Raw genomic sequence first — 72089 nt, 5'->3', positions numbered from 1 at the left:
TTAAAGTCTACTGCAGACTTCGAACAGCTAGCCAGGGCAGGCTCCTCTGTGTATTGGCCCAGCATTCCAGATGCTTCCATCTGTGGCACCTCCAGTTTGGTACATGCTCCCACCACTAGCTGTGCAGAGTTTGTCACCACGATAAAAAAATTTCCTCCCAGTAATGAAACCCGTCACATGTGCTCACATTCTATGGGATAAAGCAAGTTACATGGCCACTCCTAACCAAGGGACTGGGTAGAGGTTATTTATTCACTAGAAGACAGGGGATTCCAGATTTCATGACATAGTGACCATAATACATTTTTTACCCATAGGGTGGCAAATGTTAGAAATGATATGTGCAAAGTGCCTATTCCATGTCTGACATAATATATGCTCAATGAATGCTTATGATTGAATTCTTGGTGCTGTTCCTCCATGGGATCTCTTCCAGAGAGCTTCATATTAGGTACTATGATGGTCTAAACATGATAGAACAGCCTAGTATGGTAGGAGGGAAATATGGAGTCATCACACACTTTAGATCAAGGATCAACAAACCATGGCCTGTGGGCCAGACCTGGCTGGCATCTGTTTTTGTAAAGTTTTATTAGAATACGTTCATGACCATTCACTTATGTATTATCTGTACCTACTTTTCACACACAATGGCAGAGCTGAATAGATGCAGCAGAGGCCATTTGGCCTGCAAAATCCAAGATATTTACTATCTGGACCTTTACAGAGAAATTTTGCTGACTGCTGCCTTAGATGATCTTTCTAATTGCCTGCCCCACCCCATCCCCACACCTACCCATCATTCTGAAATATTCTCAATTCTCTCCTTAATTAAACTCAATGTAACATTTTAACCTGCAGTCCACACTCTTATCTTAATCCTAACTGTATTTTCATGTTGTTTTCCCCACATAATTAAAAGAGAAAGAAATCAATGAGGAACTTGAATTCAGCCTGTACTTCTCAGTTTTCTTCTCTTTTCAATGGCACTGACTATGATGTGAGCATTGAAAGCTAAACAGCAAACTTCCTCCAGAACCAAATCTCTGATCCCCCATGGGGGGATAGCTGCTGATAGCTGCCACTCCCTCTTTCTTCTTTATTCATGACACCAGTTTCACACGACAATTAGGATGCCACTTTTCACCTGTTTATCTCTTGACATGAGCACCGTCTAATGGGGAATGGATCCTGCAAAGATCAGGGGAGTTTGTCAGCAACTGTTTAATATTTTTTTAAACCATGTTAGGTGGGGAAAACCTTCCATAAATCCTGTCCAAAAATACTTTATAGAGTCCATCTGTCCACAATGGATAAATCAATTGCTCTAAATTAAATTCTCTAAACCTGAAAGGTCTGGGTCTGGTACTGGATTTATTCAGACTCTAGGAAAACAGTAATTTTCTAAGTCAACATCCTGACCCCACTTGAGTCAGCTACTGATCATGATAAAGCCTTTCCTCACCACTTGCTGCTCCTTTGAAGGAGTGAGACACACATCCCAGGGAGAAAAGTACCCAAGTCCAAGGGACAGAAACTAATCAAGATGTGTCAGCCGAAGCAGGAGGCACACTGTGTCACAGACATCTACTGCCGGGTTCAGAGGCTGCTGGCCCCTGCCTGGTGTGAGCATGTCACAGCCAGGAAGCTGCAGCTGGCCCGTTAGCTCCTCTGCTCATCAGTGCTGATGGGTCATTAATTAAGCCTCCTTTCTTCACCTCCCACCGGTTTCAAGGGCATGATTCTTTGTCCTGTGGATCCCCTTGTGTCCTGCTGTTCATTCTGTCCCATAAACTTCACACAATCCAGGATCTGAGACAGGTGTGGCAGCATTATCCGGTGCTGACTCTGAGCTGTGACTCCGGAGGTAAACTTTGACAGGCATAGCTACCCATGTGAAATCACTTTAGCCTCCTAAATGCCCCTACCTCCCATACAAATCCACTTTTCCAGCTTAGAATCAGAGCTTGGTTGGTAGATTTGATGTGTGATCATCTGTTTCTACAGCTGGAATAAAAGAACATTCCATATTGATATGGTTTGGCTCTGTGTCTCCCACAAATCTCATCTTGAATTGTAATCTCCACTTGTTGAGGGAGGGACCTGGTGGGAAGTGATTGGATCATGGAGGCGGTTTCCCCCATGCTGTTCTCCTGACAGTGAGTGAGTTCTCACAAGAGCTGATGGTTTTAAAGTGTGGCACTTCCTTGCACGCTCTCTTCCTCTCCTGCTGCCATGAAGACATGCCTTGTTTGTTCTTCACCTTCTGCCATGATTGTAAGTTTCCTGAGGCCTCTCCAGCTATGCAGAACTGAGTCAATTAAGCCACTTTTGTTTATAAATTACCCAGTCTCAGGCAGTATCTTTATAGCAGTGTGAGAACGGACTAATACACACAGCACGTGGCTTGAGTTCTTTTTTTTTTCTTTCTTTTTTGAGACGGAGTCTTGCTCTGTCGCCCAGGCTGGAGTGAGTGCAGTGGCGTGATCTCAGCTCATTGCAACCCCCGCCTCCCAGGTTCAAGCAATTCTCTTGCCTTAGCCTCCTGGCTTGAGTTCTTTATAGGAGAGAGGCTGAAACTCTGAGCACTAAGGTCACACAGCCAGTCAGTGGTGGAACCGTTTGTCTCCTCTTTTATGTTTCTTCATCCCAATAAGCTAAAGTGTAACTGCTCCCCCAGGAAAAAGATGGTTTTTGTTAGCTTGGGGATTTTGAAAAGTGAAAGGCTTTCACAGTGATGGGGAATCAAAACACTGCAAGGAATGTTTAAGATCATCTAGGGTCAAGCTTCTCCAGCTGGGAGTTGTGCTCCCAGTAGGAGTCCTTGCGATGCTCCAGGATACAAGTAGAGCCATAGGATGTGCACCTTATGCTTGGGCTTCTGGGAGCTTCAGTGAGACCTGGAAAGATTTCATATTTTTATTTTTGAATTTTTAAAATTTGTATAAACTTATGGGGTACAAGTGCAATTTTATTGCATGCATAGATTGTGTAGTGGTGAAGTCAAGGCTTTTAGGCTATCCATCACCCAAATAAAATACATTGTAACCATTAAGTAATTTATCTTCCACCCTTCTCCCACTTCTTCTTTCTACTGAGTCTCCATTGCCTATTATTCCATACTCTATGTCCCTGTGTACAAATTATTTAGGTTAATAGATGATTGAGTAAAGAAAATGTGGTACATATACACAATAAAATACTATTTAGCCATAAAAATAATGAAATGATGCCTTTTGCAGCAACATGGTGAGATAGGAGGCCACTATCTTAACTGAAACAAGACAGACACAGAAAACCAAGTATTGCATCTTCTCATGTATAAGGTTTTGTATTTTTATTTATTCATTTTTTTTGAGACGGAGTCTTGCTCTGTCATCCAGGCTGGAGTGCAATGACACGATCTCGGCTCACTGCAAGCTCCACCTCCTGGGTTCACGCCGTTCTCCTGCCTCAACCTCCCAAGTAGCTGGGACTACAGGCGCCCACCACTATGCTTGGCTAATTTTTTTTTTTTTGTATTTTTAGTAGAGACGGGGTTTCACCATGTTAGCCAGGATGGTCTCAATCCCCTGACCTCGTGATCTGCCCACCTCAGCCTCCCAAAGTGCTGAGAATACAGGCGTGAGCCACCACGACCAGCCAAGGTTTTGTATTTTTAAAGCCCTCTCTCAGGGCCATTCTAGTCTCCCACGCCGTGATCGAAGTAGTTCCAAGGATTGATGAATTTCCTTTAGGAGATATTTTGAGATAAGGACTCACCTTACTCCCTTGCACAAATTTGCCACTACACTGTAACCACAATTTGAGGCTCCCCGGAACTTGAAGTCCAACATGAAATGGTTTTGCTGTTCCTTCTCCCCACCTTTATAGATGCTGGACACCACTTCCTGAAGCATTAGTTTTATTGAGTGCTTTAGGAAGAAAAATTAAGTAATTTAGCTAATGTGGAATTTAAGACTTGTATATTCAAGCAAGGATATAGTCTAAAGAAGACTGCAAGAATTTTAAACATAAAACAAAAACATGTGACTTCAAAGAAGCATCTGTGGCAGGCCACTTTATTCACTAAGCCCCTCCCCAGATCTCCACTTCACTTATTCTCTGCAGTTTACCTGCATTGTAGGAAAAAAAAGTGAAAACCTTAGACTGATATAATGATTCTGTTTACAGATGAGGAACCAAAGACTTGGAGTTTAGTTGACTTGTCTTAGAAGCTACATCAGATACTGGGGAAAGCTTGGGCTTTGGGATCCAGAAGACTTGCTTTTAACTTGTGCCTTTTTCTACTGAGTGACTTTGGGCAACGTTTTAAACCTCTTCCAGATGGTATCTGCAACTGTAAAATGGCTTAAGACAAGATCGTGTAGATAGTTTTTATAATATAATAATGTAATTAAAGTATTATTTTTAATTACATGCAAAATATCTAACACTTAGAAGTTTCCCAATAAATGCTAGGTACCTTTCCTATGTGGCAGAGGAAAGACTACAACTGAGCTCTTTAACTTTTTTTTCCTTTCAATAAGTCAATTCACTGGATGCATTTTTCTATATTTTTACGTATTACTGCTTATTCTTACATTTAGTTTGTCTTGATTGTTAGAGGTGGTAGAGTTTCTGTTTCTATTTTCCACATACATTAATTCCCTTATCCTGAGAATTCTACCACTGGTAGAGTAGATTTCTACTCGTTCATCTTTTAAATTGCAGCTCACATCCTAACTCCCTTACAAAATGTGCCCCCTCTTTCTCCCCTGCCCCAAATCCCTGTTATCACCCACCTTCTCAGAGCATTTTGTACGTTTAACACTTACATGTTGTGTTGTAGTGATCTCTTGTGGGTCTATCTTTCCACCTGACTATGAGCTTGCACGGAGCGGGGACTGAGCCCACTGCCCTTCTGAATCTTTGCCCCTAGCATTGTGTGTTTGGGGTGTGTAGGTGCTCAATAAACAGATGAATGCGTGAACAGATAATAGAGTTTATCACTTTGCTCTGCTCCATTGAAGGGAGAAATTAAAGTCTAAACTTCCCCTCAGTATCTATGAGAAGGTAGACCCTTAACTGTAGGGGAAAACCTGAGACTAAAAAGTGAAGGTGCCTGTGACTAGCCTCCCTGTCATCTTAGTAAAGAGCAGTTCCACCCCCACTATTCTCATGACCTATCCAGCCCTAAGTTCATTTCTATCCTACCACACACTGACCTTTAAGGTTGTGGTTCCCTGTGTAACCCGCCCGCCCGCCAGTTCACCTCCCCTGCAATTAGCACCGCCAACTCTGTCTTAAAAGCCAGGCCAAGACCTGGAGTAATTGCCGCTCGAGATTCCTCCTGACACAAATGTTGACATTCTGTTGGCATAACTTGCAATAATGTATGCAGATTGCATCCTTCCAGGGCCATAATTATTACTTCTTGGCAAGAAATAGTCAGGTTATTCCCTGGCTTGATTTCTAGGAGCGAATTTCACTTTCAGAACCAGCTTGTTTAGAGAAATGAGAAGGAAAAGGAGAGAGGAGTCAGTGGGATGCACTCTCAGAGAGCAGAGATGCAGGGTGGCCAGGTCTGGGCTGCAGGAGGTAGCTGGATGGCAGAGAACTAGGGCAAGGGGTCCTGGATGACTCTGCTACCAACTTGCTGTAACTTTTGTAACATCTAAAGCTGAGTCCCAGGAACACGTATTTTGTAAAATCCTCAGATTATTCTAAAACACAGTAAAGTATCCCCAAAATTAAAGGCTCCCTCAACCCCTCTTCACTACCGTGAATAAGGAATTCTGATAAGGGATGAAGGCATAATGAAATCCATAGGGACAATGGGTTGGCTCACAGTACTAATGTAGAGATTTTTATGGACCAGGTGAAAAAATTAGAAGCTATTGATTTTCACCACTTACTTTGTATTCTGTCATTGAGAAAATGCATTTATCATGTGTTGGAAAATATTTTCAGCTCTTGATCTTTCCTTGTTCCAGTTAAGTCACCAGTTCTTTGCATCCTTAGGATGGAGAATTCTTGGCTCTTGTACTCTGTGACTAGAAACTGGCCCAGGTTCTATATTAAAATAAAAAGACTGAAACAGATCCCAATACTCTAACAAAGTCTATCGGCATGTAAAGTTCTTTTCAGTCTATTTTATAACTTTTAAAATTAATATATTCTAGAACTGGAATTTATTCTATTTGAGCTCATCTTCAGATTCACTGAGATCTTAGGATCTTTTTTAATTTCCTTGTACTTGGTTATTTTTTTCTTTATGGATGAGAAGGTATGTGATGACGTCTAGCTTGATACCTGGCATATAATAGGTGCTCAAATATAAAACCGTTAGTTGAAATGGAGTGGAACTTTAGCGGGATTGGATGATCATTCCCCTCAAGAATAAGACTGCTTTGCATTCTTTAATTTTTGTCTCATCTTCAAGCCTCAGAGGCAACAATCTGTGTAGGAAATAGTGGCCAAACCCTGAATTACTCCCAGAGAAAGAGATCATCTGTCACCTATTTGTGCTTTCCCCCTTGGGTCTTTGGAGAAAGAAGTGGAGTCAGAGAAGTGAGAATGACAAACAGCACCTGGCCTGGATCCCCGTTCTGGAGAAAATTGTTCCCAGCTGAATGTTCAGGCCACTCTTGTCCAATAAAGACTCATGGGTTCACCCATAATGTGTGTGTTTTTTCCCAAATGAGGACTGAAGGATGGAAGTACATCAAGTGTTCTCTTCTCCCTCCCTTTTCTTCTCATTTTATAGAAACCTCACCACACCATAAACTCTGCAGGATGTCTCCCTTGGGGCCTCTTCTTCTCTTCCCACCTCCATCTTCACTGCAGCCTCCTGGTTTCCGGCTGCCACTGCTGCATATCTGTTGTCCAAATGTGGGAGGCAGCAGAGCCAAAAGCCCTCACTAAATCTGCTCATTAATTTGCTTCATGGCTAACTCCAGATGCAGCCAGACCCATCATGAGACGATGTTTCATTTGGTGCATCGGCCATTCCACAATGAAGGGAGAATCTTTGAGGTCTCATGGCTACCTGGGCAAAGAACAGGGAATAGATAGTGCCTCCCTCTACTCCCCAGGGTTTAGCTCTCTCAGTGAAATGGAGATTGAACCAACGGGACCAAACACCACCTTTCTCAGAATTATGTACACCAGACTTCCAGAATTGGATATTTCCACCATCCTTTTCTCTAACATGTCAGTCCCATACTTGGAAATATCTGGTGGATCTTCAGCAATTCTGCTACTGAGTATCTACCCAAAGGAAAAGAAGTGGTTATATCAAAAATACACCTTCATGCACATTTTTATCGCAGCACAATTCACAATCGTAAAGAGTGCCCACCAACCAATAAGTGGATAAAGAAAATGTGGTGTATGTATGTATGTATGTGTGTATATATATATATACACACACATATATACATATATGTGTGTGTGTATGTATGTGTGTGTGTATATATATATGTATACGTATATATACACACACACATACATACACACAGACAAACACACACAAAATCATGGAATACTACTCAGCCATAAAAAAGAATGAAATACTGTCCTCTGCAACAACTTGGATAAAACTGGAGGCCATTATCCTAGGTGAAGTAACTCAGGAATGGAAAACCAAATACTGCATGTTCTCAGTTATATGTGGGAGCTAAGCTATGGGTACGCAAAGGCATACACAATAGTATAATGGAAACTGGGGACTCAGAAGAGGAGAGGGTGAGTAGGGGCTGAAGGATAAAAAAATCACCTATTGTGTACAGTGTACACTAGTCAGGTGACAGGTACACTAAAAGCCTAGACTTTGCCACTTTACAATTCATTTATGTAACCAAAAACCACTCGTACCCCTAAAGCTATTGAAATAAAAAAAGGGAAAAAAGAAACATCTGGTGGCTCCTCATACCAGCCAAAGAATAAAATCTGCACTACTGAGCATAAGCTGCAAGAACCTTCATGTGTGACTGCAAACTTTTCTTCCAACCTCATATGCCTTTAGCTTCTGTTCTTACTCCCTACATTACAGTCAAATCAGACCCTTTCTTACACTAACATGTGCCCTTTGCGTTCTCAACCACATGCCTTTGCAAACCTAATTTCCTCAACCCAGAATGCCCTCCCTAGACCTTACCATTTAAGTCTATCAAAATCCTACATAAAAGACCCAGGAAAATGTCATGTCCTCACTATAAAACATTCTTATTTCCTCTAATAGAAAGTAATTCCCTGTTATTATTTTTTCTCTTATCCTGTTCAACCTGGACTTGGAGTTGTATAATTGTGTTTCTTAAAAGTCTATCATTACAGGACTGTAAACTCCTCAAATAGAACCACTTCTTATTTATCTCTCTCCTCCATGGTACCTAATATGGAATCTTTGAGGTGTTCAGGAAATACTTAAATTAAATACCATTCTCTGCTCTTGTAGGGACCTAATGTATATGATAGGCCATGCCAGGACTACTCCAACGACTAACTCTAAAAAAATATGTATTTTTCTTAGGGTCACCATCTTGGAGGTTTGAAATAGGTTCAAGGTCTTTCCAATTTTTACAGAATAACTTAATATGAATCATCAAATTGTCTTGGACTTTTCTGGCAGATACCAACTGAACTATCCTGCAGGGGTTTTACACCTCATTTTCCACCATCTTTGTGTCCCATATACCTAGAATACTGCTCCCTAATGATTGTTTTATAAGGTAGCACATGAGGCCTTTTAATTTGTCCTCTGGCCTCTAGCCTGAGCAGCAATGAAGCCATCCCTGAAAAATGGCCCAGTCATATTTACCTTCTAGAGCTTAAGCTACACCATCCATTCTCCCCTTTCCTTCCTGTCCTAGTAAGTAGATAATAACATCAAACATACTTTATTAGAAGAAAAAAATTCCTGGAACCTCACTTCTTAGAGATTCATTTACTCATTCTTACATTCAATAAATATTAATTGAATATATACCATGTGATTATTAAATATTCTACCCTGCAGTTTTCTGAAGAAAGCCATTTGGTGACTTTGGATTGTCTCCAGGATAAAATTAAAATTTCTTGTCTTGCCACCTCTCCAATAGTAAATACATTGCCTCCTCTACAATCCACCATAGACAACTCTCTATGCTCACATTTTCTTGCCTATAAGCGAATGCATCTGACATTTCCCCTTCCCCCAATTTTCCTCACCCCAGCTCTATCCAGTTTCACTATTCTTCTGACTGAATCCTACACTTTTCTTTCAACATATAGGACAAATCCTTTACAAAACCTTTACTGAGTCCAAGAACTGGGGTAGTGGCTCCTCCTTTGTGTTTCTATAGCCCCAGTTATTTTTCTTTATTTTATAACACTTAACCACAAAATATTATAATTTCTATTTGCTTGCTTTTCTCTCCCATTAGATTGCAAATCCATGAGGAGAGTAATCAATTTTTGTTTTTCCTGGTATGCTTAGATTGAATACCCGACCTGTAAAGAGTAGGTGCTTAGAACATTTACTTAACAGATGAATACTGGTTTCAGTGCTATCCTAACAAAGCAAATATGATAAGTCATATCCTCTGCTTCAGGAAGTTCACATCTAGTGGGAGAAGCAGAATTTAAGCAGAATAATTATAATACATTGTGATAAGTGCTACAGTGGAGCCTAAATAAATGGAAGGCTAGCAGGTACCTGGCAACTTCTCAGGGAGGAGAAGGAGAATGGTGAGTGGGTTGTGTTTCAGCTCAGGATAAAAATTCAGCACCACGAACAGCGAAATTGCATTCGTTAATGGATGTGTGCAGAAGAGCCCAGGTTCCTATAGCAATCTATGCATCGATCCCCATCTACAGCTTTTATTCCTGTAACCCAAGTGTCCTTATGAGGTTGTGTATATTTTTATGAGTATCCTTCTACATCCAAGGATGCACTGCTTATCCCTAAATGGTTCAGCCTCCCACTTCCTAGTTGCTTAGTTTTATTCTGAGCATCCTCACTCCTGCAATGTTCAGATACACACTTCCACTTTATCCTGGTACCAAATATTGTTTTAGCATTTGGGCATTGTGTGCTGCCCACCTGGTTGTATGCCTATGGTGTATTTCAGTTCTCTAGGCTGTGGAATGGGCATAGGAGAAGGTCTGGGAAAAGGGATTAATCTCTGAAGTTACAGCCAGTGTTTTAAAAACATGGTTTTATTTCATGCCTCTGAAGTCCTGATGGATAGAACAGCTCCTGGTCATGAAAGGGAATCCCAAAGGTACCCCAGATCTCAGTGACTTTGAAAAAGATGATTCTTACAGTAATCGAGAGTCAGCTTTTTTTAGTGTTACCTGTCATGTATTTGGCATCTCCAGACCATTTTCTGTGCCAGGGACTATATAGAGGAAGTTCAAAAGCCAAAGAGACCAAATTTCTGCCACATATAAAATTATCATTAAAGTATAACATATTTATGAGAATTCTGAGTTCTGCACGAGACATCATGAAGCATGTGTCAATTTTATGTGTAGGAGTATATGTTTGCAGAAAAGCCTTGCTGGAAAATGAAGGCAGAGCTCTGTCTTAAGGGATAAAAAGTCATACAGGTGAAGAGGTAAAAGTTGCTCCATGAAGCAGGAAGTACAAAAATAAACTGACAGAGGAAGGGAGCAGTGAGGTGTATGTTGTTTGTGTATGAGTGTGTGTGTGTGTGTGTGTAAGATACAAGGAGCTCTGTCATATTGGACAGTACTATATGGTCAAGAAGTGGAAAGAAATGAGTCTGAAGAGGATGCTGGGAGCCATTTAATGAAGGGTCTATAAAATCAAGCTAATTAGTTTGTAATTGATAACAAGGGTAATGGGGACCCACTGAAGGGTTGTAAGCACGGGGATACCTGGCCAGATTTGTTTTATAAAGGTAACTAGAGAGTGAGCCTCATGCTAAGTCCATGTCTCTCTCTTCTGTGCCTCTTAAAAGTCACATCTCTCCAGAATTGATATAATCTCTCCTACACCTAGTCCCTAAACCCCCATGGTAGTTCTCCCCCTTTCTGGGTAGAAAGGGAGAACAGCTGGTCACCATCCCACTTGAAAACTATTCTTGAGATGTTTCCCAAAATGTGCTATATGTCTCATTCAAATTGGATTTATTCTGGTTTCCACAAGCAGCGCCCTAGTTAGCTGTTCCATCAGAGGTTCCTTGATAGATGCATTACAATCTCAGGAATTCGAGATGCATTATATGATGACATGTATAGGATTATTTTTTTCCTTAAACGCTGAATGCAACTATCCCTCCAGCTAATCAATTAAAACTATCACCATCCTTGCATCTTTTAATTCTTATATAAACATTGGAATTTGTTCATTTTACAAGAAACTTTCTTTTGATCCATATAAAAGAGCTTTGCAGGGAAGGCAATTTAGGAATACTATACACATTTAACACATGAGGAAAACAGACATATGAGGTCACTGGAGACAATGGAAAGAAGACTGGATTGGGAAGCAGGGTACGTAAGTCCCTGTCCTGACTTAAGTATCAGCTAGCTGTGAAATATTGTTAAAATGAGAGCATACATTTATTCTAAGACTGCAAAATAAAGGACTTTTATTTTATTCATATATTTAACATTAATTTATTGACTACCCTCTTTGTGCCAGAAATTGTATAGACAGAAGTAAAAGAGAAAGAACTATCCCCATGGAACATACATTTTAGCAAAGGGAGTTAGACAAGAAACAAATAAAAAAAGTAAATACATAACACAATATCAGACATAAGCACAACAGAAATCACAAAGCGTGGTGATAAGACATTAAACTAGAGAGTGCTATCTTCGATACAGTAATAAGAAGTTCTCTCTCTGAAGAGGTAATTTTTAACAGAGAACTGAATTAAGACAAAGGATGAGCCATGCATAGACCCAGTGAAAAGAATTTCAGGCTGAGCAAACCCCAAGTTCAAAGTACCTGAGGTAGGCATGTGCTTGACATGCTCTTGGAACATCAAGGAGGTCAGTGTGGCAGAGGCCAGATCATGTAAGGAAGGTCTAGCAGGCCAGGGTGGGAACTTGGATTATGCACTAGGGTGACAGGAAGCCATCAGAGGGATTTGAAAAGGGAGTGACATGATCAGATTTAGCTTTTAAAAACACCACTCTGGCTGCTGTTGGATAGTGGGACATTCACTGGAAAGGGATAAGAGTAATAGCTTTGCAAAGAAACACTCTTCAGAGGCTGTGCCTGTATAAATGATTGAGCCTAAGTGAATAATGAGGGTTGTGGTCCCTGCAAGTCCTAAATTTCTCTATGTTTTCACAAGCTATGCATGATCAAGCAAGGATTGGAATTCAGCTATTTTGAATTGTGGTCTCATGTGCTCTCCCTTCCAATAAACTAGATATGGTTCAGATGAGCCGGTTTCACCCTCTGACCTATCCTAAGCCATCCAAGGGGATTCTTGTTACCACGTTGTAACTGAGTATTTTAGAAAAAAAAGTTGTGAATATATTTTGGAGTGCTCATATTTCTTTTCTGAAAGTGGGATACGAATGAAGGGGAACATCACCATTATTACACCTTTCCTCATGCTGTTTACCCTGCCCAGAATGTTTATTCTTATCCTGCTTATCCTTCAAAGCTCCAGTAAAATAAATTCTACATCTTCAGGGGTGGGTTTTGCAATCACTAAGGCCCACAGTCACCTCATTATATATCAAGTGCCTACTCTGTGTCAGTTTTAGGTGCTGGAGATTTAGCAGTGAAGGAAACAGACATAGTCCCTGCCTTCAAAGAATTTCTTATAATAAAACTGATCATTAATATGCAAACAAATAAGCCAGGTAATATCAGACAGTGATATATCAGGGAGGAGGAGTGTGCCATGAAAGAGAGTTCCTGTAAGAATACTTTAGATAGATTGATCAGGTAAGGTCTGTGTCTGTCCAAGTTTCTTATCTGTTTAATGAAAAGTAATAGTCACAAGATTGCATTGAATGAGATAAGCCACATGAAAGTTCTTAATCTATTTTTTTTTTTTTCGAGACAGCGTCTCGCTCTGTTGCCCAGGCTGGAGTGCACTGGCGCGATCTCGGCTCACTGCAAGCTCCGCCTCCTGGGTTCACGCCATTCTCTTGCCTCAGCCTCCCCAGTAGCTGGGACTACAGATGCCCGCCACCACACCCGGCTAATTTTTTGTATTTTTATTAGAGACGGGGTTTCACCATGTTAGCCAGGATGGTCTCCATCTCCTGACCTCGTGATCTTCCTGCCTTGGCCTCCCAAAGTGCTGGGATTACAGGTCTTAATCTATTTTTTGTGAATCGTAGGTGATTAATAAATGTTACTAGAATCTGAATGAGAGGCAGAACAATAACAGGTAGTGGTAGAGGGAAGAAAAGAAGGAATGAGAGAGAAAGAAAACAAGCTCTATATTGGTGCCAGAGGTATCTGCGAGAGCACATATTGTCAAGCAAATGTGTCCTATTTCTGCTTCTACAAAATGTGTTTCTGCAGCAGAGTGACGGTGGGATGCAGAACAGCCTCTGTGAATGGAGCTATGGAGCAGGTTTTCAGTGTGTCCCCACAGAACCAGTCTTCCTGCATACCACGGGGGACCCAGATTGCTCATTGGTGATGGGAAGCAGGAGAGGTGAAGAGGTTAAGTGTTGTCTCCTCTGTCACCTTAAATTATCTGGGGTTTTATATTCTATGGAGAAAGTCGTGAGAGGGAGACTCTAATTTCCTCCAACAATGATTCCAGTTTCCAATTAATATGCTAGGAAGAGAAAATAGAGATACTCCTCTGGGGAAACTGTCATTACTTGGTGGCATTTGTTAAAATTAGCCGATGGGCAGCCTTCTTTTCCCCAGTAGAGACCATGAGAATCTCACATCTGCATTCATCCCTCTACCTGCCCCCCACCCCATCATGTTCCGTGGCTGAATAAAATGTGACTTTTCTCCTAGCTAACTGATGTTCTGTCTCAATATCCAAAGCAGTACAGGCTTAGCAAAGGAGATGGTGTCTCATCTTCCTTGCTGTTGGTTCTGATGAAATATCCCCAGATAGGCTGATAACTTTTTAAAAGGAGGGTGGTTAGGATAGGGTCCAGCGTACATTATGCTTACCAGGCCTGAACCTCTATCTCTGGTAGCTCCTAGTTAGAGAGGGAAAATGAAGGAAAGAAGGACGGATGGGGAGAGAAGCCAGGCTGTGGCCACATTCATTCACTCACTCACTCTCTCACTCTCACTCTCTCACCCACCTATCACTCACCTATCCACCTGCCTATTTATCTTTTTTTGTTTTGTTTTATGAACTGACCTATTCATTTATTTACTCATTTAGTCACCCACTTTATCTGTCAGGGTTCTTTGTTTACAAGTGACTCAACTTGAATAATTTAAGAAGACAAAAGAGAGGCTATTGAAGTGATGCTGAAACAGCTCATAGTCTGTAAAAGCTGAAATGATGGATATGGGTTGGATTTTGTCCCCCTCGCTCCAAATTTATGCAATCTTATTTGGAAATAGTATCATTGCAGATGTGATTAGTGAAGATAAGATGCAGTTATACTGAAGTCTGCTGGGCCCCTACTCAATTATGACTGGTGTCCTTTTAGCAAGGGAAAATTAGGACATGCATAGAGAGAAGTTGATGTGAAGAGACACAGGAAGAAGATGGCCATCTACAAGCAAAGGGGAGAGAGGTCCAGATCATATCCCTTCCTCATATTCCTCAAAAGGAAACAACTCTGGCGACAACTAAATCTTGGACTTCCAGCTTCCAAAATGGTGAGACAACAAACTTCTGTTGTTTGAGCCACCTAGTTTGTGGTACTTTGTTATGGAAGCCTTAGCAAAGCAACCCTATGCTACATGTATAAGAATGAGCAAAAGCAAACAAACAAACCCCAAACCCATGAAACAAACAGGACACCTCCAGGAACCTCATCAATTAGGCCTCTCTGATCTTCCCTGCCGAGCTCACCATGAAAGAACTCAGCTCCCACTGTCTTCTGTCTCATGTGTCTTCAATGTGATCCCCACAGCAAGAATCTGAGTGGCTTAACTTTAGTCCAGGGTCTCTGCTTTTGTATCAGTTAGCCTTAGCCAGTACAGAATGGAGTGGCACACACATAGCCACTGAGGAATCTCCAAGAAGTTGGCAGAAACCCAAGTAAGATTTACTAATCTCACACGGAGCACCTGCTCTGGGCCTAGGTCTAAGCTGAGTTCTGGGAAAACTGTTCTCAAGCAATTTTTCTTTTGTCTGTGTCTGATGGAAGAGACAAGATATGTATACATTTAACTAGATAGAAATGGAACCATCGTCTATAAGTGATGTAGGCATAGGAATAGAAGTTCACAGATGACTTTTACAGGAGTTCAAGTCAAAGTTTTATTAAGAAGTGGTACTAAATTAAGACCTTGGGGCCAGGTGCTGTGGCTCGTGGCTGTAATCCCAGCACTTTGGGAGGCCAAGGTTGGTGGATCACTTGAGTGATGAGTTTGAGACCACTCTGGCCAACATAGCAAAACCCAGTCTCTCTTAAAAATACAAAAATTAGCCAGGTGTGGTGGTGCATACCTGTAACCCCAGCCACTCGGGAGACTGAGGCATGAGAATTTCTTGAACCCAGGGAGGCGGTGGCTGCAGTGAGCCAAGATTGTGCCACTGCACTCCAGCCAGGGTGACAGAGTGAGACTCTGTAGTAAAAACAAACAAACAAACAAAAAATTTTGAGGTGTGGGTACAATTTGGATGTGAAGATATTAGGAGAAGGATTTTCATATGGAAAGAAGACCACAAGTTAGACATGGAAACAACCAAAGGATTACTCACGATGGAGGGAAGGAAAGTCTACCTACCAGGGGCTAAGTGACACAGAACAGTGTAAGTTTATTCATTCAGAAACACTGTAGCCAGATCACAAAGGCTTAGGTTGCTTGGCTTTGGGGCTTGAGCTTTATTCAGCTGATAGTGAAGAGTCAGCGTATGCTTCTGACAAGGGCAATGCCATGATTATAGCTGTGCTTTAGGAAGATGAGGCCAGCAGTAGTGTGTAGAATAGATCAGCTTGGGGGAAACCAAAGCCAGTGATATTAATTAAGAGTCAGCCTAGCTTAGGTAAATAGCCTAGAAGAGAGGATGAGGCACTCAGAAAGAGGTCAGTCCACTTGACTAACACCTTCCTGCCTCTGTGACATTGGCCTTGCTGAAACTACCATGTGGAATGTCCTATTCCCATCTTCTCCCCCTTCCAAAGCTCCATGGGTCAACCTTATCCATGAAGAATTCTCTGAGTTTCTCAGCTAACATACATTTCTTCCTCCTCTGGACTCCTGGTGTTTTATCTGCACCGCACAGCTCTTCATGGGGTCCAGAAAACTTTCATTCACAAATTTATTTGTGAAATAATTAGCAAATGCTTACTGTGTGCCTTACACAGTACTGGGTGCTGGGGCTCCAGAGTTGACTGGCCAGCCACTGTTAATGTCCAGAAGCTATTTTTGTCCAACTTCAATCTCTCCCTCTAGACTGCAAGATCTTTGAAGAGAGAAACCATACCTACTTCTACCCTCAGTGACTCATGGTGCCTTGCACAGTGCCCCAAACACAGTGTGAACTCCTTATGTATGGACTAAATAAATGACTAATAGCAAGGCCTTTTTATTTCAATTGAGAGTTTTATTTCACATTAAACATAAAAATGCACAAATATATACTCTGTGACCTTGAATGCAGCCACTTGCCATTTGCTTGGGCTGAGCTTATAAAATAGAAAGGGTAGGTTGATTGATTCTTTATCTTAATTACAAATCTTTTTATGCTTTTCTATGCCTATAATATTATATTATGTACCTGAAATGTCTGCATACAAGTACCTCTCAATGGTGATTGAACATTCAACACTGAGCTCGGAGGAGCGACAAATAGCCTCATTATTCCTTATGGCATCTTGGAGAGGCGGTTTAGAGACAGGCATCATTTTCTATGCTTCCTAAGTGAAGAAATAGAGGCCCAGGTAGATCTGGTGGCGGACTGAGGTCACAGAGCTACTTTCACTTTAGAATCCAGAATTTTTTCATGGTAGATCTAGAAAGGTCCTGAAAGACAATCAAGTGTAGCTCCCTATTTACAGATGGGGAAACTAAGGGCCATGATAAAATAACTCAATATCCAGAGTGAGTTAGTGAAAGTTTTAGGACTGAAGCTGTTTCTCCTCTTCTGGTCATCAAGAAAATCTCACTCCACACCCTTCCTACTCAACAACCAGAAGTTAATAACTTCATTTGCCTGTGGTTTTAGTTACCTACACCCCTACCTTCTGTACATGTTTTTATCCTTCTCCCCACCTGCAGGTCCCTAGGGGTCCCTTATTGGCCCTAGCTGCTAGTGCCAGGGAAAGACATGGAATCAACCAATTGATATTAAAGTGTTAATGACCTCAAATTTATAGACTGTTAAACATTTCAAACTCTTTCACTCAGCCTTGCACTTAGTGAAGGGATTTCTGCACTGTATCTTTAACAGGTGATCATCCAGGTTCTGCTTGCTTACCTCTAAGACAGTGAACTGACTACCTTTTGAGTCAGCCCATTTCATTCATGGATGACTTTTACCTTTTGATGGACACATAGAGGGGAACAACACACACTGAGGCCTTTCAGAGGGTGGAGGGTAGGAGGAGGGAGAGGATTAGGCAAAATAACTATGGGTACTAGGCTTAATACCTGGGTGATGAAATAATCTGTACAATAAACCCCCATAAGGCTGGGCATGGTGGCTCACATCTGTAATCCCAGCACTTTAGGAGTCCGAGGTGGGTGGATCACCTGAGCTCAGGATATCGAGACCAGCCTGGCCAGCATGGTGAAACCCCATCTCTACTAAACAATACAAAATTAGCCAGCATGGTGGCGCATGCTTGTAGTCCCAGCTACTGGGGAGGCTGAGGCAGGAGATTCACTTGAACCTGGGAGGTGGAGGTTGCAGTAAGCAGAGTTGCACCACTGCACTCCAGCCCGGGAGACAGAGCGAGACTCCATCTCAAAACAACAATAACAACAACAAAACCCATGATACAAGTTTACCTATGTAAGAAACCTGCACTTGTACCTCTGAACTTAAAAGTTAAAAACACAAAAAATTTTAAAGTTAAAACTTGCCAAGAGGCCTCTATCCATTGGACGTGCAGAATAAATTTGCTTCTTATCCACATGGAAACTTTTACAGTATTTGAAGACAACTGTCAAGCTTCTTAGTCTTTGCTTTTCCAGGCTAAACATTCCCATTTCTTTCAAAAGACCTTCCAGTGACATGGGTTCTATCCTTTCATGATCCAATGCACTTCTCAAGAGCTCAGTCTAGCCTTTCAATGCTCCTTTCAAAATATGATCACCAGAACTGAATCTGCAACTCCAGTTGAGGTACGCCTGTGGCTTCACTTCCTTTGTTCTGGTCCTTATGACGTTATTATTACTGCCTACTGCCTACTTACTTTGTTGGTCTATGAACTCATGTTGAACTGGTGGCTAAAACTGCCAGCTCTTTTTCATACAGACCATTACAAAGTTGACTTTTTCCAGTTAGCTGTAAGAAGTTCTTCCAGGGTTGTTTGCTTTCAGAGGGACATCTGCATAGTTTGGATAACATTCTACTCTGAGGAATGGCTTTCTAATGGCAGCCATTTAGACACCGTGACCCTGAGGAGAGGTACTTTTTGACAGCAGTTGTCCTTTACTACTTTTTCTTCTGTTTCTCCTCTTTTCTATCCCCCAGCCTTCCTTCATTCACCCTCCTTGTGCACCAGAGGAATGATGGGAGAGTCCACAGAGGCTTTGAAGCCTTTTATTCAAGTCATCTTCTCAAACATGGCAATATTGGTTCCAAAAAATATGTAATTAGCCATAAATCCATGTAACTGTCTCCCAAGTGGCCTCAAGTCCTGCATTGCTCACAGTCATAGATTTTTACAGATATTTCATTAACACTGGAAGATGGCACTTCCTTGCTAATGATTGCCTAACATTTAATAAACACAGCCCAAGAGTTTTACGACCTGTTAACTTGCAAGTGGCAGTAATTAACCAAAAATGATAAATAATTAAGGCCTAATTACATGGTATCAGTCATTTCATTTTCCAGCCTGTGCAGTAAGTGGGTTTGAACTGCCTAACAGGGCTCTTTCTCCATCTCTCTGTCATCGTCTGAGTAAGGCAGGGGAACACTGGGGCCGCACATGACTTTATGAGGAGATGAGAGGAAAATTGGCTCATTAGATCAGTAATTGGATTGTTTCCCTCTCCAAAGCCCCTTCCCATGGAATTGGTCGTGTGCCCTGGGTTTGGAATAAGTAAGAACAAATGGCCACACATGAGATCCCTGGCTTCTGTGAGTGGGACTGAGGAAGAAAGGGGCTGTTTGGAGAATGCAATCTATGAGGCATAGAAGAAAAACATGGCCATGAGAGGCAGGCTATTGGAGCTCTCCTTTAATAGTGTGTGGTGCTGCAGCAAGATACTTCCCCCTCTGGGCCTCTTACGTGTGTGTGTGTGTGTGTGTGTGTGTGTGTGTGTGTGTGTGAAAGCACAAAAAATCGAGGGGATGACTAATTGAAACATCCAGAAGTTAAACATTTTCTCATGTGGCTAGTACAGTTGCCTCCAAAATATCATCAGAATCTCTCTTTATCTCTCAACTAGGCTTATTTTGTGTTGACTTCCTTAAGAGATTGAATGTCCCCTTGTATTCACACGTGGCTTCCATCACATTTTGGAGCCACTTTATTGCAGGTTCATGTGCAGAGGAAAGGTGCAGAGCTAGATCTGTTTTCTCAAAATGAATAACAATTGAAATAAATATGACAGTGGTGATGAAGACAATGGAGAAGAAGAGATTAAAGTAAATATTTTTGAACACTTCCTACAGCCCAGGCAATTAGAAAAAATGTGTTATACACGTTATCTGATCTAAGCCTCACGGTAAGGCTGGGAGATAGGTGCCATTGCTATTCTCATTTTATAAATAAAGAAACTGGTCTAGAGAAAATCATTCACTTAGCTACAGAGTGGTGGAACTGGGGTTTAAACACCACTGTGCTCACTCGCAGATATGCATGGTAGTTAGAGTGCTTTGATATTTGGGACTTCATCAGGCACTCAACAAGAATCCTGTAGAATGGGCGTGAGCATATCCATCCTCATTTCACAGATGGATCTGTAGGCCCAGAGATGAAAAGACATTTGGAAGAGGTTATACCCAGACACATGGCACAGCTGCTTCTATAAAATGAGGCATTAGATGAGATAAGCAAGTTTCAAACTGCGATCCTTTGTCCTAAATTACCTTAAAGGGTTGTCCCCAGGGAAAGGGGGCTGGATAGAGGTGGCCCTTAAAGCCCTCATTCTTCAAGTAAGTCAGGGCAGCTCAACTTTTGTCAACTTTCGTATCAGTGTTTTACTTCTGACTTCTCTTGAAAAATAGCTTGCTGTTGTTAAAAGAAGAAAAGGTATGATGAATATTCCAACTTATTAAGGTCCCTTCAAGCTCTTGACTGCTGAGAGTCCATAAACATTTCTTGGGCCTGTTCATTAGGGCCAACTCCCTAAGTCCTTGTCCCACCCTGAGAAGGGGCAGGGGAGAAACACCCAGCATCTGTGGTTTCATTGTTAAATAGATGGTAGGTAAGTAAGCAGGAGAGTGGATTTTGAACTTTTTCAGGGTACAGCACTGCAGATGGAGGAGGACTAGATTCAGGGAATTCCTGCGATTGGCATAGAGGTTTTCCTCCAGATATTAGCCTAAGTTATCAAAGATGTAGTCACAGACAACAGCCCTGAATCCTGGCTCTGTTACAGATTTACTCGAGGACACCAAAGACATCATGCTGTCTCTTTAGGTTTCAGTTACATCACATTTAATTAGTTATTATAATAGTTTCATTTAATGCATCTCTTCCTCTCCTAGACTTTAAGTCCCATGACGGGGAGGGAGGCTTGGCAGTCCTGGCATTCTGTGCAGGGCCCACACTTAACTGCTCAATAGGTATTTGTTGAGGATTCATCTCAAAGGAAGGGGTTGTGCCGTGATATATGGGGTCCTTCTCAGCTTCAAATCCTCCCAGAGAGTGTGGACTCTAGTGAGTATGGATAAGTCTTGGGAGTTTTGTTAATACTGTTAAGTTGGGGTGAAGCCAAACAACACTGAAGGAAGAACTGGGAGCTCCACTCCATCCTCACCAGATGAAGGAAATGAAGGAAGCGAGTGGAACCCAGACATGGCCTGTGGTGCTGATGCTGACAGTCCTTGGGCGTGGGGAGGTGGTGAGAGAGGATCAGCATTCCAGTCCAGAGAGGAGCAAGTTCTGGGTGCCTCTGAGACTGATCCCCACCACCTCTCACCAAGTTCTAGCTCAAGCTCAAGACCGGGTGAAAAAAATGAGATAATGATAGGCCTTCAGAGGATGAGGCAGTGCATCCGTCTGTCCACCTGCCTCCCTGGGATCCTGAGGCCCCAGAGATGAAAGGCTCAGTTGCGTATTATGCATGAGGGGTTGGAAGGAATTGTGCTGCTTGAAGTAAACAGCATCTGTTGCTGAGTTCATGTGAGGACTGCAGCTTGTCCTTGGGAAGGAGGCTAGGAAATATTTTGCTTACCAAGAAGCTGGGGAAGTCCACGACAAAGATCTCCCCTAGTTTGCTTCTCTAAAACAGACACCACCTGATCCCTTTAGGAGAGGAAGGTTGGACAGTGGTACGGTTAGAGTCTGTGCAGAGAATTCCAGATGGTCCTGGAATCTGGCTCTGCCTTTGTTATGAAGGTGCTAGGTGACCTTGGGTGGGCTGTTATCACTCTCTGGTGCAATATTTGTCAAGCGAGAAGACTAAAGCACGGTGTTCCTCTACCTTCCAGGAAGCTAATTAATAACTCAGCCTGGTAGAAAAAATAAAATTCTCCCACCCACACCCCTGTTTCCTCACTCTGCTACTGTCAGCCTTAGCTTCTCTCTAGGGGAGTGGGACTGACAGATGGTGGAAAGAAACAGGGAGCAAAGGGGGCTTAAGTCTATTTTTGGTTTCTCTTTTTAAGTTCTTCAAGGAACTTCAGGAACAGCACTCTCTGCTCTGCTTTCTACTTGCTCTATATTTCACGCAACTGCAAAGATGTACATTCTCAAGTGCTAGAAATACATGTGCACATACATTCACACATAGCATTTCCCAACGCACGTGTATGTTGGCTCTAATTATTATTTATTAATTCAAATTAAAATCCCTTATCTTGACATTCAAGACCCTTTGAATTATCACCTTGTGGATTCCTTCCTGATGCCTCTGGGTCTCTCTATTCATAAGGCTTTCCATTGAATGAGAAGAGCCAGACAAATAAATAAGTGAAGACAATGTCAGCAAACCACCCTTCATGACATGACCCAGAAGCCGTTCCCTCCAGGAAGTCATCTCTGGTTTATCTTCATGTTTCCATAGCTCTCTCCTGGCCCTGTGATACTGATAATTACACTGTACGGTGATTTCTGCTATAATCTGTACTGCCAATGGTAAGCTCTGTAATTGCAGGGACACATCTATCCTTATTTGCTAGCACTAACATAATCTTGGCCACATCCTGGGTTCAAGATAAATGAAATCTATTCTTAGGCTGTCCCGCCAAGTGCAGTAGCTCATGCCTGTAATCGTAGCACTTTGGGAGGCCAAGGTGGGCAATCGCTTGAGCCCAGGAGTTTGAGACCAGTCTGGGCAACATGTCAAAATCCTGCCTCTAAAAAATACCAAAAAATTAGCTGGGTGTGGTGGCACACACCTGTAGTCCCAGCTACTCAGAAGGCTAAGGTGGGAGGATCACTTGAGCCCAGGGAGGTCAAGACTGGAGGGAGCCATGATTGTGCCACTGAATTCCAGCCTAGGCAACAGAGTGAGACCCTGTTTCCAAAAAGAAAAAAAAAAAAAAAAAAAAAGAACTCTCCCAAGCGCTGTACCATCTACTTCTCTTTTGGAATAGGCACCCCTCTCCCAAGTCAGAACACCCACAAAAATAACTGTGACTTCTGAAAGGAATGTTCATCTGATCCTACGTAGGTTTTTATTTTGCTTGTATTAATTCTCTCAATGGTTATCATTTTCCAAGTAAACAATCTAATGCTATCTTTCAAATAAATAATAAAAGTGAAATAAAAATACTATCTCCAGTCATTTCCACAGCGGTTCACATTTTGAAAAGAAGCTCATCTATTCTGTTATAGAAACAACCAACCTGGTTTCAAAGGAGATCCAGCATCCCTTAGAGAGACTGATACTTGTTGGACTTATCTCTACTCAAGTTCCAACTCGATTGTCTTATTGTCTAAAGCCTCTTTCTCTCAGCACAGCCCTCACCCTGTATATCTTGATATTGCCCCATTAAATATTTACACCAAGATTCATTATTTCTCCATTAAATATTTATCAGCTTGTGAGCCTGTATCAGACGATATATATTTCCTTCTCCAGCAATAGTCTGATAATGAAATCCAAAGTCCAGGAGTTTCAAGGCAGCCTATATTGTTTACTTTCTGTCCTATCCCCAGAAATCTAGCCCGTTATTCACAAAGCCATTTGACTGTCTGCCCCTGCTGTTCCTCTTTGTCAGGTGATTCCTGCCACCTGTGGATTCTTCAACAAAGGCAGATTGGTTTCTTCTCCAAGGTGGAGTGTTGGAATAGGCAGATAGCCTACGGTGCAATCCCAGGTGTTCTCTGGGAAAGGCTGGCAGTGAGCTCCCTTTTTAAGTGAGATTTATGGTCTGAGCATGCACTGAATTCTGTGACATTTAAGGACAGAATCCAAAGACAGAGGGGACTTTTTTCGGGGGGGTGGAGGGAGTGGTCCATGAAAGTAAAATATTGCCATGCCCATGGATGGACATTATAGGGAAATAATATTTCTCTCAACAGAAGCCTTTTGGGTCTCTATAATGACCAGGATGGACCAGAAGTCATTATTACAGTTAAAGGGTTATGGGACTCAACCTTCACATCACCTTTTCCCCCAAGCCTCCCTTCCTTCATAAAGCCTCTCTAGATTGCATGGAAAGAGGTGACCTGGGCAAAATCCTCTTCTGAGTGTACCACAATGGCACTGTGGGCTGTGCATTGGGAATGGAGGTAGGATAGTGAGGACATTTGCAGTGTGGATTTGGGGTCAGAGATGCTGGGTTTGGTACCCACTTTTCCCCTGTACTGACTCTGTGACCTCCATCATGCTATTGACATTCTCTGACCTGCAGATTGAGGGCTTACTATGTGCTGGGCACTCTCATAATCACTTCACTTATATTATCTTATGGAATCTCCACACCGAGATGTCTCTTATCTCTGTTTCACAGATGACAAAACAGATGCTTAGAATTTATACGACTCTCCCCAACGTCAAGCAGCTTGTCAGAGGCAGAGTTGAGGTTTGAACCTAAGCACTCTGATTCCAGATCTCCCATGTCAACTAAACTCTGAGCCTGAGTTTGCTGATCTGAAAGTCAAGGTACTCATACCCACCTCGTGGTTGTGAGGGTTGAATGAGATAGTGTACTTGCCACAGGTAACCCCACAGCTGAGGCAGAGTTCCCAAGAAATGCTTGCTGGTGCTAGTAGTATAAATCATCACTGGTATAATAATAATGTTTTAACTGAGTGATTTGTCCCTTGATGAAATGGATTCCTGAGCTTTGAACTTGTTCAGGAAGGCTACAATCAAGTTAGTCACAGTAATTGATGGAAGTTTGGTAAAAGATATTTAAATATTAATCAGGGGAACTTTAAGATCCCTTAGGCTCTGTAGTCCCAGCACTTTGGGAAGCCGAGGAGGGCGGATCACAAGATCAGGAGATGGAGACCATCCTGGCTAACACGGTGAGACCCTGTCTCTGCTAAAAATACAAAAAAGTTGGCCGGGTGTGGTGGCAGGCACCTGTGGTCCCAGCTACTCGGGAGGCTGAGGCAGGAGAATGGCGTGAACCTGGGAGGCGGAGCTTGCAGTGAGCCGAAGTCGCGCCACTGCACTCCAGCCTGGGTGACAGAGCGAGATTCCGTCTCAAAAAAACCAAAAGAACAAAAAGCAAAGATCCCTCAGGCTCGTAGCTCTATGATTCTAAGAATGAAGCCCTAGGAAAGTAAAACAGCACTTAAGTCATTTTACCTTGGGTCTCCTCCAGCAAAGGCAGTACTCTGGGAGGAAATTTGGCTCCAGAGACCTCTTCTCCTATTCTTCTGCTACAGCTGACCTGAGCATTCAAGTTGCCCTTTTCTGACCCAGGACTGTCTTTTTCTGTCCTAACTAGCTCTGCCCTTTTCAGCATTCTGTATGCAGGAATCTACCTTCACACCCCCAATTCTAATAAAGCAAAGCCGTTCTGGTCAGAAGTAGAGCCTGTACACTGAAGCCCATCTGATTTTAGAGTAATTGATATTAGGATGTTGAGGAAGTAGCACAATTCCTCACAGGTGCTATGTTGGGTTTTAAAGAGGGCTGCTTAAACATAAAGAGAATCTTGTTTAGGGGGACCTTTAGGCTACTTTAATCACACGTAAACATTTGCCCTATTTTGAGTGTGTGAAGGATCCATTTACTAAGTAAAATTTATTGAGTGTGTACAGTGTAGCAAATGAATGAGGCTACAAAATCACATGTGATTCCCATTGAATCATATGTAAAGTTTATAGTCTAAAGAAGAAAATTTTTGGCCAGGTGCGGTGGCTCACATCTGTAATCCCAGCACTTTGGGAGGCCAAGGCGGGCAGATCACAAGGTCAGGAGGTCAAGACCATCCTGGCTGACAGGGTGAAACCGCATCTCTACTAAAAATGCAAAAAAATTAGCTGGGCGTGATGGTGGCGCCTGTAATCCCAGCTACTTGGGAGGCTGAGGCAGGAGAATGGCCTGAACCCAGGAGGTGGAGCTTGCAGTGAGCCAAGATGGTATCACTGCACTCCAGCCTGGGTGACAGAGTGAGACTCCATCTCAAAAAGAAAAAATTTAATTGTGGAACCTTAGATTGCAATAATCATGACATCCACTTTGAGTAGGAATCTGTAGAAGAACTTCAAATGTATTAAATCTAATTCTTTCAAAAGCAAAGTTGTTTTATGTGGTGACTCTTATCTCACGAGAAAAGCCAGCCTCCTTTAATTACTTAGAGTTAAATCTCAAGAAACATTTAAAGTATACCTGTGTTAAAAACAAGAGGAAATTATATATTCTCACATAAATATATAGCCAGCATATGATATTTAACTCTTTAGAGAAGAAAACATCTCTTTTTTGTTCCCTGATGAATGAGTTGATTTTTACTTTGACACGTGCTAACTGGCCAGGTGTGCAGTGGGATAAATGAGACAATGTATATAAAACTCCTGGCATTATGAGTAAGTTCTCAAAAATACCAGTTCTATTTAATCTAGCCAACTCCTCCATCCTCCCACCCTGGAATCCGTGTCCTAAATATTTTTACTTTCTAGTTGTCCTGCAGTGGGAGCAACTTGAGTACTGAGAACTTCCACATCCGGGAAGAAGACATGTCCTTGGATCAGCATTAGAAACACCTGGGACCTTATTAAAAATGTAAATTTTAGGGCTCCACTCCAGACTTACTGAATCAGAAAATCTAGGGGTGAACCCCAGGAAACTGTGTTGTAATAAGCCTGCCAGGAAATTTTCGTGCATATTCAGGGTAGACAACTGCTGATCTACATTATGAAAACCCATTCTTTCCTTTGTATATTTTTTAAAGTTATAGGGTACGTTAGTCAAACACTGCATGTTCTCACTTATAAGTGGGAGCTGAACAATGAGAACAGATGGACACAGGGAGGGGAATAACAAACACTGGGGCCTGTCAGGGGTGGGGTTGGGGGAGGGAGAGCATTAGGAAAAGTAGCTAATGCTAATGCATGTTCGGCTTAACACCTAGGTGTTGGGTTGATGGGTGCAGCAAACCACCATGGCACATGTTTACCTATGTAACAAACCTGCACATCCTGCACATGTACCCCAGAACTTAAAATAAAAATACATATATATTTTAAATTATACGGTACAAGTGCAGTTTTGTTACGTGGATATATTGGGTAGTGGTGATGTCTGGGCTTTTAGTGTAACCCTCACTCAAATAGTGTACACTGTACCTCTTTAAAAATAGGTCTTTTTAGTGCACCCCTTTTCCCCCATCCCATATCAACTACTAAAACACCTTAAAAAAACCAAACTGGCAGTAACATTACTGAGCTTTGCAATGGCTGCTATAAGGCACTGAAGTCACGAAGGCTTCTTCTCCATGATTACACGTTTAAGAGAGCAGTTCATAGCATTCAGAACCACCTGGCAACCCACTGTTTTTTCTCTCCTACAGACTGCCAAGGAGGCAGTTATCACTCAGACCTACTGTGTTTTCATTAGCTCCTCTGGCCCCACAAAAATATGAACTGCAGTTTTAACACCATTTACTTTTCTTGGGACTTGGAGTCAGGAGAGGAGGAGAGGAGAAGGCAGAGAAATAACCTCTTTCTATGTAGCCAAATTTGTGTAATTCCTCAGGCACACTCTTCAGCCATATTTCAGCATAAACAATGCTTTCATCTCAACACACAGACAACTAAACACTGTTCTGATTGCCATTTATACCCCATGCCTCTAGCATGGTGTCAGGCACATAGTAGGTGCTCAATAAATACTTTTGAATAAAGGAATTGTACTATACTTTTAATTATTATCTTCAAGGAAAGACCAGAAGCACATGAAGAAGCTGGTAAAATTGTTCTTTTTTTGTTTTTTTGGTTTTTTTTCCTCAGGCAAGGTCTCACTCTGTTACCCAGGCTGGAGTGCAATGACATGATCTTGGCTCACTGCAGCCTTGACCTCCTGGGCTCAAGTAATCCTTCCTCCTCAGCCTCCTGAGTAGCTGGTACTACAGGCCTGTGCCACTATGCCTGGCTAATTTTTTTTTTTTCAGAGAAGCGTGTCTCACTATGTTGCCCAGGCTGGTCTCGAACTTTTGGACTCAAGTGATTCCCTCACCTCAGCCTCTCAAACTTCTAGAATTGCAGGTGCAAGCCACTGCCTGTAATCTTTTGAGAACAAAGAGATTCATCACCAGTAGCTGACCTCTTCAAACAAGTCAATTGCTTTTAATAAATTGAGCAGATGTCTATCCTCCAAATAAAATACCAATTCCTAAATAGAAATGTCAGCATAGAATTCCATTTGCCAAATGTTGATTTATATAACTTATTGTACCTTCATTCTGATAGAGGGAATTTTTTTTTAAAAGATGATTATTCATGGTTATTATTTTTAGGGGAACATAGTAGGTGTATATGGAGTACATGTGATATTGTGGTACAAGCATACAATGAGTAGCCATCACATCAGGGTAAATGGGGTATCCGTCACCTCATTTATCGTTTCCATGTGTTAGGAGCATTCCAATTCCACTCTTTTAGTTTCTTTAAAATATACAATAAATTATTGTTTACTATAGTAAACAATACTTGTACTATCAAATACTGTCTAACCATATTTTTGTACCCATTAAGTATCTTCACTTTCCCCACTCCTCCATGCAACCCTTCCCAGCCTCTGGTAACCACCCTTCTATTCTCTATTTCTATGGGTTCATTAAAAAACAAATTAGATCCCATGAATGAATGAGAACATGTGATATTTGTCTTTTTGTGCTTGACTTATTTCACTTAACAGAATGTTATCCAGTTTCATCCATGTTGTTGCAAATGACAGAATTTTATTCATTTTATGGCTGAATAATATTCCATTGTGTACATGTACCACATTTGTTTATTCATCAGTCTGTTGATGAGCACTTAGGTTGATTCCAAATCCTGGCTATTGTAAATCATGCTGCAATAAACAGGGGAGTGCAGATCTATCTTTGATATACTGATTTCCCATCTTTTGGGTATGTACCCAGTAGTAGGAATGCTGGATCATATGGTTGCTCTATTTTTAGTTTTTTGAAGACTTCCAAACTGTTCTCCATAGTAGTTGTACTAATTTGAATTCCCACCAACAGTGTATGAGGGTTCCCCTTTCTCCACATCCTCATCAGCATTTGTTATTGCCTGTCTTTTGGATAAAAGCAGTTCTAACTGGGATGAGATCATATCTCACTGTGGTTTTGATTGCATTTCTCTAATGGTTAGTGATGTTGAACATTTTTTTCATGTACTGGTTGGCCATTCTCATTTGAGAAATGTCTATTCAGATCTTTTATCCATTCTTAAATTGGATTATTGGATTTTTTCCTTTCGAGATATATGAGCTCCTTATATATTCTGGGTTTTAATCCCTTGTCAGATGGATAGTTTGCAAGAATTTTCTCCCATTCTGTGGGTTGTCTGTTAACTCTGTTGATTGTTTTCTTTGCTGTGTAGAAGCTTTTTAACTTGATGTGATCCTGTTTATCTATTTTTGCTTTGGTTGCCTGTGCTTTTGAGGTTTTACTCAAGAAATCTTTGCTTAGACCAATGTTCTGGAGAGCTTCCCCAGTGTTTTATTTTAGTACTTTCACAGTGATAGGTGTAATTTTATCAAAATGAAGAGTTTAACAAAGCAAGGAACTATAGATTCTGTTATCATAAGAATATGTTTTTTAGGTTCACTAAGAGCACAATTGTTTAGAAAATATAATCTCTCATATTTTAAAAAGAGGAAATGAGTAGAAATAAATGGAAACTTTTCTACCTTAAGGAGTAAAATAAAGCATCCAACACACACACACACACACACACACACACACACACACACACACACACATATACATACACATATACATACACACTTTTTTTTTTTTTTTAAGAGATAGCTGCTGGGATTGACTTTGTTGAGCAATTTAGAAATCATGTACATTCACAGTGGAGTCTCCAGTTGTGATGCCACCAAGCCCTTCTAGTTAGTGAGATGCCAAGGTTTTGAGACCCACTGCAGGAAGGCCCTGTGAGATGGGAAGAGTTTGCTTAAGAAGTCAGATAGGCACCAGTGTAAGTATAAGTAAATAAATGAAATTAGAGGAAACACTCCTAGGTACATTCTTGAGATGATGGGCTCACTCTTTACCCAGGACAGAGCAGATCAGCATTTTCCCTAAGTATATTCCTGGGAGAAGTTCATTCTTCTTGAAATAATCTGCAGCAAAAGAACTTCTGGTTGATTGGATTTGGGAGACTCTCCCCATGTTGGATAGCCACAACATGTGCATGTGCTTAATAAAAGCTTATAGAAGCTCTGCAGGAAAGACTTTTTCCTACCCAGTGATTTTCAAATGTAATCAATCAGTGAAACCCTTTGCATATGTACCACCAACTAATAGTCTGCAGAACTGGTTAAATCCACTGAACACACTTTGGCAAACAAACTATATCCTGGAGTCATTGATCTAAGTTAATATCCTTGGGAAAAAACCACTTGTACCTGGAAAAGTGATGGGATTACAGTTTCACCTGTTTGTATTCTTCACGCAGAGTCAGGGCTGCACCCTATCCTCTTTGTGTTTGGAATTTCAGAATCTATCTCACAGCACCTGACAAACTGTAGGTATGCAATAGAACTTGAGATGAGTTTGGTACGCATCGGTCATGAAACAGAGACCATGAACTCCTCCTCAGCACAGAGGGCAGGTATGTTTCCTGAGCTCTGGCTGCTGCTCCTCAAAATGGATTTATTTTAGAGAAGAGTGATTAAAATGGCCAAAGGGAAGAAAGGGATTAATTACATCTTCTGGAGGGAGAATAACACTTTGTTTCAGAATGGTGAAGATTTATAGGAAATAATGATTAATGAATTTGGACAGCACTGAACACCTACTTTGTGTGAAGCACTGGGAACAATATCTAGATGAATGTTTGAGTTCCTCCATTCTCTATCTCATGTGCTGCCCAGTGTCTATAAGATTGCCAAGATAACCGAACACTGCATGTTCTCACTCATAAGTGGGAGTTGAACAATGAGAACACATGGACGCAGTGGGGGAATATCACACACTGGGGCCTGTTGGGGAGTGGGGAGCTAGGGGAGGGATAGCATTAGGAGAAATACCTAATGTAGATGACGTGTTGGTGGGTGCAGCAAACCACCATGGCACGTGTATACCTGTGTAACAAACCTGCATGTTCTGCACATGTATCCCAGAACTTAAAGTATATTTAAAAAAAAGATTGTCAAGTTGAACGGAGAATCATGCTTCACATCTTATTTTATAAGCTTTGATTTAATAAAAGAAATAACTGCCACCATGTGTAATACACACATTGACTTTATTTCTCCAACAAATAGACCGAGAAAAAAAGGAGGTTCACTGGCAGTTCATAGCAGATAGGATTTGGGAAAAGAGTTCTGGTATTTTGCAATCATATCAGACAGAACTAACCTATTATCCTCTCTTTGTGGACTCATCAAAAACTAATCCTAAAATTAGAAAAAAACATGGAACAAGACTTATGTTCTTCCCACTATTTGTTTAACAATGGAAGCAATTGTAATGGTATACCCTCATTAAAACTTCCTGTTACCCATAAGTAAAAGACATACAAGGCTCTTCACTTAATTCTCAGAACCATTTCCTGTCTCTTCCCCTTTATGCAACTCTCTTTGCATCCAAGATTCATTGAGTTAACTCTATTTTCATTACAAGGGACACTCTTCTTTGTCTTAATGCATGGTGTATGCTTTGCTTGTAAAGCCCATGTGATAGTTAATATTGAGTGTCAACTTGATTGGATTGAAGGACGCAAAGTATTGTTCCTCCTGTGTCTGTGAGTGCATTGTCAAAGGTGATTAACATTTGAGTCAGTGGACTAGGAGAGGCAGACCCACCCTCAATCTGGGTGGGCACCATCTAATCAGCCGCCAGCACAGCTAGGATGAAAGCAGGCAGAGGAAAGTGTAAGGACTAGACTGGATAAGACTGGCCTCCAACTTTCTCTTGTGCTGGAGGCTTTGGACTCCAAGTTCTTCAGCTTTTGGACTCTTGGACTTACACCAGTGGTTTGCCAGGGGCTCTAGGGCCTTTGGCCTCAGATTCAGCCTCAGACTGAAGGCTGCACTGTCAGCTTCCCTACTTTTGAGGTTTTGGGACTTGGACTGGCTTCCTTGCTCCTCAGCCTGCAGACGGCCTATTGTGTGACTTCACCTTGTGGTTGTGTGAGTCAATACTCCTTAATAAACTCCTTTTCATAAGTACATCTGTCCTATTAGTCCTGTCCCTCTAGAGAACCCTGACTAATACAGCTCATCTGGTGAACTCCTCCTCAGTCTTCAAGACTTCACTCCAGTGCCCCCTCCTCTTCAAGTTGTATGTATTTTGTAAGACTCACACTCTTCTAGCTAGAGGGGATTTTCTCTTCTCCATCCTACTATAGTACTTTGCGTATATCTCCACTCAGGGGTCATCCCAAGCACTGACTCATTAGAATGGTTACTAACTCTTGATCTAGAATAGGGTCATGGTGACCTCTGCTGGACCCTGAAGTCTGAGGTGGGGAGAGGATAGGGTTGGCAGGGACAGTGGGTGACACTGGAGGCTACTGATGGGTTCCAGAAAGCGGGTATTTATAAAAGCATTTCAGTATTTTATCAACTTGTATGGTCATACCAGTGCTCACTATCTCAATATCAGCTCTGCTTCTACTGTTTCTCATCACATAGATTTAGAATTATTTACTTGTCTGCCTTCCCCATTAGACCAAGACAGAGACTTTGGGTCTTATTTATCTTTGTGTCTCCAGAGCCTAGCATGGCGCCTGGCATGGAGCAGGCCTATTGATCTCTGAGAAGAACTTAAGGGCTTTCCCTAATCAATCAAGAGGAAAAGCATTTCCCTCCACCTCAGCAGAGAAGGAGCCCTGAACTTGACTGGTCATATATAAACTCACTGATTGTGCTGGGATTGTTGTTGTTGTTTGTTTTGTTTTGTTTTAGGAAGACTTTCTTTTGCTATTTTTTTTTTTAAGACAGGGTCTCACTCTGTTGCCCAGACTGGAGTGCAGTGGCAAGATCTTGGCTCACTGCAACCTCCACCTCCTGGGTTCAAGCGATTCTCCTGCCTTAGCCTGCAGAGTAGCTGGAACTACAGGCATAAGCCACCACGTCTGGCTAATTTTTGTATTTTTAGTGGAGATGGGAGTTTTGCCATGTTGGCCAGGCTGGTCTTGAACTCCTGACCTCAGGTGATTCACCTGCCTCAGCCTCCCAAAGTGCTGGGATTACAGGCATGAGCCACCACACCCAGCCAATGTGATTTTTAAAAAATGAGTTATTATGGTGTTAGCTCACTGTTTAATTCAGCTTCCTAGTTATGGCAGGGGTGGGTTGGACCAACTTTTTCTTACCTCTTAGTGGTAAGATCCAAGGATTAGCTTCAACTGTTACAGGTAATGAAATAGAGTGGACCCCATAATCTGGTTTTATCTAAAACTCTTTAAGACTAATAAGATTAGGATAAAAGAAATTATTGGGTTTAGCTTCCTAGAGTTTTCAACATTGAGGTTTTGGGCTAGAGCCAGAGTTAACAGTAGTGTCACTTTGCTTTATATTTTATCAGACATTTTGTGATCATGGATTTGGTGCAGCATTTGAAGGTTCTCAAGTTTCCTGGTCATAATACCTGTTTCACACTACCTTAATAGCACCGAAATATTTCCCCAATATCTAACAAAAAATAATATATATTAAAGAAACAAAGGAAGAAAGGAAGGAAGGAAAGTAGGAAGGAAGAAGAAAAGGAAAAAAAAGGACAGGTTGAAGAAGGAAGTCATCTGTCAGGCATCAATGAGCTAATGGACAGACTGAAATGGGGGTGCCATCTGAGAGTGTTCTAACAGCCACTAAGCCAGGTCTGATTTTGGAAAACAATAAAATTTTTAGTGGTGAAAAAATAAATCTTGTTTTCTCTGAGAGACAGAATATTGGTATTCCTTTCAGAATCTAGGAGCTTTTAGTTCTGTTACAGGGTAGTGTTTTTTTCCCAAATAATATTTTCAACATCATAGCCCTTGGCTAACATTGACTGGCCCAGATATCTCATTTTCAGGTTGGCAATGCACCCCCTCCCATGCAGAGCTAAACGCAAGACTATTGAAGGGACATTGCACCACAAACCTGGTCCTGTGGTGTCCGGTTAATCTGTTTGCTTTGTAAGGTTGGCTGTGGGACATGGGAACGCCACAGTTTTGTGGAGCTGCTAACGAGCAGAATTCACTTGTTGAGTCAGTAATAGTGGACCAAAGGGGAAGAGAATCCAGGGATCTGACAGTGAACAGATGGTAAAGTTAGAGGCTGGATTTGTTCTTAAATAGTTTAAAGTTTAGCAGAAAAAGTAGCCAGACACATATGAAATTCAAGGTAGGAAGAGATAAAGAGTCACAGAAAAAAATTCAAATAATCTACTAGGGAAATTCCAAGAAGGGAAAGAGGGGCCTCATATCTTCAGAAGGTAGACAGTGAGATTGAAAAGGGAGTTCAGAAAGGTGGAAGCATTTGAATAGACTTAGGGGAGTAAAAGATACTGAAATAAGTGATTTTTTGGTGAAAAGGGCACCCTAGATGAAGGGAAAAGCATGAGCTAATGCATGAACTATGAAAAGTGTAAAATATGTTTAAAATGTTGTAATACGACTGTTTGAAGAGCGGGAGCTATTCTGAATGACTTTTTCTCAGAAGAGTGATAAGGTAAGAACTATATGTTGGAAAGTCTTCTTTAATTGTAGCCAATATATGCATCTAGAAACCAAGATGAATCTAAGGGAATTACTTTAAATAATGAGGAGATGATGGATCGATAGATTCATAGATACACAGATAGCCAATTACAATATAGAGAGGTGGAATATTGAGAAAAATGGTGGTTTGCCATAGTGTAGCAGAAAAAGCTGTGATTTGAGGAAATTTTTGTTTAAAATTACAGTTCATATTAACTTCTTGAGGTTTGGTTTTCTCATTAACAAAACAAGGATATTTTAAAAAAATGATTCTTAGGGTTATTTTGGGAATTTTGGTGTATGTTAAAGGATGAAACCCATAACATAGGTAATTAATACATTTTTGCTTAATCCCAGTCTAAATATCAGATGCTTAAAGTTTAGACATCAAGAATGTCAGCATTAGTAAGAGTTACATGAGAATTATTCAGCATCCAATTCATTCCATTCATTCTCTACAAACTAATTGAAGACAAAATGTTGAGTTTAGTTCTTCAAAGACTAAAAATATTTCATTAAAAAGACCACCTGAAGGAAGATACAGTTATTGAAGGCAAATAAACTCATGGGAAGAAGAGGCCGGCAAATCCCTTGGTTATGTCTGTACAGCCAAGATTAGGCAGCAGGCATACTTCTTTTTGAAATAACCAAACTTAGGCAACACCCAAGGGCCCATGACTCCATGATTAACATGATCTGTGGCCCTTTTAATATTATTCCAAATTTATTTGATGGGATGAGTCCACTTGATTCCATTTTCACATCCAGAATTGAAACTTCTGAGCTCTCAACCAACAAAGACCCAAATGCTTCTTTTCTTAATTAGTATAATGAGGCTTTTGGCTTCTGCTTTATGACAAGTAAGTGAATTTGCCCTTTTGGTGACATGTCCTTAAAGGAGTGATCTAAAGGCTTGTGCAACAATCCCTTCAAGGTAGAAGGCCATTAAAAACAGTTGTCCAACTATGAAATTGGTTATTGATTAATATCCCAACAAGAAGATCATTACATTATGAAAGAAAGGGAAGCAACATTTATGTTCTTGGCCACATCTTACTGAGGGCTTTAAATATAGAACATGTAGAATTATTGCTACTTGAGAAGAAGAATGATAGTTAGAATGTTCACATGCATTTAGGAGAACTAAATGGCCATCTCCAAGAATGGTCATCTGGAATTTAGATATGTAAGTGTGTATGTGCGTGTGAGCGTGTGTATAAAGTAACTAGTCCCATTCTGCCCTACTCTGGAGTTAGATCCTGACATTTATTTTAGTACCAAATTATTTTAGAACTTGAGTTTTTCCATCATTCTCTGCATCACCACAAAAATAGTATATCTGCCTGGGGTACATTGTGAAATGTTTTCTGGAACAAAGTTCTAACTTTTAGCAATAAAATGCATTGTGACCAAGAGGACTCTGTAGGAATTTCCATGACAGCACTGAAGAGGGAGTGAGCAGTGACCTTGTGGAATTAGGAAGACTTTTCCCAAGGTAGTAACATTGGAGCTGGGCTTTGACAACAAGTAGAAATTTGCCCAGGAAAGGGGACTAAAAGACATTTAAGTAAAGGAAATAGCATTATCTAACAGATAGGTGCAAAAGATGAGGGTGTTACAATACAAAAAGAACCTGAGTACAAACAGCTAAGAAACTTAATGTCATCTTGGTGGTGAAGGGAGACCTTCCTTTGTAGAAGAAAGTCAGGCAAGGAGTAGTGAGAGAGTTAGATTGCAGACAGAGGAACTAGCAGATGGGGAAGGGTCAAGGAGAAGTCATCTTGTCTGAGAAAGGGAAATTCTGTCAGCTAGCCTGAAGCATGCTATGCAGAAAAGTGAATGATGCAGGATGAGCTGAGAACAGTAGCTAAATGATCATGAAAGGTCTTGCAAACCCTATTGAATAATTTGGATTTTGTGTTAAAGGCAATTAAAAATCATTAAAGAATTTTAAGCAGACAGATATGATCGAAGATACGTGATTAAGAAAAATACTCTGGTTGTAAGGACAATGGATCAGAGTGAACAGAGACTAGGGGTGGGTTGACCAGTCAAGAAACCCTCTGAGTAATCCTATGAGGTGAGTGATGAGGAATTGGAATAGATGATGAGAGTGAGATGGAGCAACGTGAAATATGGAGGTGGAAGCAACAGAATTTGTATGCATATGGCACAGAAGAGCCTGCTGTGTATGGGGAATGTCAAATGGCTCATTATGGATTGAAAACAGGGTCTATGAGGGTTTGAGAGGGGAGATGAACTTGCGAAGGCAAGTTGGAATCAGACTATAAAAGGCTTTGAATGTTCTGAGGAGTTTGGCCTTATCATCAGGATTTATGAGCTATGCTCTCTAACTTCCTGTGTCTTGGTAACCTAAACTGTTCTAAACATCTATTATAGGCTTCCAATTTCATTAGCATTTTAACACATTACTACATTTTCATCCTTGAGCGGCCAAGCATAGTTATATCTTCATATTGGAGAGTAAGTCATCATCAGACAATCCAATACTTTCCACTCCATAAGGTTATTTTCTCGACATTTCCCATTGTGTAATCACCAGCTATCTGCACAGTTCATGTTGAGGTTTCACTTACCCACACTGGCAATTTCCATATTGTATCACTGCACAATAGAGCACTCAACGTGGGATTACAGAGTGTCGGAGCTGCAGGTGATCACTGAGAACAGTCTAGTCCAATCTCTTTATTTTATAGTTGGGGTTCAGAGACTTGAAATGATTGGTGCAGGAAAATGCAACTATGCAGGTTCAGGTAAGATTCATTTGAACCTTTCTCCCAGCCACAATTCCTGGGAAAGACAATGTGTGCTAGGCCCTACTTGGGTCAGCTGTCGCACCTTTGTCTATCTGGGACCATGGAATAATAATTCTGGCTGAATAATCTTTGGGAAGTTTCCTACCAATCTACTTTGTCGCCCACCTTTCTGCTCAAAGTACATAGCTTTCAAACTATTCTCCACTCTCTAGTGTTGGGGAAATTTTAAGTGAGCCATTGAACCCTTTGGGGAGAGTATGAGCAGAGTCCTTGAGAAGTAACAATGGTCATCAATATTTAGTAGGGCTCTAGAAGTGCCAGCCACTGAACTAAGTGCTTTTAGCTGCGATTAACACATATATTTCTTATAACCACCCTACGAAGTAGGTACTATTATTTATCCACTTTATAATGTCGATACTAAGGCATTACCAATCTGCACAGTGTGAAATTGTGATTACATGGTGGTGCCAGAATTTGCACCTAGGCAGTTGGATAATCCAGCCTTATACACTCTTCACACCACACAATAGTGCTGATAACCACTATGCAACAAAGCATTTAAAGCTGAAATGGTGATGCCATCTCATCACACATTTGTATAAACATTTGCATTGCCAGCTAATTTCTTGATTTTAGAAGCTTATTAGAGCAATATTTATTATCTCCAATATTTCTGCATTGGAATAGTTGACTTCTATGAGCTTGCAATAATAAATGGACAATCTTGTGGAGTTGGGGCTGGGTGACTGTGCCTGGGTCATTTAGAAGCCAAAGAGATGAAAGTAGCCTGCAATAAAAGAGGAAAGTGAAGCTAATCTGAAGCTGTGACCTAAGGGAGAGAAGTGGCCCTAATTTCTGATGGCTTTTCAGTCTGTGAGTACACTCCTTTGTGAAGGCCAGTTGAAATTTATCTTCCTAGCTTCTGTGGGCTACCTTGGTATCCTGCCTCTTTGTTCTAGAAACTTTCACCAACTCATCCACAACATTCTCATTTCAGAACAGTGGAGTCACATGGGACCAAAATTGGCATCAGGAGCCTTTCTTAGTGATGTAGAAAAGGGACTAGTTCTCAGAAAAGGGATTTTGAATCGGAGCATCCCTCAGATGTATCTATCACACAGCATACATAGTGACTGTCCCACCTCACATAAGAGTAGAAGCGGAAAAGCACTGACATTTAGCTTACTGCCAACTGCTGCTGGAAACACAGATATGGATAATTTATCTACGAATAACATTAAAAAGGCAGGCTTTCTCTTGAGGCAATACTCTGGAAATGAGGGAGATGTATAATAATATTAGTCAATTATCCTTCATATCAGTGAAGTATTTTTTGATTTTTTTTCAGGCATTGCTGTCTTTCACAATGATCTTATAATATAGTATTTTTATTTTACGCGCAAAGGCTTATAAAGATGAAGTAACCATTCAAAAGACATGCAAATATTGGGAATAATAAATACTATCCTAATAAGCTTCAAATATCAGCAAATTGATAGGCAATGCCAATGTGAATGCAAATGTGTAATGACAACGGTATTTCAGTTTTGGATACTTTGTTCCTGGGAATTAGTATCATGGTAAATTTTCTCCCTGCTTTATTTGTGAAGATCAAATAGCCCTTTATATTACTATATTAACTTCTAATCTGTTTTTATCCAGGGAAATAGAGTTAGTAGATTGGAAGTAGATGCTTTAGGAAGTCACATCATTCGTGGTCTAGCCATGACTGCCAGCATTCCAATCCTATCTAGTAATTCATTACCTCCAGATATTATGCCCATTAGATAGGAACAACAATAACTGAATATGTACAGGGTATTTGTTTTGTGCCAGTCACTCTTCTTGAGTTCTTTATGTGTCTCAAGCTGATCTAATCCCCTTACCTCTGAAATTGTCCTTTCAAATTCCTCCTGAGGGCCATCTAGTACTCCTTATCTATGCCTCACAATCTCCTCTATATCTATTATCCGTTTTACTGATACACTGTAATTATACATTTTTATGGGGTGTAACTTGATGTTTCAAAGCATATACATGTTGTATCATGATCAAATCAGGGTATTTAGAGTATCTATCATCACATGCATTTACCATTTACTTGTGGTAATATATCTATTATTTCATTTTGAAGCATACTGCTCTCACCCTCTTGCCTTACTTGAAATGTGTCTGCCCTGGAGGTGTTGTGTCTCCTACAGCCCTATGGGGAGGCAGTTTTTCTCTCCTATGTGACATACTCCCAGACCAGTAGTTGGAGCAGCTGGATTTCTTCCACGTATTGCTCCTTCTCTGCCTTTTGCAACAGTTTGTGTTCTTTAAGATACACAAACTGCTTTCTGTTTTCTTATTGTTGTTGTCCACCAACATTCTCATCATTCTTCAATTGACTTCTTGGGTCACAGTCTACCTGTCTATGCCTTTGTCTATACTCATTCTTGGAAATGTCAAAAAGCCACGTGGCCAACTCATCTAGCATTCACAATGATCTCTGTTTCTTTACCACCTTACTTCACATGAACTTTTCTTCCATTCCACCTCAGCCACTTACTTGCATGGCCATACTTTAGATCCACATCATTTAAAACCACCCTATCTTCACAATCTCCCTTGCAAATATCCAGTTTCCATGACTCTCAGTTCATTGACCCCACCACTTTAACTTTCCATCAACACCTCCCCCACTTTGTTCTTTCCTCATCACACTTGGATTCTGCAGGTCATCGTTACACCCAAAATATCATAAAAGCCCTCAATGCTGGTGTTCCTCACTCCTTCATATTATTTCACATCCAGATGGAACTCATCATAAATACCTCTTAAGTGCCTGTGCACAGGCATTTGACAAATTCTAGAAGAAACCTCAGTCCTCAAACCTCAAAGGTGACACAAATCCTGGACCAGAACCCTCCTACATTTCTCTGGTCGTCTTGCTTCTGAAGACATGGAGATCACTACGTTCAGCCTTCTATTCTTTGAGATATGGTCACCATCCGCTCCTTCTCAAGTTCATCAATACTTCATTAATAAAGGACACAACCTCCACCAAATATATAAGCCTGCATTTGTCCTTTCTCCTTGCCTCCTGCTACAACCAAGGAAGGCTTTTCTTTTTTCATGTCAGAGGTACATCCTTCCACAACGGTCTCTGATTCAACCTCCTCTCACTTCCTCACTTCTTTCTGTCTCTTTACCCACCTTGCTCCTGTATTATCAACCTCTCCTTCCTAGAGATCTCTTCTCTCCCCATACAAACATACTCTGCCATTTTGTCTCTCAGTTCACTTTCTTCCTGAGTTCTGTATCTCTCACTAGTTACCAGCTTACTTCATATCTTACCATTCACCAACTTCAGAAAATGTTTCTACTCATGTCAACTCTCCTTGAACTCCCAAGCACTCCTCAATCCACTGCAATCTGGCTTTTCCCCAACAGTCCACCAAATCTGCTCTTGTCAAGGTCAATACTAATAACCTCAATTTTGTCAAATCTAATGGTCATTTTTTTTCTGTTCCTATCTTATTAAATGTCTTAGCACCTTTAATCAAAGTTGTTCACTTTGTTCTTGAAATAATACCTTTTCTCTCTTTCTGGCTGTTCTTTCTTGATTTTCTTTGTGTGGTTTATTCCTTCTATCTGATGTGTAAATGCAGGAAATTCCCAGGGTCCATCCTCCTTCCTTCTCCATACACCTCCCTTTGAAAAAGTTATCCAAGGGCCGGGTGCAGTGGCTCATGCCTGTAATCCCAGCACTTTGGGAGCCCGAGGCAGGTGGATCACGAGGTCAGGAGTTCAAGACCAGTCTGGCCCATACAGGGAAACCCCGTCTCTACTGAAAAGACAAAAATTAGCAGAGCATGGTCATGGGTGCCTGTAGTCCCAGCTACCCAGGAGGCTGAGGCAGGAGAATCACTTGAACCTGGGAGGTGGAGGTTGTGGTGAGCCGAGATTGCACCATTGCACTCCAACCTGGGTAACAAGAGTGAAACTCCATCTCAAAAAAAAAAAAAAAAAAAAAAAAAGGAAAAGAAAAAAAGAAAAAGCTATCCATTTTAATTTCTTTAAATACCATCTGTATGCTAATAACTCCTAAATGCAAAACTCCAGCACAAATTGCTCCTTGAATTTGCTCCAGATTTATATATCTGTCTACCTGATGTGTCTTTTTTACATGTCCGAAAACTGAATAATCTTGTTCTTTCTCTGTCTTCCCATCTTATTAAATGTCACTACTACCATCCAGTTGCTGAAATCCAAAACCTTAAAGTTATGCTTGACTCTGCTTTCTCCTTAACACTCAAATACTTATCAAGTTTTCTGTCACTTCTACTTATAAAAGGATTTCAGGTCTTTCCTGCATGCTATCCCAGGCCTCCATCATCTCTCTCTTGGACCACTGCAATGGACTCTCCTACTCTGATCTTTATCTAATCCCTTCCTCATAGAATGGTCAGAGGATTACTTTAGATACATAAGCATACCAAGTCAGTCTTCTACTTTAAATGCTTCAGTGGCCTCTCTTCATATTTAAAATAAAGCTTACCACCTTCCACCCTACATAATCTGGCCTCCAATGACTTATCTCACATTATCTTGTGCATTTCCTCTCACTTCTAGACCACAGAGAAAGGGCTGGGCCCCAGAATAAATTGCAGGGTGTCTACCTAGCAAAGGTGAACTCTTTTGTTATTCCTCTTCACTAATCTTTGTTCATTTTCATCATAGTACTTATAAGTTATAATCATAAATTAAACATTTGTTTATCTCCTTCATGTTTTCCCTCTCATTAAATTGTAAGCTCCATGACTGCAGGGTTTATGTTTGTTTTTGTCACTAAGACGTCCCAACAGACAGACAGTTGATATTTTATAAATAATCATTGAGTGAGTAAATGTTGATACAGAATAATGATAAGATATAGAAGTAGATAAATTGCATATTTGATGCCAAGAAAAATCAGTGTTTAGACTGTACTTTGTGTAACCTCAAAACACATTTTGAGTTAATTCTAAGTTTCATGCCACTACCTTAAGCCACCTAATATATTAAAAGGACAAACATGATTACTGGTGGTTTAGTATAATCATCATCACTGTCATTGTTGTGGTTACCATCACAATCATCAGCACTTTATGGAGCATATTTACTGAGTTCTAAGAACTGTGCTAGGTATAAAGTCGAAAAAAAGGTGACACATTCCTTGTCTCGAGTATATTTATGAAAGAGAAAATAGAGAGACATTAAAAGCCACACAAATACATACAGAAGTGTGTCTCTGTGAGTTGGACTTTAAATCAGGTTCCCTTTGATGAAATAGAAATGAGGACAAGTGGATCCAGGTACTTTGGCATGCAAATATTATCTTCATGTACTAAAAGCAGCACTTTAAAACCAGAAAACAAAAAATTAAGTCACGGTCTCTTGTCTCAAGGAATTCATATCCTGGAGAAATTAACTCCAGCATTCTTATTATATTAATCTACACTCCAAATAGAGGATGTATTTCTGTTTTTATCCGTAACATCGCTGCCAGATTAATAAGAATTTTCAAGATGTTAATGGATTGATTTCAGCATAATTGTAACTATATTAATTCAGTGCAATTACCTCTCAGTAAAATTTAAATGAAGCTAAATTGAAGAAATTAGAAATATTTGAAATCTCTAGTTGGAAGCCTGAAGGCATTGTAACCTTGCCTATTTTCCTCTCAGAGCATCCATTGGCAAGCTCTAGGAAGATAGCAAGTACTTTTCTTGCAAGTTTCAAACCCTACCAGCACTTTAGAACTTAGATTGAGCAAACCAATCTAGAGGGAGTAAAAAGCCCCTGAACTGCCCAAGAGTTGAACAAGTGTGCCCAGTCACTCAACACATGTTTGAGTGCTATACCGCAAGCAGATGCCACAAGAAAATATGTCGACATAGGAAAGCTAACATACGAGTATAGTTCAGGCTGAGGCTATAGAAAAATTGAAAAAAGAATCTCAAATGGTACCATCTTAACAAAGAACTCTTTATTAGAAGGATCAACATAATGTGGTAAAAAAAAATGTCTAGACTTAGAGGATCAGCCCAGACTTAGAGCCCAGACTTAGAGGATCAGCTTTGCCGTTTATTGGTTGTTCAACTGCAGTCAGGTCACTGTGTCTCTTGTTTCTGTTTTCTAATGATGCCTGCTCTTCTTATTTTGAGGTGCAATTGTGAAGATCAAATAAATGTTGAAGCACTTTGTCAACTATTGAAAACTTCACAAATGTAACTAAAGGGGATGTTTGGAAAAGCACTTCAAATTGTAATTAAATAAGTGAAAAGAATCTGGTAGCAAAGACTTTTTAAAGACGATGTCAAATTTATGAGGACTGGCTCAAATATATTCCAGAATCCTCTGGTATTGTAAATACATGTACTTAATAAAGAATGTTGACTCAACTCTTTTATTGCAAATCTACCATGTGCAAGTCTTTATGCTAGTGTCCGTGACAGCTGGTAAAATACAGAATGTTGATGTTTCATGTTCTGTGCAAGTTCAGAATCAAATTGGAAAAGAAGGCAAGGTAAAGTAATATTTAAATGCTTGCATTGTGGTAGATGTTCTGCATACTAAATTTCACATAAATATTGTGATAAATTAGAGAGGATTTTTTTTTCTATTTTACAGATGCAAATAAAATCAGCAGATATTAAGTGAATGTCTAAGTTTGAAGTTCAAATAAAAAATTAGAGTGATTTTTAAAGCCATATGCTTCCTGCTATACTCAGTGCCCTCTACAAGTTAAAAAAAAAGTTATAAGCAAAAATATTTAAAAGTAGATATTAACTATCAAATCAGTGTTAAAAGCAATAAGCTCTCTGCCTATCTTGCATTGTGTGCCTGGCTTGCACCTTGCATGGCTGTTTTCCAGGTTTCTGTTCAAATATCACATTCTCAGGCAGAACTTCCAGCCCATCATATGTAATGTCAGGTCTACCTCCCCCCACTTATTCACATGTCCTATTATATCACTGTGTTATTAATACCAGAATGTCTATCACTCTCCTCAATTTTCTTTTTATATTTTTCCCTTTATTAGAGGATAATATAATCATTAGGAGTACAAAGTATAGACCCGTGCTGCCTAATAGAAATGTAATGCAAGTTACATGCAACTTAAAATTTTCCAGTACCTGTATTTTGTAAAGGTAAAAAGAAACAGGTAAAATTAATTTTAATAATATATTTTTTTGAAACACTGTAAGTACAAAATATTATTTCAACATGTAATCAATATACGCAGAAAATCAATAAGATATTTACATTTTTTTATACTAAGCCTGCAGAATTTTTTGTGATTTTACACTTACAGCACATATCCATTTGGACTAGCCATTAGCCAAGTACTCAACAGTCAGATGTAGCCAGTAGCTATCACATTGAAAGTCCAGCTATAGAGTAAGACTGCCTGGGTTTCATCCCATCTCTGACACTCACTAAGTATTTAACCTAGAAATTAAGCTCCACTAGAAAAGGGACCTCATGTGCTTTATACATCTCTCTAACCCAAACACCTCTGTAACAGAGACAGCCAATGCAGTAGAAGATATCAATTGCAGCCAATGCTCATGGTGAGCATCCTGGAACAGGTAAGCTTTCAGCCTAATCTTGAAGTGTGAGTTAGATTCAGACATGCATAGAGAAGGGAGAGAGCAGATTTAGAAGTTTCAGAGGCATGGGCAAGATTAATGACAAATGACCTTGTTCATATTTAAAAAACAATACACAGAATCATCTTTTGTATGAGGAGATGGATAGGCAGGATGCTTTACATCTATCTATAATTAGCTGCTTTTAATTGATTGACACTGCAAATTTTGCTGAGTGATTGTGATTCTGAGTGTGGAATTTGGAATCAGGTCTAAGTTTGAATCCCAATTCCATCTGTGTGGTCTTGGTGGACAACGTATCGGATCTGTCTGTGCCTGAGTTTCCTTATGTATAAAATAAAGACTGTTAATCTTTAAACATTTAAGGATGAAATAAGATATCACGGCAAAGCATTCAACATATAGTATGCATTTAGCAATGTTAACCGGTGTTTCTGATCCAACTGTCATTGTTATCTTACTAATATTATTATGTGAATGAAAAGAGAATTTGAAGCCTTCAGTGTGAAGCTACAGAATCTGGTCTTCATGTGTTAAAGCTTCCACAGTCATGTTTCGATCAATGCTAATTTGCCCCTCAACCCTTCCTCGACTCCTCATCACTTGTTGATTAAAACCTAAACTACTTCCCAATGAACTTAGATTCTCCACATCTTGGACTTCACCAACACCATTTTCCTTTAACTCTTTACATACTACAGTCTAGCCATACTGAACCACTTAGAATCTCCTGAATAGCCTATACTATTTCATGAAACTTTGCTTTTGCACCTGTCATTCCTCTGCTTTTGTCATTCAGCTGTCTGTATGGAAATCTCTTGCATGCACTCCTAAATCCATACCAAATTTTCCATCTCTGAAGGAATACAGGAATATGGGGCCACATCCTTCATAGAAAACATTTTGTAATGCAATTTCTTATTCATATGTCAATCCCCCATCCCTGCCACTGGATTGCTATATATTTGAGGGAAAAAACCAACTTCTACTTACCTATGCATTGTCAGCATGCAGCACAAAATATATGTTAAATAAATACAGTGTTTGTTAAATAGATGAATGTCTGTGCTTCAGGCAATTAGGAACTCTTGAAGACCGCTGGACTACTAAGGAATTTTTCTAAAAATATATTGGGACTACTATAATTTAATTTTTAAATTTTTTGAATGGCTTTTGAATTGATTATCTCAGAATCCCATTCTTTCTGAAACAATTACTGCCAGTGCCTTGCATATCAGAAAAAATTAAAACCAAATCCAGCTTTCCTGTTGTTCATCTTCCTCAGCAAAGCATTAACTGCTTCTGGCTTATAAGGTGGGATTTCCTAATTGTGCTTAAATCTCCTATCTACTGCTGGTCATAGATGTACTAACAAATGAAAGTTTCTGTATAGGGGGAAAAAAGAGAGAAAGTTTTGCCTCTTATAGCAGGGAAATAGTTTGAGGCTATGTTTTAATTAAAATGAATATCTGCGCTATCTTAATGTTATTGCCAGTTAAGTGTAGCAGGGTGATTTAGAGTTCTATAACACAATTATACTCTGGTAATGAAGCTCTGCAGAATTATCCTCGGAATTTAGAATGCAAAAGGGAGCAGTAGCTCTCATTTGTAACCATGTTACAGCCTTTATTGTTACAGTATTTTCTGTTTTCTTCAAAGATTAACTCAATCGTATTTAAGTCTCTGGCTACATTACAGAGAGGGAGAAAACGGGCAGTGGAAACGGTTTTACTGTCTGTGCAGCCCTTCTTAATGCTCTACTGTGAGGACAAAGTAGTAAGGAAATTTCAATGTAGCATCACCATTCATATTGTTCTGGCCTTGGCACTCCTGATTAAGCTCCCCTCAGACTGGTCCATGCAGTTTTTGGCTGATTCACTAGGGATTGTGGGATGTGGACACAGAGATTAGAAAGCAAGCCAGGGAAGGCTATATTCCAACTAGAAGAAAGGCAAGTGTGTGATCTGTGCTGTCTGTCCTTGGTTCTGAATACTCCTTAGACAGTTGAGGTGGGATGATGGCTGATCTGGCTCCAAATAAGTATTAATAGTGGTTAAAAATGTGAAATCTGGAAACAAATCCAAAATCCATCATATATCATTCATGGGACTCCAGGCAAGTTATACAACCTATTCAGGTCTCAGTTTATTAGTGTGCAACATGAGATAGTAGTAGAAACTACCTCACTGAATTGTTTTAAGGGCTAATTAAGAGATGGCAACATGTAACTTAGAAGAGCAACTAGTGCTTGATAAGTTCTTAATAAGTAATAGCTAACTTAATTACTAGAAAAAATACTCTTAAGCAACAAGTTTAGAGCTTTGTTTTTCTCAGGTGGTATCATCTGAAGTTTGGGAAGAAACTAAATCATACATGTGTAACTTCTCTACACTCGGATTTCTTTGAAACACTCAAAAATAAATTTATTTCAATTTAATTCACATTTAACATCTATTACGTGCAAAACCTCATACTGTGCATTTCAAGTAAAACAGAGATGAGGTATATGTTGGTTTTGTCCCTGAGGATCTTACAGCGTTATAGGGAAAGATAAGCATGCACAAAGACATTCTAAATAAAGGAATATGATGGATGATAATACAAGATAAGGATTCATTTGTCTCGGTTAGGGTGGATTTTAATGAAACAGTGACAGGCAAATTTAGCCCAGGGGGAAAAATAAGATTTTTATAGGCAAAAATATTGGGAAAGGGTTCCAGGTTGGGAAATAATCTGGACAAAATTTAGATTCACCAAAGTGCAGGGGAGGATTAGAAAATGGGAGAAATCTATTGTGATTGTAGCATGGAGTTTGTTGATTTAGAAAGAGAAGAGGAGGCCTGTGACATGGATGATTTTGCAGTGATCAAAGTCAAATCATTTTGGCTGGTGAAAAATGCAGGTGAAAGTTTTTACATAACTCTGTAGAAGTTGAATTTTTTGCTTGTTTGTTTCTGGTTTTTTTTTTGACAGAGTCTTGCTCTGTCGCCCAGGCTGGAGTGCAGTAGCAATCTCGGCTCACTGTAAGCTCTGCCTCCCAGGTTCATGCCATTCTCCTGCCTCAACCTCCCAAGTAGCTGGGACTACAGGTGCCCGCCGCCATGCCTGGCTAATTTTTTTTTTGTATTTTTAGTAGAGACAGGGTTTCACCGTGTTAGCCAGGATGGTCTCAATCTCATGACCTCGTGATCTGCCCACCTCGGCCTCCCAAAGTGCTGGGATTACAGGCATGAGCCACCACACCCAGCCTCCTAAATTATTTTTAAACTGCCACTGACCCTTTTAAAATCAGCATACAGCACCAACCTTCAAGTTAGCTTTGTATAAGCTAAATAAAGGCACTCTAATGAGTTCACACAGAAATGCTTTTCTCCAGTGCATATGCTCTGGGAGGAGAGTTATAGCACATTTCTTTCCATGCCATTGAATGGATGGAGTTAGTAGTGATGCCCCTAGATATTTACATCACAAATCTCTGTGGTGTCCACCCTCCAGTCAAATGATATTAAACCAAGATTTCTCAGTGGTTTACAGTGATGTCAGAGGGTGTAGTCTAGACACAATCAAATCCTGAATTATAAAAAAATTACCCCAAACCCCCCAAGGCAGTGGCTGGGTAGAGCATCTCAGCTAGACAGCTGTTGGCAACAGCACATATAAATTCTGTTTCCTGGATGGAAGAACACAATCATTTGTCTAGAGAAATCTCCCTGAGCTCTAAAATGGACATGCTGTAAATAATTGGAGCATTAATGAATTACAGTGAGAATTTACTTATCTTGTGGGGACTGCCTCCTGCCTTGTTCTCCACCTGAAAACCATTTCCTTTATGGTGATTTGAAGAATCTCAAATGTTCTAAGTTGGCATATGAAAATATATGGTAGTTTATCTTACTTGGAGTACTCAAAGCATTCTCCTCTCCCACAGAAGCAGTCTTCTCTGCCTAGCTAGTACTATATGACCTGGCAGCCTATGGTCGAAGCCGATTGGACCTGATAGGTATACAATGAGGAAACCAGCCCAAAGGGTGGGCTCTGCCATTCCAGTTCTCTCTCCTGGAAATTTGGAACTGGGATACAGATGAGTCAGTGAGATAAGGATCAGCAGGTACTTGTCCACTGGGCAACTCAGACTGCCATCTGTGCTAAGTCCATGATGAATGTGGCACAAGTGAAAGACTTGGCCAAGGAATATGGGCTCATGAAGAGAAGAATGCAGCAAACAAGCAGAAAGAAACAGACATGAAAAACCAAGTGGCCTTGGAGAGAAAATGAGAAAATACATGTCCTACTTTCTGGCTCTGAGAGTCAGATGCACTTCCTGTTCCTGAGCAAAGGAAAGAACCCTACAAAGTTTTCCAACACTTTTCATTGCTCTCTTGTTTTACTTATGCTAGTTACCGTGCTGCTGCTAAGGTGTTCTCTTTTTAATAAATATTCACATATGCTCTTATACTCTTAATAAACTTTCATTTTAATAAATAACATAAATGATTTACATTATCTATAAATAACATATATGTTATTTATATATTTCAAGGACATATCTAGCATATATCCCTGAAAAACTAGCTTAAGAAAACATGGTCTAATTTCGTAACTCCGTTAGAATCATGGGAAGCCAAAATCATAATAACCATTTTACAGACAAGGAATTTGAGACTCAAAGAGGTCAAGTGACTTCTCCAAGGTTATACAGCTGTAGAAAGCTGAAAGGAAGGCTTAAATCCAGTTGTTCAGACCCTTTACCATCTTGACAGCTGACTGAGAGAAAAATTGTGGAAGACTCCTGAGATCTGGCCGTGTGATGTGCTTCCAGAGGAGTGAGCGAATGAGGCACGGGGAGACAGCGTGTAAGAATGACAGTGGGCCACTTTATTTTCTACCCGGAGAGATTCAGAGATATTGTAATCAAGGGAAAAGTTATCACCACATCATTTGGGACTATCAGAAAAATTGTGAAAGACTTTAAAAAGGGCAAAAAGGTTATTGGAGGTTCTGCCTAGTCTACTCTTTTGGCTTATAGATATTGTCTTTATGTTGGGTTATATTTCATTGTGATTGAGCTATCTTACCACTTCATAAGTCAAGGAAAACTAATATTAATGCAAATGATGATTGTCCTCTAGGAATGCAAATGTGTCCAGTGGAAGATATGATTGAATACTGCTCTCTGGATATTGATCAATTTTGCACCTATTTGTAAATCTATGTCAGCCTCCTGGTTGCCTATGTATGTTCCTTAAATTCTCCCTTTAGTGGTTTGCAACATCTTATTGGTTCCCTCATTAATTCATGAGTTAAATAAAATATTGACATGTGTTCATTTCATATTTATGTGAAAGTCATGGTTTTATCTTTTGTTAAAATTGTTCTTAAATAGGACAGATCTGCCTACTGCATTATACAATAAACCCAACTAGGTATAAGCAACTGTTACAGGGGAATAATCAAAAGCTATCCTTGGTTTCACAGATGCAATCAGACCAGAAAGAACAACAAACCCAACTAGGTATAAGCAACTGTTACAGGGGAATAATCAAAAGCTATCCTTGGTTTCACAGATGCAATCAGACCAGAAAGAACCCCATGCACTAGATGGAAGGGAGCGAAAAATTAGAGCTATGAGAGACAAGAAAGAAAGGCTTCCCTTTCTGCTTCCAGGAGCTGGTTATGGAGCAGCAAATGCTACAGCTGCTTTAGTGACAGCTGAGCAGCCTGAGGAGGCAGCATGAGGGAGTGGACAATGTGACCAGGAGACTGGAGAGCTGAGATCTTGGTCCAACTCTGCCATTAACCAGCTGTGTGACCTTGGGCAACTCACTTAACCCTTCTGTCTGCCCATCTGCAAAATGAGAGGCCAGAACCAAATTATCTCCAAGGTCCATTCCAACACTAACTGGCTATGGTTTTGTGACTCTAAAGACACTAGGTGGTCATGGCTCAATGCCTCCTGAGCAATTCTTAGCTCTGAAATTAGCAGGCTTGTGGTAGAAGCCAAGGACTCGATGGTCTGTGGAATCTGGAATGAACTTCTCCCTTGTAAGCTTTTCTTCCATCAAAAATAATGGTCTCTGGCTAGGAGAAGAATATTGGATGGGAAACACTGAACCATCCATGTGAAAGAACTCAAACTAAAGAAATAGACTTTTTACAGGATATATTTTTAAATCACTTCAGCCTACTGTAATAGAGAATATATTTTAATTGCTTCACAAAATAAAATTGAAAGCCATAAGTTGAGAAAAAAAAAAACCAATGCTTTTGAGAGGTTTTGCTATTCACTGTTTACTTTTACCTAAGTTTACCTAGAATCATCCCCCCACAATTCCCAGAGTTTAACTAGAGTTTGGATTACTTTTTTTTTTTTTTTTTTTGAGATGGAGTCTGGCTCTGTCGCCCAGGCTGGAGTGCAGTGGCGCGATCTTGGCTCACTGCAAGCTCCACCTCCCGGGTTCCCGCCATTCTCCTGCCCCAGCCTCCCGAGTAGCTGGGACCACAGGCACCTGCCATCATGCCCAGCTAATTTTTTGTATTTTTAGTAGAGATGGCATTTCATCTTGCTAGCCAGGATGGTCTCATTCTGCTGACCTCGTGACCCGCCTTTAATATGACAAGGGATTAAGCACCAGTTGAAGAGCTGGATAAGATGTCCTCTAATGCCCCCTATACCACACCTAACCCAAGTATTATGATTAGAAATAGTTCCTCCTTGTTTCCTCTTTTATCTCACCTTCAATTCCAGTGGCTGTGCATTGAGCTTGGAATATAGAGACTTTTGTTCGGAAAGTCACTTCTTTCTAGGACTTATTCTTGTACCTGTAGAATGAGGGTGTTGGCTTTGATATGATTAAGGCCCTCTAAGTTCTGAACTTTGTTAGCACCTACAGTGTGCCAATGGTCTGACAGGAGGGCAGAAAACAGAACTTAAGGACAAGATTCTTGACTTCATGGAGTTTAATTTCCCAGGATCACTTCTGCCCATTGATTTGTGCCTGTGAATTCAAAAGGATTTTATTTGACCTTGGAATCTATTTGCATGTTTCTAGATTGCCTGGAAATTCTCCTTCCCCAATCCTCTGCAATTGTTTTTGAGATATGCAATTGATACATTTCTACAAATGTTTCCTACACATGACATCTAATTCTCCATGGTTCAAAATGGTATTCTATTCCATTTTGTGAAGATCAGTGGGGTGAAACCTTAGACTTTTCAGGGTATGAACAATAATAAAAGAATTTATAAAGTAACAACAAATATCTGGTTTTGTCTCAATCCGAAGTAGTAGCATGATTTTCATCAGATAACCTTATCATCCAATGTCACAAAGTAGCTAAACCCAGGAGGTCTGGAGTCAGCCAGAACAAGACCACAATTTATACTCCTCTCGTTACTAGCTATGTGACCTTGGGCCATTCCTTTACCTCTCTGAGCTTGTTTTCTCATCCTAGAGTTTTCTATGAATTAAATGAGAAAGTGCATGTAAAGCATTTAGCACAATATCTGGCTCACAATGAACACTCAATAAATGATAGCTATTATGAGAGTTAATAGCCAATAGCATGAAGAGTCACAAGTCACCAGAATGACTCTTTTTCCAACTAGTCATATTTTCAAAATATGTTGATCCTAGACAAACCATTTTACTCTTGTAGACTTCAGTTCCTCCATCTATAAAAATGAGGAGATAAATGAAGTGTTCTCCAAAAGTACACCTTTTAGGAAAAGTGTTCTATAATCATGAAAGCAAAGGGGTTTCATTACATTCATCACTTCTGTAAACTCCAACGGTTGATAAGTCAGTTTTCTGGGATGTCTTCTTAGAATAGCATAATGATTAAAAGCACAGATTCTGCATCTAAATTGCCTAAGTCTTCATCCCAGTTTCTAGTTTATTTACCACGTATGGCCTTAAGCAACTTACTCAATCTTGTTGTGCTTACGTTTTCTTATCTGCAAAATAAGAATAATACAAATACTTACCTCATAAGATTGTTGTGATTACTAACTGAATTAATCTATTAAAAGCTCCAGGTGTCTCACATGGAGTGAGTGCTATATAAGTGCTTATTTGTTGTTATTACATTGTTGTTGCTGCTGCTTCTATTTTGAAGGATTCTGAGGTCAATTCTGAATTCAAGAGAAACAAACACTGTGATTGGCTAGCTATGTCTAACAAAGACCTGGAAGAGGAAATGGCAACATATGTGATTGAAACAGGAAAGTGCTACCAGTAGGTCATTGGGTAGGTCATTAGCTCTGGAGGAGAAATGGTGTGACATGCTATACAAAAATTTGGCTTCATTGGAGGAGTTTGGAATCATTTGAGAGATTAGAACCAGGCTCATGAGGGAGAGGCAGAGAAGGAGAAGAGAGCTTTCTTTCTTTTTCTTTCTTTCTCTCTCTCTCCTTTTTTTTTTTTTTTTTTTTTTTTTTTTGCATCTCTGGTCTTGAATTACAAGTGGCAAGACATGGCATGTAAGGCAGGGCTGCACAGAGAGAAGCCTTTTGGGACAGAAAATATGGTAGAAATGGTTGCATCCTCAGGTCTTTCTGGAAATTTCCAAAATATATTGGAGCCCACTACAAGGCCTTATTTTTGACAGAGCCTTTTTCTATTCCAAACATGGAAAAGATTTAGCCTCTCAATTCACTAATTACCAAACTGGGTACAGTGGTGAGCTTAAAACTCCAATCCTAGTTCTGTGGCAGGAACAGTGGTGTGTTTTATTTTTTCCCATTTTCTTTCAAGGAAATGTGAATTCTAATTCTTATTTGTCACTTGCTGATAGTGTTAGGGTAAATTAAAAAAAGTTGTTCCTAAGTACTTGGTGAAACTTTGAATTTACAGTGAAGCTTCACTAATTTGGTCTTGTGTGTGTAGTTTGGGGGAGTGTAGTTTTTGGAGGAGGGCATTCAGAAGATGCGATGCTTTTAAACCCGCAACTTCAATAAAATTTTTTCAAATAGAATCCCTTTAGTGAGAATAACCATTAATGGAATACTTATTACAGTTCTCTGTGGTGTTTAATATTATTATTCCCATTTTTCAGATGAGGAGTGAGGGAATCAAGGCTCAGGAAAATCTCTAACTTTCTTAGGGTCTGTGTTAGTTACATATTGCTGCATGTAAAATGACCTCCAGACCTCAATAGCTTAATCGATACTCATTTATTATCTCTCATAAGTCTTCTCAGTTCAGTGGCTCTGCTGATCTGAGCAAGGCTCTACTAATCTTGGCTGTGCTCACTCATGCCTCTTCAGTTAAGATGGCAGGTCAGCTAGGAACTGGCTGGTCTAGGATGACCCCACTCACATGTCTGTCGTTGTCTGGCTGTCAGCTGGGTGATGAAGGTGACTGTCCCACAGTTTTCATCGTCTAGAAGGTGAGCCTAGGCTTGCCCTTATGTCAGTTGCAGGATTCAGTGCACATGTGTGCAGAGAGAGAGAGACAGAGAGAGGAAAAAGAGGAGGAAAAGGAGGAGGAGGGGGAGGAGCAGCAGGAGAACAGCCACTATCTACCTCAAGTTCTCCTGAGCCCTAGGCTTGGAACTGGTGCAGTGTTACTTCTACCACATTCTATTGGTAAGTTCAGATTTAAGGGAGTGGAGAAACAGACTCTTCCTATTGATGGGAGGAGCTACAAACATTACAAGGGCATAAATATAGTGGGAAGTGAAGACTTGCAGCATTTTTTGGTTTGTTTGTTTGTTTGTTTGTTTTGGTAATCTATCAAACACAAGTTTGTATCAAGAAAGTAAGAGTTAATCCCTGACTAAGGGTTACTCCAGAGCTTAAGCTTTTAACCAACCAGCTGTGTAGATTCAACACATTTGTAATTAGTATTGGAATTGCTGGCAGCCTTGTCTTCTTGGAAGGCTTCATCTCAAAGATTTTTATTTCAACTATGGAGGAGAGGGTTAACTGTTAGGTACAGCTACTATAGTATAAACAACTTTCTCACACTGATAGATTCTCTTCTATGTCTTTATTTTTCCAAAGTAAGAAAACAAAAACAAATACAATTGACAAGAATCCCTGTAGTCTGGCAGAGCTCCATGTAGGAGGACGTGTGACATATTAAACCAGGGTTCAGTCATCAGCATGGGAAGAAAAGGCACATGTGTCCTTTCAGTTGATCTCTGGATTGGGATACCAATTACCAATCGATCTTTAACTTCACCTGGTGAACGAGCCTGTCTTACACCAAAGTATTTACGAGAAAAAGAAGACACTGTTGCCAGAAAATGGCCTTATTCTTTTCTTACGGTGGAACTAGCCATTAGGAAGTACAGTGTGAGAGGCACAGGTGCCTCTACCATGGGAAACTCAGGGTTTTGGTGTCTTGTATGCAGGTGTTTTGTTCTTATAAAGATAATTTCAGTTTAATTATCTCATTTAATTTTTAAAAGCATTCTGCAGGGTACACAGAATAGAAATTAAGATTCCCTCAACAGTTGAGGAAACCGAGGCATGGGAAAAAGAAGGAGATTCCCAACATTGTAGCTTAGAGATGAGCTGAATAGAAGAAACTTGTAAACTTAGAAACTAGTTGGGTTTATTTTTTTTCTGACTCCATTACCTGGGGATAGAGACAAACGACCAATTCGCACTTGTTCTTGTGCCTGCGGAGGCAGCCGGGTGAATAACAGGCAGGTTAAAACACCCACATAGAAAAACCTTCAAACGAGAGGTTGCAAAATAGCAATCTATGAGCCATACCTTCCCTGCTGATATTGTATCTGAATCATGCAGTGTTGAAAAACAAATACTTTAAAAACATTTTGAAATTATGAGGTTTTCTATAAAAATCTGGATTTTGTATTCTCTTGAAAGATAAAATCTAGAAATACTGGGCTCACTCACATTCCTATATGTATGGTAACAACACAGCAGAGTGCAGAAAAGACAGACTTTGGGATGGCCATTCCCTCTGTAATTTCCATAGTCTCCATCTGGCCAGGTTTACCTTGTTCCCCATAGGCATTTATATTTACAGCCACTTTATCAAGTGACACTTACAAAACAAACAAACAAACAAACATAATCACACCTTGAGATTCCATTGTATTTTTGTAGGAACGTATTTCCTCATTCTGTAGTTGAGAACTTTTCCCTCCACCTTAATATGATAATTATCAGAGCAAATTAACTCACCTCTGAATAACAGGCTGCATGCTTCTTCATTCTGATCCCAGCCTGAGGTATTTGGAAGGGCTTCCTCTAAGAGACATGTATTAGTCTTTTCTTATGTTGCTATAAAGAACTACCTGAGGCTGGGCATGGTGGCTCGTGCCTGTAATCACAGCACTTTGGGAGGCCAAGGTGAGTGGATACCTTGAGGTCAAGAATTCGAGACTAGCCTGGCCAACATGGTGAAATCCCATCTCTACTAATAATACAAAAATCAGCCAGTGGTGGTGGCACATGCTTGTAGTCCCAGCTGCTCTGGAGGCTGGGGCACGAGAATCACTTGAACCCAGGAGGCAGAGGTTGCAGTCAGCCAAGATTGTGCCACTGTACTCCAGCCTGGGTGACAGAGTGAGACTCCATCTCAAAAACAAAACAAAACAAACAACAACAACAAACAAAACAAAACAAAAACTACCTGAGACTGGGTAATTTATGAAGAAAAGAGGTTTAATTGACTGGCAGTTCTGCAGGCTGTTATAGGAAGCATGGCTGGGAGGCCTCAAGAAGCTCGCAATCATGGCAGAAGGCAAAGGGAAAGCAAGCACATCTTAACATGATGAATCAGGAAAGAGAGTGAAGGGGGAAGTGCCACAGCCACACACTACCTGACTTCAAACTGTACTACAAGGCTACAGTAACCGAAACAGCATGGTACTGGTACTGAAACAGCATGGTACTGGTACCAAAACAGAGATACCGACCAATGGAATAGAACAGAGCCCTCAGAAATAATGCCGCATATCTACAACTATCTGATCTTTGACAAACCTGACAAAAACAAGAAATGAGGAAAGGATTCCCTATTTAATAAATGATGCTGGGAAAACTGGCTAGCCATATGTAGAAAGCTGAAAGTGGATCCCTTCCTTACACCTTATACAAAAATTAAATCAAGATGGATTAAAGACTTAAATGTTAGACCTAAAACCATAAAAACCCTAGAAGAAAACCTAGGCAATACCATTCAGGGCATAGGCATGGGAAAGGACTTCATGTCTAAAACATCAAAAGCAATGGCAACAAAAGCCAAAATTGACAAATGGAATCTAATTAAACTAAAGAGCTTCTGCACAGCAAAATAAACTACCATCAGAGTGAACAGGCAACCTACAGAATGGGAAAAAAATTTTGCCATCTGCTCATCTGACAAAGGGCTAATATTCAGAATCTACAATGAACTGAAACAAATTTACAAGAAAAAAACAAACAACCCCATCAAAAAGTGGGCGAAGGATATGAACAGACGCTTCTCAAAAGAAGACATTTATGCAGCCAAAAGACACATGAAAAAATGCTCATCATCACAGAGAAATGCAAATCAAAACCACAATGAGATACCATCTCATACCAGTTAGAATGGCAATCATTAAAAAGTCAGGAAACAACAGGTGCTGGAGAGGATGTGGAGAAATAGGAACACTTTTACACTGTTGGTGGGACTGTAAACTAGTTCAACCATTGTGGAAGTCAGTGTGGCAATTCCTCAGGGATCGAGAACTAGAAATACCATTTGACCCAGCCATCCCATTACTGGGTATATACCCAAAGGATTATAAATCATGCTGCTATAAAGACACATGCACACGTATGTTTATTGCAGCACTATTCACAATAGCAAAGACTTGGAACCAACCCAAATGTCCAACAAGGATAGACTGGATTAAGAAAATGTGGCACATATACACCATGGAATACTAAGCAGCCATAAAAAATTATGAGTTCATTTCCTTTGTAGGGACATGGATGAAGCTGGAAACCATCATTCTCAGCAAACTATCACAAGGACAAAAAGCCAAACACTGCATGTTCTCACTCATAGGTGGGAATTGAACAATGAGAACACATGGGCAGAGGAAGGGGAACATCACACACCAGGGCCTGTTGTGGGGTGGGGGGAGGGGGGAGGGATAGCATTAGGACATATACTTAATGTTAAATGATGAGTTAATTGGTGCAGCACACCAACATGGCACATGTATATATATGTAACAAACCTGCATGTTGTGCACATGTACTCTAAAACTTAAAGTATAATAAAAATTAAAAAACCCATCAGATCTTGTGAGAACTCACTCTCATGAGAACAGCAAATGGGAAATCCACTGCCATGATCCAATCACCTCCCACCAGTTCACTCCCCCAACATTGGGAATTACACTTCAACATGAAGTTTGGTGGGGACACAGAGCCAAACCATATCAAGACGTCTCCTGAACTAAGTCTTGAGAAGTAGGTAAGAGTTAGCTGTGTGAAGAAGAAAAGGCAAAGACATTCCAGGTAGACAATTATATGCTAAGCAAAAGCAGAGAGACTTGCAACAGACTGTGTATAAGAGGAAATCCAAGTCAGCTTCTTTTCCTGGAGGAAAAGAGTAGCAAGAATTGAGACCTGACAGATGAATGGTGTCTAAGTCACACAGGCCCTGTATGTCATGTGAGGAAAGGTGACAATTATTTTATAGACAATGGAAAAACAGTTAAGGGTATTTAGCAGAAAATGAATTTATCCAAACAGCTAAGGGTATTAAGCAGAAGATGAATTTGTCCACAGAATGACATGGATATTTGCATTTTAATAGATTATCTGGTGGCTATGTAAAGGATGAATTTAATGGCAGGCAAAACTGGAAGCAAGGAAACCATATCAAAAGTTACTGCAAGAATCCAAGTAACAGGTCATGAGGGACTCATTTGAGAAATCCTATAGGAAGTAAGACCAGCAAATCGAGAGATATATTATTTGGACATTTATTGAACACTAATTGTGTGTAGAATACTATGGGAGAAATTAACTGTTTAGTCCAACTTTCTATGTAATGCCTCAATTCCCAGTAAGTGGTTCCCCAATCTCTGATTGGATATTACCAATGGCAGGGAGCTAACGCCCTCATGCCATAGTCAATTCCTACTTTAGTTATTATAAACTACTTTCTTATATTGCTTCCTTATATTGAACGAAAATTTACCTCTCCTCTCCCCCAGATTTCTGGTTTTGTCCTCAAGCTGCAGTGACAAAAGTTAATCCCTATTCTGCATAATAGCGTTGCAGGTATTTGATGACAGAAATCATGTTTCTCAAAATTTCTGCCCTTTTCAGCTAAAAAGTTATTTAGTATTTTGTAGAATTCAATGCATCCTCCACCTGCCCCCAGAACACATGTTCAAATTCTACCCATTGTTTAAGTCTGGCTTCAGTGTCACCTCATTGCCTCTGTGTCATGTATCTATGGATAGATTCCAACTTCCAATGGGCTTCTTAAAATGTAGCACTCAGAATTGAACCTCATTTTTCTGAGTGGTCTAACCAGCACACATTTATTCGGACAGGCTCTCTTCTCTTCCATCTTTTGGGATACAATGCCATTACTAATTCACTTAATGATACAAAAGGCCAGAAGGTTCTGTTGAGATAGGATTGTACAGCAGGAGTGCTCAGCATCTGGTGCTGGAACCAGCAGCATCAGCATCATCTCAGAGCTTATTAAAAATGCAAATTCTCAGGCTCTCCCCTGATCCGATTCAGAATCTGTGGGAGATGGGCCCAGGAATCTGTGTTTTCAAAAGCTTTCAGAGTAATTCTTGCACATGCTAAAGTTTGAGATGCTGTAGAGGATCTTTAAGCATGTGTTTAAGGAGCTTTTAAAAGACCAGGTACTTATCTTTAAATAAATGCTTTGCCTTCTCTCAAATACAGGCTTAAGAACCTTTCTTAGGACCATGGACAGTGCCAGCATACGATGAACATTATTAAACGCTGGGGAAGGGAAACACCACGTGGCTAATTAAGTTTCACAATCCAGTGGTTGTGAGAAATATTTTTAAAAAAATAGAAAAAAATAAAAAAAGAAAGAAAGAAAAAGAAAACAATATGCCTTTGGTCAATCCATCACAAAGAGGACTGAGCTGCTGACCTTTTCATTCTGCCTGTGCTGTGTGCGCAGCAACTCTGTAACCTTTTCCAGCTGGAATAGAAAGTTCAATTAAGTTTGTTGGCTCAGAAATCTGCCCGTGTCCCGGAGAGCAGATTAGGCACTTAGGGGCTGCAATTATCCATCTGCTGCTTCTGCAAAACTGAAAAGAATGCACACGTGCCGTACCTATCTCTGGGCATATGCAGAGGCGGATATGTGCATATCTGTATGCATGTGCACACGCGGGGGCTACAGACAGGCAATGGCTGCAGCTGAGAAATTCAATCGTTTCCAAATTTGGGTTCTTTATGTATTGTTGGTGATGATTTTTTAAGTTAGACAAGAGCCTGATAGTTGGGACCTGCCCAATTCCTGGCCACCACATTCATCCTCCCTTTATAACTGAGTCTTCTGACCAACACCGTGGACCTTTCCCAGGTTTGAGGGCAGAGCATGGCCTTAGTCATGACTAGCGGCACTTACTGAAGCTGCTTTCGATATTCAGGTGACTAAATATCAAAGCCTACCTTGCTTGGGAAAGTAATATGTGTAGTGGTTAACAGTACTAGCTGCAGAAGTTGTGTCTGCATCTCAGCACAGCAATTTACAAACTGTGAAAACTTGAACATGTCTTTTTAACTCTCTGAGCTTCAGTTTCCTCATCTGTAAAATGGAGATAATAGTATTAACCTCACAAAATGGCTGCGAAGATTAAACAAGGCACATATTTCATTTTCTGGTACATAGTCTATTGAATAAATAATAGCTATGTTTCTAATGATATAATTGAGAGTTACTTTGAATTTAGGCTGTGGTTTGATAGGTGGATCTTTTTTTTTTTTATGACAGAGTCTTGCTCTGTCACCCAGGCTGGAGTGCAGTGGCATGGTCATAGCTCACTGCAGCCTTTATTTCCTGGGCTCAAGGGATCTTCCTGCATCAGCTGCCCCAGTAGCTAGGGCTATAGACATGTGCCACCATGCTCAGTTATTTTTAATTTTTTAGTTGAGATGGGAGTCTCACTACATTTTCCATGCTGGTCTCCAACTTCTGGCCTCAAACAATCCTCCCACCTTAGCCTCCCAAAGTGCTGGGATTACAGGTGTGAGCCACAGTGTCTGGCCACTGGGTCTTTAAATTTCTCCTCTAACACCTGTGTCCTATGTCTAGAAACTGGGGAACCATCTTCCCTTGCTTTGACAATATCTGTAGTGCCTCACTACCTCTAGGATTATGTCCTGTCTGTTCTCTTGTCATAATCTATGGTCTTCTCTAAATTTCACAACCATTATAGCACGTTCTAATGATTATTCTTAGAAGCCCAGGAAAGTGAGCTTTTAAAAATGTAAGTTAGATCTAATCACTTTCCTTAATCTCATTCTATTCCCAAGCATAAAGCTCTCCAATGGCCTTCCATAGTATTTAAATAAAATCCAGACTCCTTGCAGTGGACTATAATGCCCACTACAATCTGTCCCTTGCCTAACCTCATTTTGTATTTATTGACTTCTGGCTCACAATTCTCAGGATACAACAGCTTTATTTTCAGGCCCTTAAATATACCCAGATTCTTTTAGCCTCACGACTTTTGCACTGCTGTTTTGTCTGCCTGGGGTGCTCCTTCCCTGGGTCTTCCCCTAGACCTTAGCATCCATGGCTCTTTCTCACCATTTAGTGCCATCTCCTTGGAAGGTCTTCCTGGATTACCCTTTCTAAATTAATCCACAGCTGCCACCCCACCCTCCAGTCACTCTTTATCCAGATTCACAATTTATTTTCTTCATAGTTAACTTGTTATTGATTTGTTACATATTTATTATCTATCTCCTCACCACTAAATTATAGTCTTCATGAGAGGAGGGACTTGGTTTGTTCTGTTTTACACTTTGTCTCCAGTACTAGAAAAGTTCCCTACCTGCATAAAAGGTGGTCAATTTAGCATTTGTCAAATGAATAAATTAACAGGCCCAAGCCTAGGGCCTGGTGCCCTTCTTTGATGACATTTGCTTGGGTCATACATTGTTCTTCATTTCTGGATCCCATGTTGCTTGCTTGGCTCAGACACATCCCGCTTCTTCTTGGATCTCCCCAGTCCCGACCACCTCACTAATTCGTTTCTAGGTAATCAGCATCATGGTTCCTGAATACCATGTTTTGCGTGCTCTCTTCTTAACCACTTTTGCACATAGGTGTCTGTATGCCAAACACAAAGTCAACTCCAATTGGTACATCTGGAACAATATTCCTAATGAAGCCTAAAATTCTTAAGGAAGTGATATTTGCTTCTTGTCTACCCCTGCAGCCTCACCCTGCCCCATGCTGCCTGAGATATTGAATATATAAATGGAAAATGGCCAGACCGCATTTGGCAGTTGTATTAGTCCATTTTCATGCTGCTGATAAAGACATACCCAAGACTGGGTAATTTATAAAGAAAAAGAGGTTTAATGGACTCACAGTTCCATGTGGCTGGAGAGGCCTCACAATCATGGCGGAAGGCAAAAGGCATGTCTTGCATGGTGGCAGGCAAGAGAGAGAATGAGAGCCAAACTAAAGAAGAAACATCTTATAAAACCATCAGATCTCATGAGACTTATTTACTACCACAAGAACTCTATGGGGTGAAACCGCCCCATGATTCAATAATCTCCCACCAGGCCACTCCCACAACACATGAGAATTATGGGAGCTAAAATTCCAGATGAGATTTGGGTGGGGACAAAGCCAAACCATATCAGCGGTAAAACTCTGACCCACAACCTCTGCAGCAATCAGCCCCAAATGGTCAGGATTTGGTTAATCCTTGCCACTTCCTTAATTTTTGCCCCAACTTCTAAGTCAAGACCAACCGTAGAAAGTCAAGCACTCTTCATAAACCAGTCATATAGGATGCCTGTTTCTACCTTTTTGAGCCAACAACCTCCACTCAGAGCACCTGAACCCTTCATTTTTTCCACTATAAGCCTCTCCCACTCCCCTGCCTGCTTTTGAGTCTGTCAAACACTAGTGATGTTGACTGACTTCCTTGCTATAGAAGGTTCTGAATAAAGAACCCCTGCCTCTTCTCATTTGGGTTGTCATTATTTATAAACACATGTATGGTCTAGGTATCTACTGCTGCAAAACCAATCATCCCAAAATGTAGTGGCTTAAAATACTCATTTTGCTCATAATTTTGATGTCAAGAATTTAAGAAGAGGTCAGCTAGGTGGCTTCTCTCTGAGCCATCTGGTATCAGCTGTGCCAGCTGAACCTGGAGGATGAACTTCCACCGTGGTTTCTTCTTGGTCATGGGTGAAGGCATGTCTGGTAATTCAGTGCGCTTTATCTTTCGTTTCACTCCATGATGTCTCATTCTTTGGGGTCCTAACATGTGATATTCTCAGGGGAGCCATACTTCTTGCATGGAAGCTGGCTTCCAAGCGACAAGAAGCATGTGCTGCCAGGCTAGTTAAGAGCTACACCTAAAATGGTCCATGGCCATATCCATCATATTTAATTGGTCAGATCAATCATGGGACCAACTGGGATTTTAGGGATGTGTGGTAATAGTCTCCATCTCTTAATGAGGGAGGGCAACACTGTATTATGGGAGAGCATGTGGGATGGGAGATATTGCTGTGGCTGTCTTTGAAAATACAATCTGTCGTGTTTCCCCTTCCTTTCTGTTTTCCAGCTACACTAGTATGACTTTGTTACCGCAAATACATGACGTTCAGGATCTTTGCACTGTTACTTCTGCCTAGAATGGCTTCTTTCCAAATCCTTGTCTAGTTATATTTAACTTCCACTGCAAATTTTAGCCACAATATCACTCCTTTCATATCCTTGGGGGAAATATTTCTTGATACTCCCCTTCAAACCCACACGCAGAAACTAAATCAGATCTCCCCAATTTTCTTTCTTAACAGCATTTGTCAAAGTTTCAAATTATGATCTTATACTATTCCTGAGTTAATCTCTATTTTTTCTCTTCCCCACGTGTGGATGGAAGCTTCAGGGGAGCAGGGTCTGAGCTTCTGCTCCTCAACATTTTACCCCAGTGCCAAGTAGAGTCCTTGACACATAGTAGGTGATTAATACATTTTTGTTAAATAAATCAGTGCCTGAACTTGCTGTTAGGGACTTGCGCCCATTGAAGAAGTCAGTTCATGGGCAAATTACACTTGCTTAATGATATCAAAATGTAAAGATTTTCAGCAATTATTGTTGTTCTCATTTAGTCCCTCCTGAATATTGACCAAGCATGCTAAAGGCTCCAGGTCAGTCTAATAGAGTGAAAATGGCCTTGACTTTGTCTTCAGGAAGACTTGGGCTTGAATTTCTATGCTTACTAACTGTGAAGTTAGGGGATTTATTTAACATTTTTGACCTTCCTAATTTCTCCATCTGTAAACTAGGAATAATAATATATAGCTTATAGATCTTCTTAAAGATTATGTTAGATAATAATCACATAATTGTTAGCATAATGCTTGATCTAATAATCACCCCCAAGGTTTAAACTTTACACAAACAATTGAAAATGGAAACTTTAGCATAATGCCTTACCCTTTTTCCTTGATATAGCCTATTGGCACTGGATGATGTAATTTTTGCTTATACATGGTATTTCATCTTTAGTCTGATTCTAGTGTACTTGTTAAAGTAAACTGGAAATATTTCACTATTAAACACTTTAAAAATTCAAACTGACTTATAAAATCAGCATAATTGATTTATTAACTAAGAAAAAAATTTAAAAATGGTCTTCTATGGCTATTTCAGCTATTAACTTATTCATTCACTCACTTTTTTTTATCATTGAGTAGAACAACAAAGAAAACATTTTGAAGGGGTTTCCTTATTTGAAGGGACTATAATATATTTTGGAAATAAGTGATGTTTAGGAAAACTAAGTTGTTTGGGAATAGTAGAGACAGAACTCTAAAAAATCTTCTGGCACCAGTGATTTACATTGCATCAGACTCCACAGACAGAATTTTATTACACACATGCCAGGGACTTTACATACATAACCTGCAAGCATGTTCCCATTTTAGAGAGGAGGAAACTGAGGGTCAGAGAGAAAACAGTGCACAAGCAGTAAATGGTGCAGCAAGAATTCGTATCCAATTTTGTGTTAGTATTAGCAGGTGCTCTTTCTCCTCTGAATCCTTTCATAGCTTTTTTCCAGCCATGAAGAGATAGGCAAAGCAATAGAGAGCTATCACAGCAGGGAAATTAATTTCAAGTTGCCTTAGTCATTGCTGTCAAACTCGAAAGCCCCGACATGGATTAGCAGCCTGTCCACTTCCTCCTCTGAGAGAAACTACCAGTCATGCTCGTGCGTGACCAGGGTGGCACCCCCAGAGCCTCTGCCAGCCCCGCCATCAGACAGGACGTGTCTGGGAAGAATAATTTGCAGCCAACTGCTCTGCCATTCAGGTCCCCATCTGTGTCAATTGAGTAATTTATGGACGCACTTTTTCCTGCACTGCAAAGGAGATGCACAGGACCTTTGGAAATAATTCAATCGCTTTTAAGGAAACACATTTGGGGAAATTATTGTTAATGCATCTGAGTAAGAGGTGCTCAACCCCAGCAAATATTTCATGCAATTATAGCAAAGATGAGACAGTGACAACCAGTGACCATCAATCATTCCCCAGATCAATAATAACCATGGAACATGAAATCAAACCTAATCAACACCCTGTGATGAAAGAACAGGGCCTCTTTTCTTTGCTCACAGGGTCAAAGTCCCTTGAAAGGATTGGCCTGGAGTCCTTGAGATTGTACAAAATGCAGAAATAAACATAAAAATATGGGCCTTAGTATTAAGCAAGCCTGGGTAAGACACTATAAATACTTGCTCTCAATATTGAACAAAATTATATAATATAGTAATTAACACTCACTGTACACTTTTTCTTGATACCATGCATTATGCTAAGAACTTAATCTATTCTCTCTCATTTAACTCAAATAATACATGTGTGGAGTATGCGCCAGTATGTCTTCTTTACGATGAGGAAACCAAATCTCAGAGATGGGCTTGCTTACTTAAGGTGACATTCACAGCAATTGACAGAACCAGTACTCAAATCCAGTCCTGTCTTACCAGAGATTTAGTAATTTTTATGTTGGTTGCACATTAGAATCACCTGGGGAGATTTTTGAAATAGTCACTGTCTGGTCTCCACCCACCTTACAGCATCCGAATCATCACCCTTTGAGGGTGAGGATTCGGCATGTATTATTTTAAGCAAACATTTTGATAAGTTGTAGCAGACATACAGAAAAGTGCACAATGATATGTGGCACAGCATATTGTCACAAAGTAAACACACACCCATGTAGCACACAGTTCAAGAAACAGAACATTATCAGCACCAGAAGCATGCTGGGGGCCCCTTGTACCCTTTTCCAATCACTACCACCTCATTCTGCCACAAGGATAATCGTTATCCTGATTTTAAACAGCAGATTTTTTTTTTTGAGATGAAGTCTCACTCTGTCACCCAGGCTGGGGTGTAGTGGACCGATCCTGGCTCACTGCAACCTCTGCTGCTTGGGTTCAAGAGATTCTCCTGCCTCAGTCTCCCAATAGCTGGGATTACAGGCATGTAGCTTGACGCCCTGCTAGTTTTTGTTGCTGTACTTTTAGTAGAGACGGGGTTTTGCCACATTGGCCACGCTAGTCTCAAACTCCTGACCTCAAATGATCTGCCCACCTCAGTATCCTAAAGTTCTGGGATTACAGGTATGAACAACAGGGGACTCAGAGCCCAAGAATGAGCAGGAGTTGCTCCTCCTGGGCCAGAGGTGCTGCTCTGTCCTCGCCATTTCTAGGAAATGATTCCTGCAAGTAACTGAATGACGGGCCAAAGGATTCCAGAATGTCGAATCTTACTCCTTAGAGTTATCCCTTTATCCTGGTCTCCTACTTGAGACTACCAATGGATGGGCCCAAAGGGGTGGCCAAAATAGCCACAACAATGATTAAAGAGTTGAAAGTAGAAAAAAATAAAAAACAGCAGAGATTTATTTTTCCTGTTTCTGAACTTTATATAAATGAAGTCATACAATCGGCATGCTTCAGTGTCTAGCTTCATGTATTTATGGGATTCATCAACATCGTGGAGCATATTAGGGATTTGTTCATTCTTGTTCCTATAGTGCATTTCATTGTCTGAATCTATTACAATTCTTTTAGCCAATCTGCTGTTGATGGACATCTTTCCCATTCTTGGCTATTATAAATTATGCTTCTACTAACATTCCTGTATCAATCTTTTGCTTATCAAAAGTGTTTTCCTTTCTGTTGAGTGTCTATTGAGGATTGGAATCGCTGGGTCACAAGCTATAAAAGTCTGTTCAGCCTTACTGAATCCAGGCATGTGTTCTTTTAAAAGTTCCCAGGTAATTCTAATGCACAGTGAGGGTTGAAAAATCCTGCGTAAGCATGTACCACTTCCTTTATATAGAATTTAATTGGTATTGCTTTATGGAACAACATAATAAAGTCATACTAAAGTTCTAGGTAGAATATTTTATCATCTTACTAAAGAGAGCCCCTTCTGCTCCCTCTAATCCTAAATCTTATTTCCCTGAACCAGGGCTTCCTAACTTTTTAATGTCTAAGCCTCAAAGGCTGGCTAGTCCTGGAAGAGAAAAGAGACTGGAAGCTTGTGTCTTTTATTCTTGGAAACAGGAAGATTTTTGTCATTGCAAAGGAGCGAATAAATCTAATAGTATCATTTTGGCATGGAAATCTTTTAGTCATTGAAGACCCATGAAAGGAACCAATGGTGTTAGGAGAGATAATAAATACACAAAGTGCTTAGTACAGAGGCTGGCCCTCAGTAAATGGTGTTGTAATTATGATTATGATTATTGCTATTATCAGTAGCAGCCACAGAAGTGAAAATATGCCAGCGTTGTGGTTTCTTCATGAAGCAGACCTGCTCAGTCATTTGTGAATACTCATACGTGTACTATGGGCCAGAATCCGTATATGGCACAATAAATTCAGGGAGGAACAAACCAAGCTGTCTTGAAGGCACTCACTGTCTACCATTGTCTAGAGGGTGAGGGTCAACTCCAACTTGATTTCACTCTACTTCTTGTATTGAGCTGCATCTCAGCTCGTTCTGCCCATGAGTGCCCTATGTGGTAGAGAAGGCTTGCTTAAAATGGTAGATGACTCAGAGAAAGTCCATCCCCACTGTTCCTGGAACATGGAAAAACAAATACCTGCTAAGCATGGGCCATGAGCCTTATTTCATGCCTGAAGGGATCTGCACACATAGATCTCCCCCAGACACTGCCTGCTTTTGTCAGGGTGCTTCTAGTCTCAAATGAGAGAATAACAAAATTTGGCTCAGGAAGAAGAGGGTGGAAGAGATTTTGGCTGAAAGTTTCTGCGCGCACAGGAGCCCAGGAGAAAACTGCACCACTAAGCCTCCAACAGGGGGAAGTAAGCAGCTCCAGGAATGAATGGGCCCATCTGTTTTGTCCTTTGATCTCTGTGTTTGCGTTTGGCTCTGACCGTCTATCTTTTTGTCTCTTTCTACCTCTCTCACATTCTCTGTATGTCATGGGTCCTCTTCATCTGTCTATGCCTTTGCTACTTTCTCCCCTCTCTTTTCCAGATTTCTGTCTTTACTCACAGTCTCTGCCTCAGAACTTCAGCTTGCACAGGCCTTTGGCTTGCTATGTCCTTAAATCGATCTCAATTTCGTATTAGGGTTTCTGGAATTCTAGTGTCCCTGTATATTTGCAATTTTCTTCTGAGACTCTTCATTCAAACTTCCAAAAGCATCTTATTGGCTCAATTAATTGTTTAGTGCTAGCCACTTGAATCACAGGTTGAATCACTGGCATATGGAAGGGTGTCCTCTGTGTTAGGGGCCTAACTCCAACATAATCTGCTCTAGCTAGAAGAGGGTTTCTTCATCTGATCTACAAACTGTTCAGTTACAAGATGGGCAATGCGTTTATATATGTTGTGTGCCATAGGCAATGAAACACAACTTAAAAACCTGTTAATCTTCAGAAACTTGAAATCTTTGAAACTTGCTTGGCCAGGGGCTCCTGAAAGCCAGAAATTTTGTTTTAGACCTCTTTGAATATCCAGCTATTTGTTCATTAGGCTCAATAAATATTTTTGAAATAAATTAGTTTACTTCTCTATACACTGCCTCTTTTATAAGTGTTGATTCTCTTCATGTCCCAAGACTAGGGTTTTGTTCTTTCACTTACTCATTCAACAGATATTTACTGAGCATCTACTTTGTACAGCACACTATTTTAGACACTTGAGATTTAACCATGGATAAAATAGGCTAAAACTCTGCCTTGTGGAACATAATAGTAACTACTAAGAAAAGTGATAAAGTAAGGTAATGGGATAGCGATGAGGAGAATTATTTATTTTTCAGCTTTTATTGAGGTATAATTGACAAAAATTATATCTATTTAAGGCATGCAATGTGTCTTTTCCAAGCTATTTTATACAAATAAAAAATTGTATATATTCAAGGTGTACAATATGATAGTTTGACATACATATGCAATATGTGCTAGTTACCACAATTAAAGTGATTAACACATCTTCCCTACATGTAATTATCATTGTGTATGTGTGTATGGTGGGGGGAGGAGGGTTGAGGACACTTAAGAACTGCTCTCTTAGCGTACTTCAAATAAACAATACATTATTAACTATAGTCACCATGCTTACATTAGATGCCCAGAACTTATTCATCTTATAAGTGAAAAAGTTTGTAACCTGTGACCAACATCTCCCCATTATCCTCACCCCCATTCCCTGACAACCACCATTCTATTTTCTATTTCTATGAGTTTTTTTAGAATCCACATATACATGAGATCATATAGTATTTGTTTTTCTGTGTCTGCCTTTATTTCACTTAGCATAATCTTGTCCAGGTTCATCCATGTTGTCACAAATGGCAGGATTTTCTTCTTTTTTAAGGTTGAATAATATTTTATTGTATATATATACCACACTTTACCTATTTGTTTGTCAATGGACACTAAAGTTGATTCCTTATCTTGCCTATTGTGAATAGTGCTGCAATGAACATGGGCTTGCCGGCTCCAGACCCTCTCAGTGGCATTCTAAGGGCAGTCCTGCCTGTTCAGGGCTCTTCCATGCCTCCAGTGCAGGCCCACCAAACCAACCTCTATTCCACTGTGGGTTTTGACGGGGCCCTGCAATCCCTCTTAATACTTTCCCATATACATTTATACACACACACAGGTACACACACGTATACACATTGTGAAATGATTACTGTAGTCAAGCTAATTAGCATATTCATTACCATGCATAGTTACACAACATTTGTGTGTATGTGTGTGTGTGTATTTAAGACCTACTCTCTTAGTAAATTTCAAGTATGCAATACAGTCTTAACTATAGTCACCATGATGTGTATTGGATCTCCAGAGCTTGTTCTCGCTGTATAGCTGAAACTTTCTACCCTTTGACCAACAGAGGGAGACTATTTTAGATAAGGTGATATGAAAAGCCTGGTTTGAAGAAATAATGTTAAGTAATTAATTGAATAAAAGTGGGGAACAGACTTGTACAAATTGAAGGAGAGAGCTTTCCATTCAGAAGGAACAAGCAGTAAGTAGGACGAGCTACCACATACAGGTCTGTAAGACAGCAAGATGGTGGGATAGCTGGGCTCTGATAGGGCCTCCAGTGATCCTTGCTTCGGGGTATATCTTCCCTTATATAGTCTCCTTCCATCCACCTTGATTCAGAGTTAGTCTGTGTGATCAATAGAGTATGGCAGAGGTGACAGTGTAACTTCCTTTAATAGGTAAGAAGAGGCACTGGCAATTCTGCCTAGGTGTCTTAGATCACTCACTCTGGGAGTAGTCAGTGCTATACATGGGAACACACAGGAGTCCTATAGAGAGGTCCTTGTGGAGAAGAACTGAGGCCTTTTGCCAACGGCTTGCATCAACTTGCTGGTCATGTGAGTGAGACACCCTACAAGTGGATATGCCAGCCCCTATCAAGCCTTCAGATGAAAGCAGCCTCTGTGGACAACTTGACTGCAACCTCGTGAGAGACCTTGAATTAGAACAGTTCAGCTAAGCTGCTCCCAAACTCCTGACCCACAGAAACTGTGAGAGATTATAAATATTTACAGTTTTGAGCCGCTAAGTTTTGCAATAATTGGTTATGCAGCAATAGATGGTAACTAAAGGCAGGCAGTGAATCTAGAACAGAGTGAGCTTTGGAAGAATGCTAAGAATTAGGTTAGAGAGGGAGCACATGTTAATATATACAGCTCTGTAGGTTATGATAAGGAATTTGAATTTATTCTGAATTTGATGGAAAACCATTGAAGGACTTTGCTCATAGAGGTGGCGTTAGGTTTTAAAAATATCATCCCAGACTACTGAATAGACAATCAAATGTGGGCACAAGAGTGCAGGCAGGGAGACCTGTTAGATGTCTATGTAGTTTGTCCAAGTGAAATGTGATAGTGACATGGACTTTTCAGGCTCTGTTTGAATGGTTGAATCGATGGAATTTTCCGATGGATTGGATGTGAGATGTGAGGAAGTAAAAGTCATGGTGAATTCAAGGTTTTTTTTTTTTTTTTTCTATCAGAAACTGGGAGCAAAAGATGCCATTGGTGGAGGCGAGGGTCACAGTGGTGGTGGTGGTAGTGGGGGCAGATTTGAAGGTTAGAGAATGTAATATTTAGAGATCAATAAGAAGAAGAGGAGCCATCCATGAAGACTGAGAAGGAATACCCTGGGAGGTAGGAAGAAAATCAGGGGAGTGCACAGTCCTAGGG

Source organism: Homo sapiens, chromosome 9 (assembly GCF_000001405.40).
Source record: "Homo sapiens chromosome 9, GRCh38.p14 Primary Assembly".
NCBI lineage: Eukaryota > Metazoa > Chordata > Mammalia > Primates > Hominidae > Homo > Homo sapiens.
The sequence above is the reverse complement of the archived record's forward strand: the minus strand, read 5'-3'. Positions refer to the sequence as shown.